At 45.1% G+C, this 64,155-nt stretch overlaps 1 long non-coding RNA gene across 1 annotated transcript; it reads left to right on the top strand.

The window, feature by feature from the left end:
* The first annotated feature begins 38,741 nt into the window (after nt 1-38,741).
* LOC119458251 (uncharacterized) lies at nt 38,742-60,616 on the top strand. Its single transcript, XR_005193453.2, has 5 exons — nt 38,742-38,846; nt 41,704-41,763; nt 46,050-46,127; nt 58,148-58,223; nt 60,499-60,616. It is a non-coding gene; the product is annotated as an uncharacterized LOC119458251 (long non-coding RNA).
* The last annotated feature ends 3,539 nt before the right edge of the window (nt 60,617-64,155 follow it).

The following is a 64,155-nucleotide window of genomic DNA, read 5'->3' on the forward strand; positions in this document are numbered from 1 at the left end:
TTGTCACATTAAATAAGACTCTAAATGTTGTGACTGCATCAAACGAATTATCATCGAGGCCGATATAAAAAAAGTGTTATATTTGAAACATTGAAAAAGTAGTACCTTAATGAAATCCTTGCCAATAGTACCATGGGAAATTATTCGTAACCAATAAATTCATATACTAAACATGTTCGCTTTGGATTATCTAATAAATGCAGTTGACAAGTCTGCGATATCTGTTTTTGCAGTAGCGCTGTATAGCTGTAAACTTGGCGCTTCATTTTTCGCAGACTTACATATCAGTTTCGGCAACTTTTGTAAACATTTCCAGAACAGATCAGAACAATCTGCTTCTAGAGTCACTAAATTTTACCGTTATTTCTTAAATACATCAGGTGTTATTCAAATCAAACAGGCGAATTGTTCATAAAAGAATTTATGCCTATTACTTGTTTTTGATTCTGAAAACCGGGGTTGACATCGAGCTCTTGAGTCCTCCCAATGCAAACCTGCTTTTTCAGAGCTCACCACGCGATCACGTCTATCAGCTTATGGGGGGGGGGGGGGTACCCACATCTATGCATTACGTGATGTCGTTACCAATCCAGCTACCGTGATGCCCTATCTCTATGTGACCCTATTTGCTATTTTTGTATGCAGATACTACAAATTCCCAGAGAATACGAAGTCGCCCAAATCTCGTAGGTGACCCTGCGTCATTTTGCTCTTAAACTAAGTTGTAGTAGAACTTTTGGCCTGGGAGTCTATTTGAAGGCGTCATTCAGGTACCTTCACAACTAGTTATCAGGCCTTGAAAACACAAGCTTTCTAGCACGTCAAGTGCATCCTCATCGTCGACCTAAAAGTGATCTGCACGGAAATGAATTATTTTTAAATGCTGTAAAATGCTTCATATTTAAAACTCACCTGAAATGCAATATAGCAGGCACGTCGGGCAGGTAGGTGCTTGGAGGTTGTCCCACTATAGGATAAAACCAAGATGTGACTATTTCACACGACAGAAGCAAAATTGAACATAATGCACCAGGATCATGTAAATCAAATAAATTTAAGACCAAATTGTTGAACTGCCAGAAGGAACAAAAATTCAGAGCTCTTCCACTACTGTGAAGATGGAAGTCAGCGAAGCTGTGACTATGGTGGGTCTGGTGTAGTGAATATTGCCCCCACGATGAGAGTGGGTGTATCGTCGTTGGGCATCAGCCAACCGAACATGCTTATCATGAACGTTTCGATGTTTTTCGGAGGCGTTGCAGGGGAAACGTACAGAGTAGAGATCACCGTACCGTCAAAGCGTTTTATTAAAGACGGCTACGCCAATCGCGGTGCCCACACAAGCGCTAACGAGCTCACGTGGTCGCCAGGGTCACCCAGGTCACGTAATGCAGAAGCAAACGTAAGATAGGGCAAAAACCGCGGTATAACGCAAACCTTTTTACAATCCTCAGTCTGAAAACGCCGCCAACATGGCGTTTTTATACGACTCCGCGAGGTGGCGCCGTGACGCACGGACGCAAAGAAGGAGTGCTGCCGGCCTAGCCTCCCAGCAGGGCTCAAGTCCAGTCGGACACAGCTTCCAGCAGGGTAGCCGCGCTAGCCTCGCAACCGGGCCCAATTCTACTCAGGGGGGGGGGGGGGGTAAGTGGCATAAAAGAAGGTCGACTAGCGTAAGAAAAGAGAGATAGCGGGGGCTCAGCAGGCCGTGAGGGAGGAGTTGCCATGCGCTCAAAAAGACGACGACGCTCGAGTCAATGCTGCTGATCATAGTATTCTTGTACACGCGGACACGACCCTGGGGGCCCTTGCGCTTAACAGCTTCGCTGTAATATTTCCAAAACCTTATGCTAAAGAACTGTGAATAAAACGTTCGATAAAGGTCTGCGTTCTAACTAAATAAATAAAGCCAAAATATACAAGGGGTTCCGTTCCTGAGGGTGCTAATATCGGTCCTTGTACGTATGCAGTATTTGACAAAGTGCGTTCCTGTACGACAAACAAAAAATGAAGTTTCGTCCATCAACAAGAAGGAAAAGTAAAAAAAAACGATCTAGTCCACCGTATTCTTTCTGCACTATCACAAATATCAGTAGCTTTGAAATGTTTAAAAACATATTTTTTAAATTATATATTTTGGAAGCATCTGACCGACACCCCCTTCCCCCCATCTCTTCAACAAACCATTCTGTAACCACAGGATTATCTTCCAGACCCCCATGGCGGCTGATCGCACTTATATAAAGAAGCAGCAGCCAAACGAAAACAAACAAGCAAGAAATAGGGTGTCCTTTACTGTGGGAGAATTCTGCTTTCCCAATCAATGTGTTCAGAGTCAAAATATTACCTGCAGCCTAGTGCCTTTTCTGTATGCACGCCGAATTCAAGCTTCGGGAAAACAGTTTACATTACCACTGAAAGTTGACTGAAAAAGACGTGCCATTGAGTCCATCTCTGCTCAGCTTCATCAACGAATCAAGTCTATCTGAAGCGTAGCTCTAAAACATACAATGTACGAAATAAATACATGGAATGACCTTTTAGCAATTGCCTGCAAATGAAGGGACTCCGAATTGCGTGAGCAAAGCCTTTAAAATTGGTACAGTATACGATTATAATTTATATGGTGTTCATCCATCCGACATTTCCCGCCACCACGATAATTTTTTGCCTTCTTTACCTGGCTGATTCTGTGGAATATTTATAACAAAAATTACCATAGCTTGCACTGGAGGCATAATGCTAAAGAGACAGCGGAGCTGATGGGCACCTAGGTAGTCCTGGCTCTTGGGCTAGGCTAACCACTGCCAAGTCATCGCCAGCAGATTTCGGAATTTATTGATTATAGATCGATTAGCTATTGATTGGCTATAGATTGGCTATAGATTGGCTATTGCAATGTATTGGGCACGTATTTGGGCTAGGCTAAGCACTACCAAGTCATCCGCAGCATTTTCCACAATTTATTGATTTGTGATAGATTATCGATTAGCTACTGATTGGCTCTCGATTGGCTACCGATGACTGACTAAGCTTCAGTAGTCCCAGCCATGCTTATCTAGACTTATCTAGGCTCAGCTTCACTAGTTCACAGGGGTATGTGGCATTGAGCTTGGATCCTTCCTGCACCACTCCGAGGATCGGCCCACGTTTTCTGTTCACACGTTACGGACTAAAGCTCGGCTTGAACAGCTCCACTGTTAAAACTTTTAATAAGTGGCGTGATTTCGTATATCATACCGATTATTCCGTTCTAAAACATGGCATTCAGTTGTTTTCATTGCTCTAAGTCTTCTGTAATTAGTTTTTTTTTAACCAGCTGTGCTCGCAGCGCGTGAAGTACGATTTGCGTTGTTATTACGTGCTCGCATGTTGCAACACGAGTAGTTTCAAAACTCGCTTCAAGAAGCTAACACCACTTAATTCTTGTCTCCGCAGCCATGGGATCATCGCGTAGACTTAAACATCGAGTTTAACACAATTAGTAGAGTGAATTGTGGCACTAGCGCCAAGGACCGCTGCAAGCAAGGCGGTTAAATCAGTATGGGAAGGATCGTTCCTGCATAGATTTGCCTAATGTCGTGCATTTGACTCCAAACGGTTTCGTCACTTTGCAAACTGATATTTTTCACGAAAGTGATGCGTTACAGAAACTTAAACAAGTATTGTAAAAAAAAATCCAATGGGAGGACTTTAATACCGGACGACTAGCACATAAGCCCGATATACAAACCATTCGCGACAGACACGTGGACAAGTGGAACCACTGCAATTAGCAGTGACTGTGCGGGTTCTCAAAGACTTATTGGCTTCCGCATTTAAAAAAAAAAGTCAAGATTGCTTTGAAATTGAGCCGCCGAAGGCGGATAAAACGTAATATACGAACCCGAAAGAATGTCCGAAGCCACCAGCACGAAGACAAGCCAAATTGATGTACGAGTCATCGTTTCCACATTGGCTGAACGATCGCAGTGCCAGTTCCTACTAGTCATTATTGCTGGACACTCCATAGGCTGAGATCGTTACGCGGAACGCGCAGCTTCCACTCAGTGCTAAGCAATAACAGCCGAAGTAGATTGCCACTTTGAGGCAGTTACTGAGTCAGGCAATGGGCATACTTAGTTTCTTCAAATCACTTTCGTGCCAGTGGTGTGGCCGCATTCAAGTGCGTTATTACGCGGAAATTTTCGTACTTTGCGCGCTGGAAGAGAAGTTTGAAAATAAGATTATTTACGTGGAACATACCACCCTCAAAACGACTGAGGGGATATTTTATGAAACAATAACTGTTTTTTCATCGGATGTCGGGCTCTTTCTTCAACACCTAAGAACTTGTGCAATATTTCTTCGTTAAGAAACTAACATTTACCACACATAAAATACTCTGGTGGGCTAGAAAGTCTTGGTTACCTAACGCCCTCGGTCCTAGTATCGTATATTCTACCAGTCATTTTTTATTTTATTATTATTATTATTATTATTATTATTTTGCGGCCTAAATAACTAACTTGGTTACGCCGTAAATGTACAATCGTAATGGCACTACTAACAAAAAAAGCTTCAATAAACAAAAGGGCGAGGCGAAAGGAATGCGCACCTTAAACGCACATACGAAAATATGTGTGATATATTTCTTTATTCAAGTGATGTATAATAAATGCTATTGAAATAAAATTGATATCTACTACAGGTTTATTTTTATAGAAAGCACCGCGCGGAGCCTAGTATGTTTTTAGACTATATCGGTGATGAGCTATGTCGAAATGCAAACCCTGAAGGATGCGAATCCTCAGTGTGGGTCGTCAACTAGTGACAGATATTACATGTTGAAGATGTTAGCGTGAAGCACAAAATATTTTCCTATTGCGCTAGAACATCTATTGGTACTCCAGGAGAATTTTCACCATTGGCGTGATGTACAGCGTATATATATATATATATATATATATATATATATATATATATATATTGTTGCAGGAATATTCTGCAATGGACCACGTCCTTGTTATCAATACGGTAATTGAGAAATGTGCGCTGTACAATAGACGCCTTGATATCGATTTCCATGATTTTTGACAATGCATTTCATACAGTACAAATACCAGCAGTCATGGAGGCGTTGCGTAATAAAAGAGTACAGGTGGCATACGTCAATATCTTTCGAAATATAGGAATATGAGACTGAGAGTATTAGTGGTGACATTGGCTAACACTCCCAGGGTTACTTCTAGTAGATAAACATAAATACCCCAGGAAGTGAAAAAAAAGCGGTGCCGCGGTAGCTCTATTGGCGAGAGCATCGCACACGTAATGCGAAGACGTGGATTCGTATCCGGCCAGCGTTTCTTTTTTTTAATTTTGATTTTCTGGCTTTGAATGACCCGTTGACATAGCAAAGTGGTCATTTTTAGGAATGTACGGCGTTATAAATATTTACGCAACCATTATTAAAATTGTGCGATGGCAGGATCGGAACACAGTACCTCTAGCACAGAAGCCAAATAATAAACCATTGCGCTACTGACGCACGGAAAAGCGGAACCGCCGCAAGTAGCAGCGATTAGGCACGCTTTCAGAGTTTTATCACCTTCTGCAATAAAACGTATCAACTGCTTTGAAATTTAGTCCAATTTTGGCCCAGATAGAGCGTAATAAACGAAGCTACAAGACCGTCTCATGTCCCAGCATGAAGCTCAGACAAATTCATGTACCGCCCATAATACCATGTTGGATGAACAACGATCGCAGTTCCAGAGTTCCCTCTAGTAATTGTTGGAAACTCTAAGGAGCAAAAACAGTTATCGTGATTTGCGTTCTGCCAGAACTTTTCTATCAGTAAAGCATGCGGAACTGTGTAAGACGCCTTTCTGAAGTGCTGAATGGCACAGTCAACATAAAGGCGTTTATATAAAGCAGAAGCAACATCATTTGTGAATTCAGTAAACTGTGTGATACAGGAGAAGAATTTCCGAAATCTATGCCGACAAGGCGTAATCAGAAGAATAACGATTTGTATGCGCTACACTGTTCAAGAACAAATATGACGCAAAGATGTGAATACAAATTATGTTATCGCTAAGAGGATCATACTTGTGAACAGTAACAATAAAACGGACTTTAAGAAGCCCGGTTGGCAAGCCCCCCCAAGAGATTTCTCGTAAATAATGTTAAGTACTGCGATGCTGATGCAGCACAAGATGGAAAATAGAATAATAAATAAGCTATCACGGCGGCCGGCTTTAGAAGAGTCTAACCCTCATACAATTCTAAGCAGCGCACAGATCACGATGTCATCCACATCACTAAGCCACGTAGGGGTCATGGTCGCATGAGCGTCGGATTATATGTCAGGCGGGAAGACGGAACTGAAGTGGTCCTTGAAGCAGGCCGGCCTACAAATTACGCAGGAACTTGACAACGGAAATTGGAAGTACCCATCCAGCGAGGAATCGCTAAGAGCGTGGGAATAGGAGGGAGAGAGAGCCACACACTTGCCTCAAGTCTAACTCTGCTAACGACATAAGAACCAACTTGAAATGGCGCACGACGGGACGGCACAACAGAGTGGAAGATGAACACTGGCGCCATTCCTGCTAACGAGATTAGCGACAACCCGGTAGGTGGTGGCGAAAATTCAGTTGTAACCTAATTGGCTAGAGGAATGCTGAGGCGGGGGCAGCAGTTGGCACCTCCCCTTTTTATTTGATTACTGAAATGTATTTGAACGCTGTAGGGAAACCATTCCTTTCTGTCTAGGCTGTAATCACCAAACTGGTAGATCACTAAGACTCCGTACGATTCAACACTAGTTTCGGGCGCAACCACTAGGTGGTCACACAGTTACACTCAGATTCTCGTACGTAGGGACAGTTATCCTACGCTCAAACTTAGGAAAAGTAGAAGAGTAAGGCGCTGTACAGTTCTGTGTTTATCATCAGCATTCTTGTTCAAGCTCTGCATTTGACTGCAACTATTTTCGCTACAATGTAGCTCCAAGTTTGTTACCTCCAACCTGCCTCCTGCTTCATCAACGCTGATTATCGCCTTCAATAGGCTTGATTAACTTCAAGGAGAAATAGCAAACTTTACTGATACTATTTCTCAAATTGTTCTTTGAATGTGAAGGTATTTAGAAATTTGTGTTTTCTTTCTCTCGCAGATAACTGAGCATCAAGAAAAAAGGGGATGCGCTGCTACTTCGTGAAACTATGTCTCCCTCAACCATGTTTGATATTGAATAAAAATACCAGAATGGTATCGAGCTTTCTGTTCGCTTGCGTATCAGTCAAGTTCACTGCTGATAATATCTTGACTATCTATTACGTAGAAACTTGGATAATTTCTTTATATCAGTGCAGCGAATTCGGAAATATACATTACTGGTGCATCACGGCTATTGGTGGTCTCCATATCCTTCTGTCACTAATAGTGTGTACCAGTATAAATTTCAGAAACTAAGCCTACGCGAGTGACGCCTAAATCCTACGTGTTCTCCTGTAAGCTAAAGGATCATCTAAAACATACCTTCAGAATGTGTTCAGCTCAGCCCTGGCTCTGCTGCTACCGGGTATCTGCTGCTACCCGGTACATTAAAACAGTTACCATTGTAATGTAAAATTCAACACCATACGCCCACTTCTCTGTGATTTTTGTGGCGTCACTTCGTCACCATCGCTGAGGCGTGAAATAAGTGTCACCTTCCGAGCTGCAAAACATTTATGCAATGCCACTCATCGATCAACGTGTTTCACAGATGCCACAGCACAAAATGACGGTCTGTCAGGTAAACCTGCCTACCCTCATCGTCATCAACAGAAACGCCGCCGCTACTTGCAGAACGCCTATATCCACAGACTGAACTTCGATGGCTGAGTTAGTTTGACTATAAGCCGTCACCTAAGTAATTTATTTTAGAAAACCCACATAGGGTTACGTAGGCTACAGATTAGGTAGGTTACGTAGGTGTACTGACTCTATCTTAATCACCAAGCAGCTCCTCGAAAAAAATTTCTAATTGTCATGTTCTGTCGCATTTGCAGGACAGATCATATAAATTGTAGCTTAGCCCAAACTAGTTTCAATGTATGACTCTGTGGAGAACACGATGCATAAATTAAGCAATTTTTATAATAGAAAAAAATAGTGTTCACGGTTGGTGAACTCACTTTTCGCAAAAATTGGACAATTTTGAGCTAATTGTCAGTCCTTAAAAGCGAAAGGAAGGAAGAAGACTTGTGCTGAAGCTCTTTTTCCAGTGTTATAACAATCGCATGCAACAAAAATACCGCGTGACGCCGCACACAAGGGTGCTGTCTCATGCTTAAAAGACAAAGATCACTAAAAGCTACTATGCATCGCACAATGCTACCGGGATGAGAAACGCCACGGCTGGCGTTGCAGGCATCCCATCTCGATGGTGTAGGAAATGAGACGGAAGCAAAAGCGTTGGCGGTTTTAGTTTGAAGCTTACTTTCCTTACCGCTCTGACCAGTGTGCACCATGTGGAGGTGTCCGCACACAAGAAGAACGTAAACATTACTTTCAAATCAGTCACAAACGAGTTCGGTGTCTTTTTAGTGGGTCTGGGCACCCGCCGCTTCGAGACCTTGTCTCGAAGCGGCTTCCTCGGCTCGCTGGACGGCCCAGAGTTGTGCTGTAAGGTTCGAGCTGAGCAGTGCGTTCTTCCAGTGCGAGCGGAAGCTGGCGGTGGAAGAGACGGAGGGGTTCGGCACTGCCCGAATTGTTTGTTAAGTCCTGACACTCCCATAACATGTAATTAAACGCAACTGCTCAGAAATGCCGCTAGTAGTTCTGTGCACAAAGGCCATAACTTCCCACACCGAAGAAAATATTTGACAAGACACAATAGAAGGACGATACCACATGAGCTGGTGTGCTCTTGTGGTGTGTTTGATCATTCGTGTACAGGCGATGTAGGTAAATCCGTAGTTGTACAGAATCGCTGAGCTTGCTGCGGCTCTCCACAACGCTCACGCCAGCCTTTGAAGACAGAACACTGCCCTGACACCCCTGCAGAGCCGGATAAGCGGAACGTGAGAGTCCACCAAAGTGGCATAGCTGAACACACCGCATGTCCCTCAAGTCTCTGTAGATCTAACCCACGTGTGCGGCCTCACAAGGGCCGCCCGCATCTTAACAGTACGACAAAGGCGATAGCAGCGCCTACAATGCCAGTTTGTGCATGCTTGCTTATTATGATTGCAAATTGAGAATTTTGGCCCCCACAGTGTAAGAATACCGCATATCTACTGTGGTCTTTCGATCGCCCGTGTCAAATGGGGTGAGTATAGTATACAGGGTGTCCCAGCTATCACGCAGCACGATCTAAAAAAAGAGGAACGGCGTTACGCGAGGCCAACCTAGAGCGTCTTGTTTCTAGTACAGTGGAGTAGCCGCCAGTATTCATTTCGTTACTGAGATTTAATTAAATAATTGTAATTATTTATTTACTCCAGAAGTACTGTCCTAATTGTGAAAGTGTCAATGACAAAGTTGTAGAGTAACATGAAAAACTCCTGATACAGCTTTCTGTTGCTCTATACGTGCTACATAAATGTGTTTTTCCGAGTGTGAAAGAAGCGCGCGAATACACGCAGAATTGCCGCACGACTGGCCGCTCGATGCACTTTGCGTGTATTCGCGGGCTTCCATCAATTCTCAGAAAAACACTTTTATGTAGCTCGTACTGAGCAACATAAAGCTGTATCGCGAGTTTTTCATATTGCTCTACAACTTTCTCATTGATACTTTGATAATTAGGACAGTGCTTCTCTGGTTAGATAATTCTTTACAATTAATTAATTAAATGACAGTAACGAAAAGAATACTGCATGGCGGCTACTTCACTCTACTGGAAACAATACGCACTAGGTTTGCTTCGCGTAACACTGTTCCACTTTTTTTAAAATCGTGATCCGTGATAGCTGGGACACCCTGTATATACTGGAAATCACCATAAAATATAAGAGTGTTATTGGTGGTCAAAAATGCACATTTTTTGCGCCGAATACGTGTCTTGAGGCCAACAAAAAGCTACATGCTCATAGCATGAAATCTTCAGCACGTACATAGCAATCAAAGGGTTCTTTGAGAAAGAATTTAGATATATTTCTTCTAAAATTGAAATTGCCCTTATTTGTTATATTTGTTCAAATTTGTCCAAAATTGCACGTGTTGTCCTATATTTGTTACTATATTATTTACTGTCAACATTTTCATTAGCGCCAACTGTGGCGGGTTGATGTTTAATGATTGCACTGTAGCATATTCATGAGAAAGAGCGAATTTCGGAAACGTTTTTCGGCATACCTCGAACTGCTAATGTTTATTGCCATAAAGGTTTGAATAAAATTCAAGTTTGTCGTAGTCTGCGCGATAAACTGTCACCAAATGAGGCATTCCAGTTTTACCTTTCTGAAGGTCGTTTCTGTTGTACTCTGTGAAAAATGCAGTGACATTTATACAAAACATTTTCAAATGGTAATAGGAGTTATCACATTCAGGAATTGACGTTCATTTCGTGAAGTCGCTAAGTGATGCGAATGTTTATTTTTATATTTATTGCCAGATTGAAAATAAAACTGGCCGCTACTATTTTGCCGCCATATTGATGCGTCCGAGCCTCTGAACTTAACTTACCACCGCGCTAGCAACTAACCAGTTTTGTGTACACATCTGCATAAAACCTGAATTCTTTGACGTCACTGCTGGCATTTGTCCGTTCTATCAAGCTTTCCTGCTCCTAACGTTCACGCTCTATAATTACTGTTATTCAGTACGCGTGTTATCACTCAACTAAAGTTAATTTAAACCTATAGACACAATAAGGGATACATAGAGTTTTTATGAGTATTAGGTTATATATAGAATTGTATATGTCTTTAAATTTATTTGCGGATTTTTGAAGTGCACAGGGTTTTTATACAAATTATTAGTAAAACGAACATGATCTTAACGAAGGTGTAGCTTTTGCAGCGGCATTCCTAGGCCAGGCGCTAAATTGATTGAGCTGCAGATGGCTAATTACCAATAATTTGTCAAATGTCACTTTTTTTGTCTCTTCCCCCACTTCATGGTATGGCAGCTACTGGCCTTTTGTGACCAAATTGCAATACTAAGTGTTGCTAATTGTCACTAAAAATAAAGTGAATATAATAAATAAATAACAATGTCCGATGGTCTATTTCAATGTCTAAGTGGTACCTTAGCCCCGACGGTCGATGCTCTAACAATTACACCACGGACGCCCTGAGTAGGTGGAATAAACTTGTGCAAGCCAACACTTCGTATGCTTCTTGCGCTAGGCATATGGCATAGCAAGCAGTTATAAAAAGTGAGTGCAAGCACTTTCTAGATAACGATAACGAAATAATTTACGGTATCTTTTCGTTCCCGAAATTATGCTTTGATATGCAAAGTGTTTTTCGGTCATAATCCTAGAACACTAGAAAAACCATCGGCTTCTTGGTAAATCTGCCGTAGTGGGTATGATTTATTATGGAAACAAAAACCTCGCTGCACGTCTGTCATCCTACTGTTGCGCTCTGGAACATTTCATAAAGGTCAAGCTCGCCGTGTCTACCTATTGAAAACGTCTAACGCCTACTGAATGAACCGCCTCCTCTGCAAGGCCCACCATGGTGGCTCAGGCGCACATTCAACACTGAAATCTGCAGCGCGTTTGTTTACGTTATGCGCTTTCTATGCATTATATCATACAAATACAAATAAATCAACAAGGTCGGTTATGTCTGAAATTTAACACGTAACTGTTTTAAGCCGTGGTCCAGTATCAACTGCCTGTAACGAATGTGACGTCAGCGCGAATGCGTGAAATATGCGGTCTGTTGACAGGGATGGCACATCCATCTAGGAGCGGTGAAGCGAAGTATTGCATCATGACACTAACTAGCGCCGACTGTGAGCCCTTCGGTAGGCTCAGCGCAGCGGAGGCTCCAACGCGGTGTAGCCTGGTGCAGGCGGTCTAGGCCTTCTGCTGAGGAGACGACGCATTTTTGCACATGGTTTGGCTTTCGCGTCCAATTAGCCTGTGACGCCTCGTCACCTACGGAGAAGGGCTTCAACATGCAGCAGCAGTGCTTACACGCCGCCTACTGGTTGGCTTGCAATAGCACCAAGAAAACTTCTGAGCTAAGAGAGAGCAAGCGAGAGAGGAAAGGCAGGGAGGTTAACCAGAAGTCAGTTTCCGGTTTGCTACCCTACACTGGGGTGGGCGATAAAGGGGTTTGAGAGAGTGCAAAGAGAGAGAGGAAGAGCGAAAAAAACACACAAAAAGACACAGGCATAGGTAACAAAAGAGGCATTCCAATCACAGACGTTGACACAGGCCAGTGGACTTCAGGAACGACAGGAGCGCTTGCACGGCCTTCTGATGCGATGTTGAGTCGCGTCGATGTTGCAGAAGTCTTTCTTCCGATAAAGGCTGGTCGTCCAACTGGTTCAGCACGACGGAAAGCGATTGTCTCTGCACAATGTATTGTGAGCACTAACAAAGAACATGACGAATCGGTTCCGCGTCTCCACAATTGTCACATGCTGCACTGTCGGCCATTCCTATGCGGAACGTGTAGGCATTGGTGAACGCGACGCCCAACCATAGCCTACACAGAAGGGTCGCATCTCTTCGGGGAAGTCTTGTTGGAAGTCGGAGGCTTAAGGTTGGATCCAAGGTGTATATTCGGACGTGCATAATTTGTGGTTTATTCCAGTCTGATGAAGTGCACTGGCGTGCAAGTAGGCGGAGCATCCTTGCAGCATCGGTCCTACACAGCGGGATCGATAGGCGGTTGTCCTGTTCATGAGATAAACGAGCAGCTTGATCGGCACGTTAATTGCCAATGATTCCACAGCGACTTGGCAGCCACTGAAAGATTATTTGGTGTCCTTTCTCAGTCAGGTGGCGTATGGCCTCTGTGATTTCGAAAACCAGTTGTTCCTGTGGACCGCGCCGTAAGGCTGACAGTAAACTCTGCAGTGCCGTCTTCGATTCGCAGAAAACGGACCATTTGTGTGCTGGTTCATCGTTAATAAAATGTAGTGCGACTGGAAGCGCTGCTAGTTCTGCTACCGTCACGTTGTCAAGTGAGATGTTTTCATCTTGACAGTGGTGGCTTTTTCAGGAATAACGACAGCGGCGGTAGAGCTGCTCTGCAAGACGGAGCCGTCGGTGTATATGTGGGTGTAATTCCGGTACTTTTCATATTATATCAGTAAGATAAGCTGTTTAAGAGACGGCGATGACTTATCTACTTTTTTCCGGACGCCAGGTACTGTCAGGTTAATCGTTGGCTGCATGAAGCACCAAGCAGGAGGGGAAGGTCTCGCGGCAGGTGTGAAGCATATAGCCGCACGATGTACGGATACCATTCGGCAGAACGAGGCATGTGGCCTCTCCGCAGGCAGAGAGGCTAGATAGTGGCAAGGAGTCCGTGCAAGGTGCCTTACGTGCATTCTTATTGCTTCAACTGCGATGTGGGTCCTTGCAATAGTTGCCGCCGTTGATGCACTTCGAGGAAGACCTAGACAAATCCGTAGCGCATGGGCCTGCACACTTTGTATAGTGCGTAAGCTTGTCGTACTTGCGTTAGTAAATGCTGGCAAGCTGTACCGCAAGAAGCCGAGAAAAAGTACTCTATATAGTCGAAGCATAGCGCTTGTCGACATTCCCCAGGTCTTTCCAGCGAAGAATTCCAAAAGGTGACAGATGCCTGTCAACCGCTTTTTCATGTACAATACATGGGGGCTCCATGAGACGTCCCTGTCAATCATGACACCCAGGAATTTGTATTACCGTACAAATGGTATCATCTGTCCATTGATTAATGCACTGTAGTGCGTCATAGGCTTACGCGTAAATGCCACAAGTGCACATTTATCAGATGAAATCTCCAGGTCTTAGTATCGGAGGTAGTGTTCAGTCTGAGTGGCAGCTTTTTGGAGCCTGGCGCGCAGCTTTAGGCGTGTCACTCAGGACGCTCAAACGCATATGTCTTCCGCGTACATTGATAATTTAACTGTGTTTGGAAGGTGATCAAGGAGACCAATAAGCTTAAGGTTAAACAACGCAGGGCTCATTACGCCACCTTGGGGGACGCCCTGGAGCAGTCCAGCGTTGTGACTTAAGCTTATCTAACCGGCGCTGGAACTTCTTTTGTAGGCGTCTAGCGCTCCGTAGATCGTCCATTGACTTCGTGCGTCGGTATCTACGTTCGGCACGTCACCGTATAGCTCGAAGTCGCTCTAATTCTACGTCAAATTCAGTGAATTTCGAAGAGCACATTAGAGTACGTGTACTGTCTTGCACTGTGGCTTTGATTATGTCTTCCAAATTATGTAATAAATTACCTTGACATTGGTCTTCAATAACAGCCTGGAACTTGGGCCAGTCCACTCTTCGAGTGGTAGCACTTGACTTCGACGATGACAGTCCTCTGATCTTGACATATGTGGGAAAATGGTCACTCCCGCGCGTTTCTATGTCCGTAAACCAACCTGTACGCCTGACGACACTTCGTGATACGAAGACCAAGCCAAGACAGCTGCTGTATATGGAGCCGCGTAAAAAAGTAGGACTGCCGTCATTTAAAACCCAGATTTCGCTGACGGAGGCGAATGGTAACAAGACTCTGCCTTTCGCGTTGATTTTCGTACTTCCCCAGATTGTATGACGAGCGTTGAAGTCCCCGATGATCAGGATCAGGAGATGTTGACAGGATATCTCGTAATCTTTTGGAGTGAAATCTACTTTATGGTGATAACTAAGCACCGACAACAGTGACGGTAAGTCTTTTCTTCTTTACTGTTAAGCATAAGCATTGGTTATCGTCATGAGGTGGCACAGGCTGAAGAATGTAAGTGAGGTCACGGCGAATAAAAATCATAACCTTACTTTTTTCACCACTAGTTGATGACGTAAATGATTCATAGCCGGATAGCCTGATTGAGTTCGATAAGTTCGGCTCGCAGATGATGATGATGGGAAACCTGTTGGCGTACACGAACCGTCGGAAATCGTCGATGGGCGCTCGCAGTCCCCGGGCATTCCCCTGAAAGATTGCTGCTTTTCGAAACTCCTCCCGAAAAGACAGTTGATGGTGAGCCATGATTTACTCAACCCTGCCAGCACCAGACTTAGTGTGTCCAGTACTTGCAGTGCACGTTTGGCTGACGTTGTGTGCTGACGTTGTGTGCAACACGCGAATGGCATTCATTAAGGATCGCAGTAGCGATACCACTTGCTGATCTGTATGTCGCACTTCATCCGATGGAGTAGCTTGCTGTACTGGATGAGGGACTTGCTGCTGTTTATCAATAGGTCGTGCACTTGGAAGCGGGGGCCATTCATTTGTAGAGAGATGTCTCGTAGTTTCTGCCGTCCCGTGTCAGCGTTTGCTACGCTGGGAACTGCAGGTAACTTTGTTACTTGAAGAGGTAACGCATTTTGCGAAGCTGGCACAGTCCTACGTGAGTACCGTCGGCGGCGGCGGCGTCTACGTCGCACTGTTTCAGCGGCCTTCTTGTGTGTGGAACTGTCCCTAACCATTTGGCTGAGCACAGAACATTCCTTCCTAATCTTGGGGCAGTCTTTGGAAGAAGCACTGTGAGCGCCTTGACAGTTGGGCACTTCAAAACAGTCGCATTACAGTTTTGTTCTGAGTGTGGCTCGGCGTATCGGGGACGTGTCGCTGAATTCGTGCAAACGTCCTTCACATGGCCGATCCTCTGGCAGTTATAACACTGCAGCGGTTTTGGAACAAATGGTCGAACCGGGTGGCGCAAGTGGCCAACCTTCACGTATGAAGGAAGGCAATCACCCTTGAACGTTAATTTCACACAAGGTGTCTTACCAAGACGGCCAACGTGCACAATAACGTTGCTCTCACTTGCTGGTTTTATGAGCACTGGAAGGTCTGTATCATGGATCTCAATGTCAATGTCATAAATGGCTCCTGCCATGATGGTACCATCCGCTGGGACAATGGATCGAACTCTTATGTTGCCCAGCTGCGTTATACGCTGCAGATGGCTCAGCGCACTCGTGGTAATCAAGTCGACGGCAAAGATGATTTCCGGTGTGTTTATCCTCACATCCTTGATCTTGTTTGGTACAGTGTTTTCAAGAAACCAGGACAGTGCTTGCCTGTTGAGGACGCGCAGATTTTCTGTCGAGTTCTCTGGCAAAACAAGACGGTATGAGGTCATCGTAGAGCTGCAGTTTTTACGGTGAACGAACTTGACACCGAAGATGCATTGACGATCCTTCGCTTGGCTTTATGGTGCAAGACAGGTTCAAAGCCGTCTTGCGATGACTCTTCAGCAGATGCGGAGTACAATTCAGTGTCCTCGCTGCCGCTGGATGCATTTCCGCGCTTCCTCGAAGCGATTCCCGTTGATGAACCGGAGCCGGACGGGGCCTCGAGAGGTTGCTCACCGCGAGATGTGGGGCGGCAGGCCCCACAAAACCAGTGAAAAGTCCAGAAAAGCACAGATACGGGCAGGTTGTGTTCCACAAAAGAAGCACTTCATCGTCGTCCCTTCTGAGCTAAGCGGCACTATAAAGCAATGAAGTCGACGGGCGAATCTCCTTTCGATCTGGCGATAAACACGCCAGCATGCAGCAGAACCCCTTCGCGCGTTCGCGGCGCAGTCTGCGAACTCTGATTGAATTACATGTGGGGTGTACGCGTCAAACCCACGATTTCAGTTTGAGGTACGCCATAGTGGGGACTCCGGATAATTTTGACTACCAGGGGATCTTTAACGTGGCGAACTCTGCCACTCGCATTCCTGAAGCTGAGCGCGTCGCAACTCAACTGGTTTCCCAAGACACTACGGAGCCGGACCAAAATGCTCGTTCACGAAGCAAACATGGAACAGCTTCTGTGAAGACACGTTTCACTTTCCCGTTCTACCGATTTCTATGAAAGAGAGATTAACCATATTTTTTATTACCATTATCAATCTTCAGGCATTCCAATCTGTCAATAAAATTATCTACCTGCAATCTATATACAGGCTGTCCCGACTATTATGCACCACAAAAAAAGCAATTGCCTTACTCGAAGAACGCCTAGCACGTATTGTTTCCAGTATAGTGGAGTAGCCGCCAGTATTTTTTAGTTAATGAGATTAAATTAGGTAATTGTAATTAATTATCTAACTCGAGAAGTACTGTCCTCATTATTAAACTCACAATGAGAAAATTGTACGGCAACATGAAAGAAACACCGCCCAAGCACTCCATACAGATGATTAATCAGCGAAGCTGAAACGTGCGGTCCCTGTGTTTAGCAGTGGGTTAATCCGGTCGCGGATTGAAGGGGTTTCTATTATTGGTTACATGTTTGTGTTTCTAGTTGAACGAATGGCGGGCGGATGCTGCTAACCGCGACGCCGAGCTATCTCGAGATATCGAACGCATGCAATAACGGCGAGCCGAGCAGGCGGCGTTGCGGGCAGAGCAGCGTAAACGTGGCAATGGCCGGGAAAACGTTCGCCGGGGCCAGCGCCCGCTTTCGGCGAGAGTTTCTCGAGTGGCACTTTGGCTTCGGCTGCGACGAAACGTCCACGTTGAAATCGTGAAGTGGAACGCAAGCGCCAATGGCGAGCGGATGCTGCGAACCACGACGCCAAGCTATCTAGAGATATCGAACGCATGCGACAAGGGCGAGCCGAGGAGCCGGCGTTGCGGGCAAAGCAGGTACGACGCAGAGAACTACGTCACTAACAGCGCTGCCAATGGCGCGCGCGCTTGGGTGTGACGTAGAGAACGACGTAAATGACGGCTCAGCCAATGGAGACGTTTAGCGAAATATGGGACGAACGGTTTTTTCGTTTCGCCTAGCCATATAAATTGTCCCATCAAATTGTCTTTGCCTGATTGTGCTGCCGCTCCCAGCGAAGTTGCGTGAATGTTTGCTTATCATGTGGTGTCGCATTGTGCTTAAGCTGTGCGGTGATATGGAAAGTAATTCGGGGCCAACAACTGAGGAACTACTTCAACTCATTTTAGACAAGCAAACTCAAATTGAAGGACGGTTGACAGATATTGAAAGTACATTAGAATGATTCAACGATCAGTGCATTAAATTGGTAAGACTTGAAAGTACTGTTTGCGATCTTGAGCGCACTGTACAACTCCATCAACAGAAATTAAATGATATGGAAGACAGAGCCAGACGCAGTAATATTATTGTATTTGGTGTCTCAGAGGATGCGAAATAAACAAGATCAGATATTGAAACCAAAGTGCTAAAGAACATTTTTTCCAAACAGCTGGGCGTCTCTGTGACGTCAGTGGAAAGATTACACAGACTTGGGCAAAGTAGGGTTGGGCGGAACAGGCCGGTTATTATCAGGCTGTATGATTTCAATGAGAAAGTAGCCATTTTTAAGAATTGCAGCAAACTGAATGACAGCGGTGTGTTTCCGACGATTATTCACAGGCAACACTGCACAAAAGAAAACTTCTTTGGGAATCAGCTCGGGCTGATAAAGATAAGGGAGCAAAAGTTAAGCTCGTGCACGATAAACTGATCATCAATAGTACTGTCTATATCTGGGACCTGCTAACTAACTCTCGTGTAAAGTTGCCAGCTACCCATGCGAACACATACAGTGTTCATAAATGACAGAAGAAAAAGCACGAACTAAGAATACTAAACGTAAATGCGCGAAGTGTTGTAAATAAAGCTGACCGCCTCGAATGCTTAACGATACTACACAATCCTCATGTTGTTGCCGTGACAGAGACGTGGCTGCATAAAGATATTCAGAATGAAGAAGTGTTTCCTATCTCATATAATGTGCTCCGTAGGGACAGGACAAACAGAGGAGGAGGTGTGGCATTACTCATTAAGAACACATTGCAATATGAACCCTTCCCCTTTATTAGTGATCACGAAAGCGTATCGTGTAAACTAGTTATGACCGATATGACATTAGTAATTGGGGTCATTTATAGAGCTCCAGCAAGCCCTGTCGACTACCTCCAAAAGATTGATGAACAGTTAAGTACTCTAACGAACAGTAGAAGCAGAATTATACTTATAGGTGACTTTAATTTGCCCGGTGTAGATTGGGACCCGCGAGTTCCTGGCTCTATGGAAAGGTCTCATGCTGACTCGATGTTAGAGATTATGACGAAGTATGGTCTCATTCAGACGGTCAAGAAACCCACTCGAACTCAAGGAAACTGTAATTCGCTGTTGGATTTAATATTTCTTTCTGGAGAAGCTTTTGATTATAAAATAGATATTCACCAGGGAATTTCGGACCATAACAGTGTACTTGCTGCTATTACTGTTAATAAGAAGTGCGCCTCAAAACAGAAGGTGGTAGACATTTATCATTTTAACGCAGCTGATGACACTTCAGTTATTGACTACTTAGAATCTGCCTTTGATACAATGCCACAAGATGATAGCATTGAGAACCTGTGGCAATATTTCGTCTCAATTGTGAGAAATTGTTTGAAGCAATTTGTACCACTGAAAAAAAAGCGGTCTCGAAAAGAAAATCCGTGGATTACTCGAAATATCATCCATTTAAAGCGACGTCTCCCAACGTGCTCGTAAAAACAAACCCAAACCTGAAAGCGTAGTTGCTACTCTCAGTGCGCAAGTGCGAAAAGAGCTCAAGGAGGCCAAAACGCATTTCCTTTCTACAACACTGACACAGTATATGAGGAGCGCTCCCCAAAAGTTTGGGAGGTATCTCTCCGGTTCTAATCCAATAATAAACTGAGTACTAATAAACGGCGCTTTATGCTGTGAACCGAAATCAATCGTTGAAGCATTTAATAGTTTCTTTGTGTCGGTATTCAGTTCAAAACAAGGCGAACCCTCAATGGAAGCATCAGGCAGGCAGCAATGTAATGACATTCTCATATCGCGAGAAGGTGTAATTTCATTACTCTTAAAGCTAGATCCTAAGAAGTCGCCGGGTCCCGATAAGATACCTAATGAGTTTTTGAGGCGTTACTGTGAATGGGTTTCCTATTTATTAGAGAAAATATTCATAGCATCGTTACGTGAGAGCACTGTACCGAGTGACTGGCTGTTAGCAAGAGTTGTGCCCGTCTTTAAATCTGGTGCTAAATTGGACATTTCCAATTATCGTCCTATATCTATCACATGTTCTGCATGTAAAATATTAGAGCATATAATATCTAAATATGTTGTAGAATACACTGAAAGTCATCAATTTTTTTACTTCAAGCAGCATGGCTTCCATAGCCGTCTCTCGACAATAACACAACTTTTCGAAATTACTCATGCTTTTGCTACAGCCTTCAACTCGAGAGAACAAATTGATGTTATTACTATAGATCTGTCCAAGGCTTTCGACAGAGTGTGTCATGTGAAGCTTTTACACAAACTGCACGACTTGGTATTGATGACCAAATTATCAATTGGACCAAGCCTTATCTAACTAACAGAGAACAGTTTGTGGTAATAGCCGAAGAATGCTCTTCGACAGCATCAGTTTCATCCGGGGTTCCGCAAGGGTCCGCTCTGGGTCCTATATTGTTTTTATTATATATCAATGATATCGCGAAGGACATACATCTTCTCATCGAAGTTCAATTGTTTGCGGATGATATTGTGTTATTTTGTCGCATAAGAAGCCTGCAAGACCAGGTCGTGTTGAATAACTCTTTGAAAGTTGTATATGACTGGTGTGTAAAGTGGAACATGCTAATCAATTATGAAAAGTCTACTTATATGATTGTGTCTAAGAAGACGCCATTTGTGTTCCCGTACATAATTAACAACATAGAAATAAAACGTTCCAGTAAATTAAAATATTTAGGAATTACGATTTCTCATGACATGAACTGGAGTGATCATGTACAAAATATATGTGGAGCAGCCCAACGAAAACTTGGATTCCTACGGCGAAAACTAAAAGATGCACAACCGGATGTCAAACTAAAAGCATATAAATCAATAGTAAGGCCAACTCTGGAATACGCAAGTATAATTTGCGATAGAAATCAGAAATATCTCATTGACAAGCTTGAGCGTGTTCAGAGAATGGCAGTGAGGTTTGTATTTTCCTGTTACCGAAGAACGCAGTCCGTAACAGAACTTCTTGCACGTGCAGAACTGCCAACTTTGGCTGTTCGCAGAAAAATTGCTAGGCTTGAGTATCTTTACCAGCTCTATCACAATGCATTCAATTTGGATTCCGGCTTATACTTGCGGCCGCCCGGTAGACGGTCATCACGTACTAACCATCCATTTGCAGTTATACCCTACGTGCCAAGAGTTGACGTCTATAAATATTCGTTTCTGCCTAAAGCAATTATAGAATGGAATAACCTTGACCGACGAGTATTTGACAATACTTGTTCATTAGAGACTTTTGAAAAGGAGCTGGAACTCTGCTGTATTGATTTAATGTACCCTTCCCACCCTTTAACAGCCCGGAAGGGCTAACAGTATTGGAAAATAAATAAAATAAATAAATAAATATACAGCTTTCGCTGTCAAACTCCCAATGCAGCTTTCTGTTGCTCGATACGTGCTACATAAAACTTCGTGTAATAAGCCCGCGAATAAACGCAAAATTTTTGCGCGACTGGCCGCTCGAGGAACTTTCTGTGTATTCGCGGGCGTGCTTGTGCGTGTGTGACACCATGCTTGTTAATTAAGTTAGTACACCTACGTTTACAAGTTTATACGCCCGCTAAAACTACTATCCTTACTTGCAGCTGTCCGCTATTTTGCTATTGCAACTGATGCATTGCCCTTCGCCCGCCCAAATTGATGCTTCTCTCATGTACAGACTGCCAACGTGGGAAATCTCGGCCTCGCCGTTCAGCTGGAGTTTGGAGCCCCTTCCTGCCTAGCCGGCCCATTTGATCGTGTGAGCATTGATTTCTATGGTCCGCTTTCAATAACGTCCGCCGGTAACTGCTGGGTCATCGCTGCCGTCCACCTTGTTAAGCGGTACGCTGAAACTGAAGCACTCCGTGCTGCAACGGCAACGGTACGCGACGCCACCACCTTCCTGCTCCCATGTTTCATCCTCGGTCACCGCCCACCTCGTGAACTTCTCAGCGACAGAGGGCGTGTCTTTTGTTGGACGTTGTCGAAGCTCTTCTCACTCTATGCCACGTTATTCATCGAACCACGAATGCCTACCAGGCTCAGACCAATGGGTTCCCCGAATGACTGAACGGAACCCTGGGTGAGATGCTGGCCATGTGCGACGCATGTGACCACACATATTTAGACCTTATTCGATCATTTGTTACATGTTCGTCTACAACACTGCAACCCAGACAACCACTGGCTTTTCTGCCTACTTTTACAGCGAAGCTGTTAAGGGCTCAGTCCCCGAGCATCGTGTCCGCGTGTAGAAACAAACGATAATAATCAGCATTGGCTCGAGCGTAGTCGGCTTTCTGAGCGCACGGCCCCTCCTCCCTCCCGGTTGGTTGAGCCCCCACTATCTCTGTTGTCTTGCGCCAGTCAACCTTCTCTTATGCCGCGTTCCCCCTTGTGTGGAGCTGCGAGGCTAGCGCGGCAAGCCTGCTGAAAGCTGCGCCGACTACAGTTGAGCCCTGCTGGGAGGCTAGTGAGGGTAGACAGGCGGTGCGCCTCGACTGCAGACGCGCGCTCTTTCCCTCTCACCTCCGGCTGCCCCGCGTGAGTCTATTGGCAGGGCCGCTCATAAATGGAAGGAAGGCGAGGAGGGCGCGGCGCGCCGGCCCAATGGCGGGGGAGAGATAGGCGGCTGTCACGCATGACTCTGCGTATCTGTGCCCGCTCTCCCACTGCGACGCATGCGCGCAGCCCTGCCGACCTCTGCCGCCTCTGCCGCAGACTCTCTCTGGGCTCTCGGCCGCCTCTCCCCTAACAGTGTCGAGAACGGCGTTTAGCCATTCTGTGACGTGGACATCGCGCTAGCGCTCTTATCAGTTGCCCTTACGACTGACGATGGCCCGGCCGTGTGCCGTTCGTTCGGACGGACAACGCAGCGAGCAGTGCCCAGAAGCGCGAATGGGCTCGCAAATGCCGCGAAAGAGCGTGCGCAGCAGAACGTACGTCCAGTGATTCGGAAGCCCTAGTCGAACAAGAGGTCGTCGGCCAAATACGGCAATGTGATGGGTTATGTTCGACGACGAAGCATCTATCTTAATGACGCGTGACTTCAACGTTGACATTACACGCCCGGATGGAAAGTGGTTCACTTCGTTTATGCTCGAGCGTTTCAAGTTGACGTGTGTGAATGAACCGACGGTACCAACTACAACACACCAGACGTGTATAGGCGTCATGTTTATGAAGAACCTGCCTACCGTTGCCGTACACATTATGACAATGTACCGTCGCGACCATAGGGCCATGGTCTCTGCGGTCACTAAATAAATGAATACCACCTGATCATATATATTTCTCATTCTTTAATACTTCAAATAACCAATTACACCATCACACCTTAATAGTCCTAATTGAAAATACACCATTCCCATCATAGTACAGCTTCGCTGGTCTTCCATCTCCACCCAGTGGAAGGGCTGACACTTTTTCTCTACGGCTGTCACCCATCCCATGCCGTGGACAACCTACTGCCCTACCACCCCGATGCTTCAGAGCATGTGCCTGTTTCGACTGCAGCACGTCATGCCAAGGAGTGCCGAAAGTTATCGTGCCACTTCACCACCGCTGAGCAACTGCGCCAGAAAAGGTTTCATGGCACCCACGCTGCACAACCTGTTTTTTTACCTGGCTGTCAGTACATTCCAACGGTCCTGGCCTTTCATCAAAATTTCTTACCCTATTCTATGGGTTTATCGCATTGTCCAGCACAAGTCTTCGGTGAATTATCTCATTAAATCACTGATGATATGACCTCCGTTGTGGTGGCGTGGAGCAGAGGTAGAACACCCGGCCTTCTAATCTGAAGGTCGTAAGTTCGAATCCTCCTCCAGTCCACTACATTTTCAGGCATGGAGTGGCGCCTGACAACGGAAAAAGATATCGCCGACAGCTAGTGGGGCTATACTAGTCCAGGTGCAACCAAATTAGGAAGGCCCACTAAGCTTCAACAAAGTCACTCCGTCACCAGTACAGGAATTTGCCTTCCTGGTGCAGTATTTAGCTACTACCTCCCTGATGACTCCTACAATTAACCCATGGCCCTCAGTCGGCTGCGGAGCACCTGACCAAGGTGGCGGTCAGACCTGCGACGCGGCAGAGTGCTAAGAATCTCTGGGTCAGGACAGGCCGCCACTGGAAACTGAACCTGGCAACGTTCAACACGCGCACCCTCTCGAGTGAGGCTAGCTTAGCAGGCCTATTTGAAGAATTATCAGACATTGCCTGGGATATTACTGGCCTTAGTGAGGTTGGAAGAACTGGTGAGGCTTATACAGTGCTGACTAACAGCCACGTCTTCTGCTACAGATTTCTTCCAGATAAGAGAGAATTCGGAGTAGAATTTGTAGCTCATAAGACATAGCGGGGAACATTGAATAATTCTACAGCATTAATGAGAGGGTAGCAGTCGTCGTAATAAAGCTGAATAGGAGGTATAGAATGAAGGTAGTACAAGTCTATAAGCCCCAACCTCGAGTCACGAAGACGAAGAAATAGAACAGTTTTAATAAGATGTTGAGTTATCTATGAGAAAGGCGCAAACTCAGTATACTGTTGTCATGGGCGACTTCAATGCAAAAGTGGGGAAAAGCAGGCTGGTCAACAAGCGATTGCCAACTACGGCATCGGTTCTAGGAACACTAGAGGTGAAATGTTGGTAGAATTCTCGGAAAGGAATAGGCTCCTAATAATGAATACCTTCTTCAGGAAGTGTAGCAACAGGAAGTGTACCTGGAAAAGCCCAAATGGAAAAGCAAGGAATGAAATATATTTCATACTATCTGCCGATCCCAGCGTAGTGCAAGATGTAGAAGTGTTACGCAGAGTAAAGTGCCGTGACCATAGATAGAATAGTCAGGTCTAGGATTTCCCTCAATTTGAAGTAAGAACGAATAAAATAAGTCAAGAAGAAACAGGCCAACCTAGACGCAGTAAGGCTAAAAGCAGACGAATTCAGGCTGGTGCTCGCAAATAAATATGCAGCTTTAGAACAGGAAAATGGCAATAACATAGAGGTAATGATTGAAACCATAACTAGGCTGATCTCAGAAGTAGCAATTGAAGTGGGATGTAAGGCACCAACTCAACCAGCAGGTAAGGTCTCCCAAGTAACAAACGACCTAATAAAGAAACGGACAAATATGAAAGTGTCAAACTCGAGAGATCAGAGAGAATTCGCTGAACTGTCGAAACTGAATAACAAAAAGAAAGTAAGGGACATCCAAAATTATACTGTGGAAAAGATTGAGGAAGCAGTAAAACAAGAACGTTTTCTTCAGTTAGAAGAATACTTGGCATAGGACAAGGCAAAATGTATGCACTGAACGATAAGCAGGGTAATATCAGCAATTGCGATCACATAGTAAAAGCAGCGGAAGAATTCTATACTGACCTGTACAGTGCCCAGAGCAGCCAAGCTAATTTGAATCGAAGTAGTGATGAAAAGGATACAGAGGCTCCTTCTATAACTAGCGATGAAGTTAGAAGGGCCTTGAAAGACATGACCAGTAGAAAAGCTAGCTGGAGAAGATGGAATAACTGTCGATTTGATCAAAGTTGGATATATCATGCTTGCAAAGCTTGCGGCCCTTTATACGCAATGTCTCACGACTTCAAGTGTACCAGAAAGCTGGAAAAACGCCAACATTATACGCATCAATAAGACGGGACACGTTATAGACTTGAACAATTATAGACCCATTAGCTTGCTTTCAGTATTGTATAAAATATTCACCAAGATAATTTCGAATAGAATCAGGGCAACACTTCAGCCGACGAAGAGAACAGGCTAGCTTCAGGAAGGGATATTCTACGATAGATCATGCCCATGTAATCAATCAGGTAAACAAATGTGCAGAGTACAATCAACCTCTCTATGTGGCTTTCATAGACTATGAAAAAGCATTTGATTCAGTAGAGATACCAGCCGTCATAGAGCCATTGCGTAATCGAGGAGTACAGGAGGCATGCGCGAATATCTTGGCAAATATCTACAAGGATTGCACAGCAACCTTGGTTCTCCAAAAGAAAAGTAGAAAGTTACCTATCAAGAAAGGGGTCAGGCAAGGAGACACAATCTCTCCAATGCTATTCACTGCACGCTTAAGAGAAGTATTCAAGCTCTTAGACTGAGAAGGCTTAGAAGACTGAGACTTAGACTTAGGAGTGTGATCAATAGCAAATATCTCAAGAACCTTCTCTTTGCAGATGACATTGTCCTATTCAGCCACCCCATGGGGACGAATTACAGCAGATTTACTGAGGGCCCTAAACCGATGAAAGTGTAAAGTGGGGTGAAGAATAATATGTAGAAGACAACATACTGTTTAATAGCCTAATGCAAGGGAACAAGATGCAGGATACGCCAATCAGCCTCTACATGTCCTGTAAAGGAGCACTACAGGGGGACCCGGATCATGAGAAAGAATTTACAGAAGAAAAAATTCGTTGCAGTGCATACGGCGGCAATGCAAATCTCGAAGTGGGAGCTTACCACTGTCGTTGATTACTGAGGGCCCTAACCGAGAAAGTGTAAAAGTGGGGTTGAAGAATAATATGTAGAAGACAAGCATAATGTTTAATAGCCTATCAAGGGAACAAGAATTCAGGATCGCCAATCAGCCTCTAGAGTCTGTAAAGGAGCACTCACAGGGGACCCGGATCATGAGAAAGAAATTTACAGAAGAAAAAAATTCGGTTGGAGTGCATACGGCAGGCAATGGCAAATCCTAAGTGGGAGCTTACCACTGTCGTTGAAACGAAAAGTGTACAAGCATTGCATTCGACTGGGGCGGAAATTTGCAGGCTAACAAAAAAGCTCGAGAACAAGTTAAGAACCGCACACCGAGCGATGGAACGAAAAATGTTAGGCCTAACGTTAGCAGACAGGAAGAGAGCAATGTGGATCAGAAAACAAACGGCGATAGCCGATATTCTAGCTAACATAAAGCGTAAAAAATGAAGCTGGGCAGGCCATGTAATGCGCAGAATGGATAACCGGCGGACCATTAGAGTTACAGAATGGATACCAAGAGAAGGGAAGCGCTGTCAAGCACGGAAGCCAACAAAATGGCGTGATGAAGTTAAGAAATTTGCCTGTGCATGTTGCCATCAGCAAGCACAATAGGGGTAATTGGAGATCGCAGGGAGCGGCCTTCGTCCTGCAGTGGACATAAGTAATAGCTTATTATATATATATATATATATATATATATATATATATATATATAAGCCTATGCATCAGCCGATAACATCAGGTGTCGTCAGCCTGTATTTATGGCAAGAGAAGGAAGGAAAACTGCTCCGGAAGGCTGCTAGAGGACCATGGAGAGGATATGTCCCTTGGCATTGACCGCTCGCCTCCTGGCCGACTTGGAACGGTGAAAAATAACATCTTGCCTCCTCAAATATTGGACCTATTTGAAAGAAACGATTTCAGTAGAACGCTCCTTGCGCAGCATTTTTTTTTTTTTTACTTTTCAGTGCATAACCAAAGATGCGCAAGTAAACCAACAAAGATTGTAAAACTTGGTTACATAGGGCTCGATTGCGATCCAAAATGCTCTGTGTGACAAAGACATTAGGAATTTGCAACACTGCTACTGAGTTGGATCGTACTTAGAGCTTATATGTATGCTACAATTGATGAGCCTTCAACTTAATTGGTAATTATTGCAGCGTGAGATTCTGTACGAACTATCAAAATTTATTCAAAAATATAATGCACTATATTATTCTGTATTGTAATCACTACAATTGAAAACTAGTTTGCAACTGCACGGTATATCTATGGAGAGGAATTTTCTCCTCTAGTATCCGCTCCAACATTATGATCAATTGGGTATGTTGGCAGTATGCGAAAAATAATAATAAAGGGTTTATGCTATCTTTATTAATAACCATTAACCTGTACTTACCCGTACTTACGACGTGTATTTAGACATTTCGTCTTCAAAAAGACAGTGCAGGTACTCAGACCTTATACTTCAGCTTTTATTCCTATTGTTTGATTCCAAACCTTTCTCGTTTGGTGGTTCTCCTATGAGACCAACAAATATGTGCTTGATATCTTTGCTGCAAAACGTTCACTTATTACCAATGCAATATTTAATGATATATCCGTGACCTTTGATCCCGACGCTTCGTTGATATTTCGCTTTCATTACATCCGACTAGAAAAGAACATCACGTCTATCCAAAACTTCTTTTCAATAAGTGCCAGCGAATAGGTTGACGTCACGAAAATAAACAAATTTCAAACGAGGGAAATAACATCTAAATAGCATTACAGCCGCAATGTTAAAAAAATATATGGCACGTGGTGGGAGTCCTAGTGACGGTAAATACTAGGCTGCTAGCTTTATTGTACTCTTGAAAGCTCTAGAAGTCTTGCAGGCCCCCGGGTTTCGAGATAATTGCTTAAGTACTCTCGTAAATACGGATGCGAAAAATTTACCTACTTGCCGGCCTTATACATTGCTTATAGAAATATCGCAATTATTATAATGTATTCTGAATTACCATCTTATATAAACAGCCATGATCTGAGCATATCAGCCTTACATACTCGCTGCGAATGTTTATATAGAGCTTTGTCCCCTGACAATTAAACTTTGGAAACCTATACTTTGCAGATACGAAGAAGTCGAAGGGAGCGGATGCACCTCATGCGGGCTCCGTGTTCTTCACATGATTTCGCAGCGCAAATCATCTAGGATCACCCAAATTTTCGGGCACCATTCAACTCAGCTCCTCGCCCGGAATCTGTGGATACCCGCTTCGGAGGTGGGAGACCATTTTTGGAGATTTTATGGCTGAAACCCACGCCGTTGTTTCGCGCCGCCTCGGTGGCCGAGCGTGACTCAGACCTCGGCTTTTTTGAGCCCAGGCGGCGATATGTTATCAAGAATGGAGGTTGTTGACAGAAGCGACGACGATATTCGACAGGAGATGGAGGACGACAACGGCTGGAAAGTCGTTAGATATAAAAGACGGGCCAAGGAAGAAGCGAAACGTGCCATGCCTAGCGATAGCCCTAACCGACTTCCCAAGGTGAGCGGAGCCAAGATCATCTCACAAGTTATTATGGCCAGCAAGATGCCTAAGCTACCTAAGGGAGACTACAAGATTGTTATCAGACCAAGAGGACGGCTGTAGCTATCCCAGCTAAGCCTACTACAACTAGGACAAGCCATCTAAGAGGCGGCCAGGATTCGTTATGATGAATGATGAACAATTTCCAGAACATTCTAGTCGTCAGTACTCCGAATCAGGACCATGCGGACGAGTATCAGTGCATCAAGACAAGTTCAACGGCAAGGAATATGAAGTTGGAGCCTACGAAACGGCCCCGGACGTTACAGCTAAAGGAGTCATCCGAGGTGTGCCTGTCGAAGTTTCTCCGAGAGACATTATGGCAGCCGTTATTACACCAAGAAATTCGGACGGCGATCGCAGCCAAACGACTGGGAAACACCACAACTATGATCATTTTATTCGAGGGTTACAAGGTTCCCTTGTACGTGAATTACGGAGGAGTGCTCATGAGATGCCGGTTATACAGGAAACAAGTGGATTTTTGCAAACAGTGTAATAGACTCGGACACAGAAGTGACGTATGTCCGAAGCCTGAGGATAAGATATGTGCGGGATGCGGCAAGACCAACCCGGATCAAGATCACACATGTGAGCCCAAGTGCCAGCTGTGCGGGATGGACCACCACATGGCCGACAAAACCTGTAAAGCCAAGCTCAAGAAACCATATATAGTCAAGCACCGACAATGGCTTCGTCAAGAACAAGCAATCAAACAACAGGAAGAACAGTGGCAGCAGCAGCTTCGCTTCGCGGACGGGCCTACAAGGCGAGGCAGATCCGAGGCAGTGGAACGTATAAGGAGAGATCCCGATCCAGGTCGCTGGCGAGATCCAGGTCCAGGTCCCGGGGAAGACAGGCAAACCCGGCTATGACGTCTAAGGTGAGCTGGTCAGATGCGGTTAAAGGGCCGCCCCCTGGGACACCGGAGGGGACTGAACATAATTCTTACAATACTAACGAAATAGCTGAGATGAAGAAAGAGAATGCAGAATTGAGAGAACTAATTGCACAGTTAACCAAGGAGATTCAGGAGCTCAAGAGGGACAAAAATCAGCAAACAAACAAACGCGATCCCCGAGCCCCGGGAGACTAGACATAATTCAAGAAACTATAATGGAAGAGGATAATACTCCACCTCCACCCAAGAGAAGCGCGACCAGGGACACAGCTACGGTTCAAACCCAGAACTTCAACCAGGTAATTTCTGACCAGCAGAAGGCGGCTAAGGAACAGGCAGAAGCTACCAGCAATCTTTCGATAGCAATCTCAGTGATCTTGAACAGGCTAGATAAATTGGAGGCCAAAATGGCCGAAATCAATACTAGCATAACAGAACTTATCACGAGAAGAACCCCATCACCTCCAATCAACAACACTCCTCTGATCAGCTCGGCAGGGAATCTACAAAATTGGCAAGCAGCTGGGAATTCCAGCCTTTCTAACATTATTGTAAGAGCGCCCTCCTTCCTTCCGCCACCATCCGCGGTAACCCCACCGTAAGATGGGAAAGCGTGAAAAAAGAGACCTTATCATATGGCAGTGGAATTGCAGGAGCTATGAAGCCAAAAAGGCGGTCCTGCAACAATACCTTAGAAACAAGAATAAACCGGACGTTATGATTCTTCAGGAAACACATGGACTAGCGAAACAGCCGGGATATCAAGCTATCGGGCCCCCAAACGGGAACAGAACATTAACTACACTAGTGAGAAAATGGCTAGTGGTGATTCGGCTGGAAACCCAAATCTCAGACATTGAGCACGTGCTAATAGAGCTCCTCCCCAAATGGAGGAAATCCTCAAGTATATTTATTCTAAATTTATATAGTAATCCAACCAAAAAAAAAAAAAAGACCGCGCTTCATAACTCTCTTTAGAAAGGCTGTGGTGATGGCTGGGACTAGCCCTCTGATCATAGGGGGAGACTTCAATGCCCCGCAAGGTGCCTGCGGGTATGGTTATACAAGAGTAAAAGGCAAAATGCAATGCAAGACAGAGTTAACGCTCGTTAATGTGCCCGCTTCCCCTACACGTATAGGGACCGGGCTCAACAGAGATACCACACTGGATCTAACAATCGTCAACAAGGTGGTAACGGTCAAATGGAGAAACACCTTCGAAGCCCTTGGGAGCGATAATAGAATTATAGAAATCAAGATCGAAGAAACCATAGATGCCGAAAATAATAAAGCCGTTAAATGGATCGACTGGGATAAGTCTCGTAAAATAAGAGGCGACAGGAAGCAAGAGCCGATCAAAACATAGAACAATCGGCTAGAGACGTCATCAAAGACGTAAGCGTAGTCACTCACACTATCACGCCGGACCAACCGGTAGAGAAGATTGATAGTCGTCTCGCACATATGTGGGAAGCGAAACAGTCTTTACAACATAGATGGCGTCTACAAAAGTAAAACAGGAGTCTACGTAAGCGAATAGCTGAGTTAAACAAAAAGATTGAAGAGCATAGCCAACAGTTATGCAAACAGCAATGGGATGAGTTCTGCAATGTTATGGATGGTCTGATTTTTACTGGCCAGCCGTGGCGTATTCTCAAATACCTTCTAGATCAAGACAATCTCAAAATAGCTCAAAAACATAACTTGGGAAAACGTATGCACGGACACAAAGGAAAGGAAGATGAACTCATCGCTGAGGCAAGCGCTACATACCTTCCCTCCAACCCAATAGTCGAGCATGGGCGGTATGAAGGAATGCCTAATGTGGTCCTTGGATGAGAAATTCACTACACAAGATATTAGAGCAGTGCTGCAAAAACTGAATACGAAATCTGCCCCGAGGCCAGACAGGATTAATAACAAGATGCGAAAAAACCTGGATGAGTAAGCAATAGAGAATATCACGAAATACATAAACGAATGCTGCACCAAGGGCTCTTAACCACAACAGTGGAAGGAAGCCCAGGTCATACTTATTCCCAAACCGGGCAAACCAATAAATATTTCAAATCTGCCGCCCATATCTTTCACCTCTTGCGCAGGAAAGCTTATGGAGCACGCATTCCTTATCAGAGAAAACAATTACCGGGAAGAAAATGAAATATATCCAAATACTATGCTGGGCTTTCGGGCTGGACTCTCTACTCAGGACGTTATGCTACAAATCAAGCATCAAGTACTAGACAGTAAAACGAGGTCAGCCAGAGCTATTTTAGGGTTGGATCTCAAGAAAGCATTCGACAAAGCAGCACATTTGGCCATACTCAGTCAGGTGAGCCACCTAAACCTAACAGAAAGGGCGTACAATTACATCCGAGACTTCCTAACGAATAGGAAGGCTACCCTCACGATGGGGGAACTCAAGTCAGAGGTGAAGGACATGGGCAGTTCGGGTACGCCTCAGGGCTCCGTGATATCGCCCATGCTCTTTAACCTCATTATGATATGATTGCCGGAAAAGCTCGAAGACATCGAAGGAATCAATCACTCCTTGTACGCGGATGACATTACCATATGGATCTCGCAAGGCAGTGATGGAGAGATAGAACAGAAATTGCAGGAAGCGGTATGTAAAGTGAAGGAGTACCTTACAGGCAGGAGGCTTGAATGCTCCCCAGAGAAATCAGAGCTTCTCCTTTACAGACCCACCCTCAAGGGCAGGCCGCCCAAGGGGTACATCAAAGATAGAGAGTACGAAGAGATACAGATTCGTACGGAGAATGGCGGGGCCATCCCCATCGTTGAACAAATTAGGGTCCTGGGACTCAATATTGAGTCGAAAGGAACTAACGACGAAACCCTTAGAAAGGTCGTGACCAAGGTCACTAACGCTATTAGGCTGATTAGGAGAATCACGAACAAGTATCAGGGAATGAAGGAGGTTAGCATTGTTAGGTTCATTCAGTCTTTTGCTATAAGCCACATCATTTACGTAGCTGCGTACCTTAACTGGTACAAGGCAGGAAAGGACAAAATTGATACGCTCATAAGGAACACTTTTAAGCAGGCCCTAGGCCTGCCCGACAGCACCAGTACAGAGAGATTATAGCAGCTGGGCATGCATAACACCTTAAAAGAATTGACTGAAGCTCAGCAGATAGCTCAGCTTGAACGACTCGCCAGCAGCCGGACTGGCAGAAGTATACTCGATAAATTACCAATAAATTACCGTAACCAGCAAGGACCCAAGGTTACATTGACCAGAGAGATCAGGAGTAGGATTAAAATCCCCAATTTACCCAAAAATATGCACCCGGAATTCAATTAGGGCAGGAGAACCAGCAACGCTAAAACTCTACTCAAAGCCTATGGCAATGATGAGGAAGTGCTGTTCGTGGACGCCGCGGAATATTCAAGTCACCAAGCATTTACAGCAGTAGCTATTAACGCCAAGCAAGAAAGCGTACGCACTTGTTCAATCAAAACCAGTGTCTCTGAGGTTGCGGAGGAGGTTGCCATCGCTCTGGCTATCGCTTCTCCCAAATATAGACACATTATTAGCGACTCTCAATCGGCTATACGAAATTATGCCAAAGGACGGATATCAATTGAAGATGCAGAAGTTATAAACAGTGAAACCAAAGTTATATCATCTGAGTAATGTTACGACAAGGAAATCATCTGGTTCCCAGCCCATACAGACTGCAAATCCACCGTCAACCCAAACGTTAACGAGTCTGCCCATCGTGTTGTGCGAGGACTCACTAACCGCGCCCGATTAGGGGGGTGCTCTGGCCGAGGAGGAGATGGAACGGATGGATAGGGCGAGACTTTTCTCAGTCAGTGACATTACCCAATTCTACAGAAAGTCGAAGTGTATATATCCACCACCTAACCCAAAATTAAACAGGTCTTAAGCAGTTGACTGGAGGCGACTTCCAACTAGAACTTACACGAACCCGGTACATCTTAACCGCATGTTTCCGGATTTATACCCTGAGGCCAAATGCAAGTTGTGTATTGATAGAGGAGGCACCCTAGAGCACATACTCTGGGATTGTGAAATAGTTCAGAGGATAATTGCAGTCCCCCCGGATGAACTAAGGTCGCGGTGGAGAACCGCACTGGCTAGCTCTGATCTTCAGGACCAACTTTGGGCCATCCAGCAAGCCCGGGAAGCTACCGACAGACAGGGTCTCTCTGGTGCCCCCGGCGTGGCCTAGACCGAGGCCATCAATTTGCCGGATATTTATTAAAATTGTCTCACTCACTCATACATTGCAGTAGTGGACCATTACAAATCTAGAAATTTTAGGACGTCTGAGATAGAATGCTCTCCTTTACTCGTGCCTTGAATGTCACTTACATCCATGGCATTACACCCACAATGTTAAAAAAATATGGCAGGTGGTGGGAGTCTTAGTGACAGTAAATGCCGAAGCGAGTAAAGCATTCTTAAACTGCAATAGCAGTTCCATATGACAATGAAGAGTTGGAGAGCAATACGTATGAATCAATTACCTGGTATATTGAAGCTTTATATGACCAAGAAGATGCTGGGTAATAAATGCACAAATATTGTACGAGTCTCTAAGACACTCTGAGAGCCGCAAACGTGCACTTTCCAAATATGCCTCCCCTAGCACCAGGCTGTCGGTATACAACTTCACGAATTATATAGCGATGATGTGACACGTCTGCTACAAGAATACCACCGATGGTGGAGTAAATATTTCCCATAGTACGTCAGTGTAGACTCAATATGCGCTTCATTCGTAAAAGACGTAAGCTACTATATTGATGCTTCAGGACCACATCCCCAGTAAAGCAATCTTGGAACAGGCGATTGACTCAAATAAAAACGTAACATTCCGCAGTACATGAGTATATTATGCTGCAATGTAAGAGGACAATTCACTCGGCGCCATTTATATTCGTTGAATGGAGGCTTATATAACCAATTGTCAATAGAGCCGGATGAGATATGATCTCCAAGACAAAGCCGTTTGACTATTTTATTAGTCTGGTGACTTCGCGAGGTGTCCTGAGAGAATGGCGTCATTTGTGCATATAGGGTTATCAGAGGCAAGTGTATATGCGCTCATGTATAGACAGCTTACAGTTTAAGGACATGTGAAAAGAGTAGCGTAGCTTGCGCTAGAGACGCAAGGCTTAAGAAACAGCGGAGCTGATCAGACCAAGCACTACCAAGTCATCCCCAGCATTTCGCGGATTTTATTCATTATTAATCGATTATCGATTACCGATTGATTGGGTGTCCATTAGCTCTAGCAAAGTATTAGCCACATATTTGGGCTAGGCTAAGCACTACCAAGTCATCCGCAAAATTTTGCGTAATTTATTCATTATTGATCGATTATCGATTACCAATTGAATAACTATCCATTGGCTATAGCAAGGTATTAGCCACATATTTGGGCTAGGCTAAGCACTACCAAGTCATCCCCAGCATTATCATGAATTTATTGGTTATTGTTCGATAATCGATTAGCCATTGATTGGCTATCGCAACGTATTGGCGGCGTATTTGGGTTAGGCTAAGCACTACCACGTCATTCCCAGCATTTTGCAGAATTTATTGATTATTGATCGATTATCGATTATCTATTCATTGGTTATCACAAGGTATTGGCCACATATTTGGGCTAGGCTTAAACACCTTTGCTAGCTCACAGGGGTATGTGTCATTGGGCTTGGACCCTTTCTGCATTACCGCTAGAATGAGCCCACATTTTCGGTTCGCTTGCACGGGCTAATGGTCGGCTTAAACAGCTCCGCTGTTAGAACGTCGCCATTTTCGTCCGAAAAGCGAAGATAGATAGCGGTAACAACTACACGAAGTAAGGGTCGCAGTTGCATTCTCGGCATACCTGCAGTAAACATTCGCTAAATAATAAAATTAACAATTGCGATCCATGCGCGCGCAGGTAAATAATGACAGATGCCACTCGATGAGCGTGGACAGACGCTGTCACAACGCTGGCGTGATGAATAGCGGCTCAAGTCGAGAGTGAACGCTCCGTGCGGCGTCTCGCTTCAGCGCGTCCCCGAAACTTGCTTACGCGGCTGCTGTCACTAGGTGTGCAAGAACGCAGCGCACACGTACCCCCTGCCATATTGGTTATCCCACCGCAAGCACCTTCTGCAGATTACCTCCAACATAGTGCGCGAGGAGTCTCACTCAGCCGCGCAATGCGCCGTAACTGCAGGCTTACAATAGGAAACGCGTACTCAGCAGCTAACATTTCCCCCTCCAACCTCGTTTCTCGCACACTGGGCGAACAGGAAGACGGCGCGCATCAAACCAGCATTCTACTAGGCCCACCTTTGTACGCTCACCTTCGCAGCTACAGCACAGGGCGCGCGAGGCGCGTTAGGATGTTATCGCACTTAGACTTTATATGGAACTTCACGGTGACGCCAAGAGCACAAATTCACCTCGAGTGTCCTGATAAATGCTACTACAATAAAAATTCGCGTTGCGGTATCCGTGTATTCGACGAGAAGAAACCGGACATCAAAAACACGTTTGTGAACAAGTGGCAGTATGCAAGATTCACTTGCAAATTATTGTCCACGCAACATATTTGATCTACTGTGATCTTGTTCGTTCTCCTCAGAGCACGTGCCAGATCAATGGGACATCAAGAATTCTGGCAGTAATGACGTAAACGTAAGCCCATAAGGGCCATATCGGGCAAGGCGCGCGAGAAGGCAGCGCTAAACTTTTTTTTACGCAGACACACACACTTGAACCTAAACGTGCTTGGATTTAGTGAACGAAGAAAAAAATTAGAGGACACCTAGGGCACTTCTTATGAGTTTTGAATGCGACATGATTAATGTCTACTCGAACGCAACTGAGCGATACTTCGAGTTATGAACGCCTGGCGGGCGAGCGAGTGCGTTGAGACGCATGACCAACGAGCCATAGATAGCAGAACGTCGGGGCCCTTCGATTCGGGACGTCATGCTACTTTGCTCGACTGCCACAAAATTTAATTGGGAAGCCCATGTGTAAGCTGCGGTAATTTTTACGTCACCACTTTTGTCACGCCGATTTTCACAATGGAAATTTGCGTTTTGATTGGCTTTACCAGGGTGCAATTAGAACGCAGGCGAGAGCTTGCGCAGAAGAGGCACGTGCATATAACACACGCGTCTCAGAACGAGGATGACGTGGCATTGTGGCAATGCCCTCTCCACTCACGGATCACCTGGCCCGCTATTGAGGCAGTAGGTGTAGGCTTTCACCCGCTCTGCTCCATCGAGGCGCGCTCGTGACGTGGCGTCGCAGCCATTAGAAATTTAGGTGCTTGTCCAGACGACTGGCGCCAGCTTTTTCGCTCAATAGGCCGTTTCATGTCTTCGCATCAAAATAATTTCATGCTTATGCCATGTTTCCCATACGCGGAAGGCAGTTATTCACTTTATGAGTGACTTAGGGCCACGACTTTCAAGCAATGCTGTATGATGCCGTTATTTTCACACTTTTCTGCTTTGTCAATAGTGACAGCAACGCTCCAACCGAGTTCATCACTTGTATAAGGCAACCGTAAGTGGTAGTTGAGAAGGGTGCCTTACAACTGCGACAAAGGCTTTGCTACGCTCTATAGGATCACTTTATCAAATCCTAGGCAATAACATGCGACATTATGGGTAAGTTTGGCTACGGACCAGCGTGCGATCCCAAAGTCAGGGCTTTGCACAAATATAGGGAAAACACACTTATAAAGATAAGCACAAATAAATCCAGAATTATACAAAGGATTTCATAACTGCGCCTAGATTACGAAATAAATCGTGCCGCCCAGGCTGCAGCTGAGATCTTGGCTACATCAAATTATTGCGCTGTAAAGTGAATGCATGCAAACTATCTTTCTTCGTACTCGCACTCACTACGCCACATCTTGGCACAAAACAATTTTGATTGACCCTTACCTGTGCAGTAGCCATGTAACCAGCATGGTTCTCTCGTTACGTAACAATTCGTCACTAATCGTAGAAATATTTCTGCTTCCGCATTGGTAGGCTTTGCTGCACCTTCTGGGTTAAAAATAAAGTATAGCATAAGAAGAACAAAAAAACATTGAAAGTCATCATTGATGCCAAATATGCGCATCTTATTCACTGGGGTTATTTCTCTAAAAATACACAATTTAAAGAGTTGAATGACTTTGTGCGAATAGAGTATATTTACTGAAGCAGATATATGAGGAACACCATACGGATGTGCATTTCTGCCTATTTTTAGGAAAGTATTGGCAATAACTTGCTAGAACATTTAATGCCATATTGGGCTATTCATAGGAACTGATGTTGTGGTGGCCAAGAAATAAAAAAAATGCCGGGCCATAGTATATTGAAACCATCATGTTTTCTTCACTACTGACAGCATTAGTCAGGGAATATGAGCGTGGCAGAACAATGCCTCCATTGTTGTAAATTGAAGTGAAAGATGTGCTGTCAAAACACACTTGCATGTCACATACGTGAATGCTTTTTCAGATAACTAGGAAAATTTTGCATTATTAAAGAAAGCTGTCAGCCTGCTAAGGAAAGGCATTTAACTCAAGCCGGCAGCGTGTCTGACCTTGCTTATTCTATTCTTCATTCGCTTTGCGCTTGCAGTCTATCTCCAAATATGAAATCTGTACTGGCCTTTCTTACATGCCTTTGCGGTAAGTCCCACAAAATATAATTGAACCTGCACTGATTAAGTGCTGAGGTGTACATGCTGCTGTCCAGTGCACTGAGCTTGTCTCTTCTGAAAAATGAACGTCGCTTTGCAGCCGTGTTGATTTACCGCAACAATCAGTAAAATACAGCTCTTTCCACGTTTCAATATTAATATTACGTCACAAATGCTGGAGTAACCTTTATATGTAGTACTCCTCGTTGCTAGGTTTAGCGATTAACGTGATCAAAGCAGGAATAACGCATGGTGTGACACAACCAAACATACTTTTTGCATTAGTTTTATTAGAGTTTCGAAGTCAGCATCAGTCAACTTTTCTGTTCCATAATTCGCAATTGCTTAAATTTATCGCCCCCCCCCCCAACAAAAACATTTTTTTGTAGATCTAAACTGTTCGGAAACTAGCGTTTTCTTTACATGGCTGTTCTGTACTTTACACCGCCACAATTATGATTTGGTTCATTTTAACACTACTGCGATTACCCTTGTTATTCGTGTCTATTGACAGCTGAAGATATATGCAGATGTAGCATGTCTAAATGTGTAGGAATCCCTAAAGCTGACTAAAGCACAGAGATATGTCTGGGGATATTTCGCCACCGAAAGCAAAGACCGGCAATGCGTTCAATAGACCACCATGGTTTAACTTGTGGCACGTACATAGAATTGTAATTGTTGGAAACATAATATCCTGCAAAATACAAGCACGAAATGCACAATACGTGGCCTAATCGAAGTCATAGGAAAAACTTACATTTGAAAAAAAAAATTGAAAACAAGGCGTGATTAATAATTAGTTCATTTGAGGACACATGGGATTTTAAACATCTTCTAATTCGTCGACCTCAAGAACTACAAAAATTGTATTTGCACGAGTACGAAGTGTTTGCCACGATATGGTTCATATATATCCTCTGCGTTATATTCTCATGCTGATGCAACAGCGTAAATGTGGGAGTGGAAAATAGCTGCACCACCACGTATGTACAAACTCTAAGCTAGGTGTGTTTTTTTGCGTCACATTTAGAAGCTTGCTCAAGAAAGTAGCTCCGGAAGGTATTGATTTAAATGGCATACTAAAAATAATTACAGCTTCAATATCATACAGCCAAAAAGCTACTGAGTTAAAAGAATGTATTTTCATCTTTTGCCGATAATGAAACTATAATACTGTTTAAAGCAGAATCAAGCACTCGTTATTATCAACCTGCCGGGAGGTTTATAGGCGGCGTATAATCGTTTATACTACAAGTGCACTCAAATAACTACAGCGTTTCTCAAACAGCTAATGCCCCTGGTTTCTTAATCTACGTTCGAGCACAATGATAAGTATTAGTACTAGTCGAATACCACATGAAAGTTAGCCACTGAAAACGTTCACCACGCTACCACAATGTACCATGCCAGGCCAGATGAGGATGTGAAATAAAGGAGATAAGTGGAACGGGGAAATCGTACTGAACATGTATCAGTAGGGTAGTTGTTGAGCTTGTGACAAGAAATTGTACAACCAGTTAACAGAATGAGTAAAACTGCCCATACTCGCGCTTGTCATTGCTTGCTTACAAAAAATTGTGTTTATAACGTATTATTTATCATGCTTGTTAGGCACTGCTGTCGACGTGTTCTTTCAAATAGGTTTCATACTACAGACCATGGTTTAACATCTTTTAGGGATTAACAGCAAATAGTTAAAAGAATGCGGACGAAAGACCTCGCGACCACAAGTGCTGCACAAATTGATACGAAACAGAGTATTAGGCAAAAAAGTGCCATTGCCGAATATCGTCCCGAGACACCACTACCATAATAACCGGCGCGTTCGTCCAGTGTGGCGATGCGCTGAAGAACTGGAGGTTGCAGGCTCAATCTCAACCTCGGCGGTGACATTTTTAAGGAGGCAAAAAGCGAAAAAATTGCTGCGTTCAGACTTTAGGAGCAGGTAATACAACCTCAGGTGGTCAAGGTATTCCGTAGTTCCATACTATGCATTCTTCATAATTCGGTTGTGTTTCTCGTACGTTAAACATTTGATTTTATTTTGTATAATGTAGCAGGTGCGGTAACAGTTTGTGCCGATGTTGTACCTTTGCATTTTGTAATACCTGATCAAAATGCTACCAGAAATAAAAATGAAAATTTGAACACTGAGAAACCAGCAAGAAATCGTGGAAATGATGGCACCCGGGTGTTTTGTTAGCAAAGTATACCTCTGAGGTGTAATATTCACATAGTATATTTTCTGAAAGCTTTTCTGATGATCACTGTACAGCACACGTAGAGTGTTGATGATTTCGGCACGCATACTTAGTCTCGATAAGTGGACGTAACACCACGTTTTGAACGATACTATTGAAACCGAAATATACCATAATAAATGTGCCAATATTAGTAAACGTATCAGTTTCGCCATTTTTATAGCAACGCAGTTCTGCAATTTCTATCGTAAAAAATTTGAACTTGACGTTTTTTAGTTAGCTATTGCATTTTTAAAACAAAGTATCCGTTTAAATAATGTCATGTACTAGTACTTTCTCGTTAAGAACAATAAGTAGATTAACCTAACGAAACTGGGAGACTTCAATAGATAGAAGACTTCCTACCAGCCATCACCCATAGTCGACATAATTTTCATTTTAGGGTTATGGCATCAATCTACGTGTGCTCGATTCACATATTCTCGCAACATAAATGTGTGTCCGCGGGATATGGTCGTTTGTACTACTCATTGCAATTGAGAAACTGCAAGCTCAAGGTGTACCTTTCACAAGTTTTCAAGCGTGGCAGATCTTTCCATTTCTGTACTCATATCTCTCGCCTACTATTCTTATGCCTAACAGCCCTTACAAGAATTTTGGCAAATGAAGTGGAAATACCATCAGTAATATCTGAAAGAGCAGGTGGGCAATCCTTTTGTATCCATTTTTCTTCGTATGAACGAGCAGATCATGGTGGCAATGTTGTTCGAACAATTCAAGGAAGTACATTCTTAGAAAAAAAGTAACGTTTAATTTATGTGGTGCGTCTGGGTAACTGTCAAAAATTGTATTTACAACCTACTGGAGCACCTTGACATAGATGTCATGGTACTTCCCATATAGCACCGTGGACAAATAAAGCGTGAAGTATTTTGATGTACCAGCAACGTAGTGTTTGCTTCCCCACTTTTAAGGCTTCACTTAGGTATTCACTTAGGCATGCATGATCCCTGACAACATGGCAGTATTAGTAGAAAATTGCACTATCGCGTTAAAACATTTAAGCGCTATTGTACTTTACATTTTCCAGTTCATCTTTAAGTATTTGCCAAAATGCAGCCTGTTAATGGAACCATTTATGAATCGTAATATAAGTCTTCGGAAGAAAGGTGGTATTGTGTCGATGAAAAAAAAAATCATTTGATGGTTCTGCATTACTTCCCAAGTGACAAAGAAATACTACTCAAAAATTATTTTAACGCGACAGCATAAAGGACCCCATGTCGCAGAAGATCCGGCGTCGGCAACCGGCGTGCGATGTCGGCGGGTGGCGGAGAAAATCATTCCCAACCACCACGACCGCGCAGGCCCTACACGAGGTGCAAGGTTTTGGTGAACAAAAATTGAATTTCTCACAGTGAAATCCGTCAGAAAATTGGTAAAGTATGACTTTACCTTTCGGCGTCGGATTCACCACCGGATTGTTAAGCAATCGCCGTCGGATTGTAATTTGAATGTAGGAGAAAACCTAATTCTGCTGCGAGGAAACTCAAACAGAAACCCGTTTTCCAGCATTTCTTCCAGACCTACAGCCGCACGTTCGGGTACTTTACTTGGAAAAATGAGATCCAGATGGCGCTCGCTTACTAGGCAGGTCAAATTGGGACTTCACCTGCTAATTCGTTTTGGACACGCGTGCGTGTCGGGGCACTAGCAAACAATAATAAGAAAATAATAAAGGTGCTAGGGCCTTCACATTTTATTATAAGACCACTTATAGTGCCCCTGGAAGAACGTCTTTCCAGCAATTCATTTTTTTAAAGTGAAGCCGGCTTTAAGGGGATTGATGTAAGCTTGGTCTTTGTAAGCTGGCTTTCTTACGTTCTGTGTTGCAGTGAATGAACATACTTGCCGTATGCGAACGATGCGATGCGAACGGGTCCCCATAACGCCATCGCGTTCTACTCTTAAAGGCGAAGCTTAAGCGTCCTCCAATGTTTTCGACGTCTACGGCTCAAATAATACCTATATACGATATATTCTATGCTTTAATGCATTTATTTGCTTGATGATCTGCCTCTGGTATTTATCGCCACCCACAAAAGCTCAACATGTTAAAGTTTAAGTGGGGCGCCTATTAAATGCTTGCTGATATACCAAGCGTCATCAACAAAAGCGTTCATGTGCACAGTATGAACCACCTGGTATAGGAAATTACCTTGACAGCGAGAACCCGCTTACAAAAGCCGTCTGCCTTAAACGTTCTAGCTGAGGAAAACTTCTGTTTGGGCAAGTTGGTGCGACATACTTCCAGTTTATTAAGCACGAAAAGCAGCGCTTGTCTTGTGTGTACGTGTTCGGCATCGAAGACTTTTTTTGCGCTGTTTAAGCGCAATAGGAAAGGTTCACAAACAACGAACTGTCGGCTCAGAATATTCGTAGTCGAGCAAAGTACATGACAGAAAAGTGGTGAACAGATATTTTAATGTGTACTGGTATGCCGCATGTTACAGGAAATTAGTAGCAAACTACTCGAGCGTAATCTGGTATATTGAGGGCGAAAACAGAATAACGCAAGCCGTCACTATTTCTAAAAAGGTATAAAATTTCCGTTTGTTTTGTTATGAATACGCAACATCAAAGTCTCAGCCCATAGTCTAAAGCCTCTTCTAAAGGTTGATTTCCTTTTCTTGTCGATACCACTTATGCCACGACCGACTGCTTGGCGTAGCGATAAACCCGGCGCTTTTCCTTTCGCAAGTACCTTTAAGTTGCTTTGTAGATGGTTGTGTTTTCTATCAAGTAGCTTAAGTAAGGTAATCTTCCTTGTGTTGATGTCAGCATCATGGGAATTTATTATATCCAACGGGGACTCCCAAGAAGAGAGAGCAGCGGAAGGTTTTGATAGCAAATACAACGAAAATAGGAAAGCGCTGATGTAACAAGGAGAATGACCGGAAAGTAAGTAACATGGCCGCAGTGTAAATTGTGTTTGCATAAGAGCCTACACCAACGTGATCCTACACCTGAATTCCAACGACGTAGCTCTTCCATATTTGGTGAGTAAATGCCATGTTATCAGGGCTCGCGCCAGCTGCACTCTTCTTGCCTGAAATTTTAAAAGGTGCCGGCGTATTTACTTAGCCAGCGTGAGGGAACCACAACCGTGTTAGTGGTATTTCAGCTCAGTTGCTGAAAACGATGTATAGAGACTTCGTGATTTTTCGGCGCTGCCAGTGCACGAGCTTGCGATCTCCATGCTGTGCTAGATTTGGACAATTATGTTTGACTTTCACATTTATCTAAAATTTATTTAAGCTCTTTTAAACGTTCACTCTTTGCATATTTCTGATGGCAATAATTATTTTATTGATCCAATGTATGCGTAAGAAATGAGAGGCAAATACTGCCAGACTGAAAGGACGGTCGTATTTTTTTGTGGCACGACCCTTCCTTTCACTGATAGTGAGCCATCCCGAAAGCGCGATGGCCGCGAAAAATGCTGCAACGGTAATATGTATCAAATTACCGCATGGAAGTGATATCTGCAATAAGCGTGTTGGAAAACGCAACAAACAAGCGTTTTACCTCCGGCTCCACCTTATGTAGACATTTTGCTAAAACTAAACCAAATGTCGTTCACCGCGATGTTTTTTTTAAGATCCCTATGTCTCAGTTTGTAAAGGAATAACAAAATAATTGGACAACTTCATTACCCAACAGATTTATTGAGTTTCCACCAGAAAGGGCATATTCGCGCAATCCAACATCTGACTCATGCGAACGTCATATCTTACCTTATTTTTTCTCTTGTGAGCTCACGATACTTCTGATTCAATGGTGAGCAATTTACTTAAATATAGGACACCGCAACGTCGTATTTGCTTCACTGTCGCCTAATTAGAAATGAGAATGGGCAATAAATATATTTCGACATTTTTACTACCGGAGAATCTTTACGATTAAGGAAGTTAACTTTGAATACTCCGATAGTAGATTGAAAAGGATACTCTATATCCTTCGACATAAATGTACACGATGCGTTCCTTGTATTATGTGGTCTATAGACTCATGCACAGCAAACATAAATCTGAAGCACTGGATCCCAAACAAAATGGAATATTGTACAGGCAACATTAGGGCTGAGGAAGACGGCAATATTGGCACGAGATCAAGAAGAATTGGCCTATCTGATGTTCTGATAGAAATTAATCGACAGAAAGCATTCCTTATAAAGGCATAGAATGAATACAGCTGATTAACATTGGTATTTCAGACAGAAATCTTGTATGTCTACGATGAAAGGCACAGCCGAGGGTGTATGAATAATAGGTGTGGTCTGACTCTATTCATGGGGAAGGCTGAATGCCGTTATATTTACAGAGTTTCGGGAGAGATGTTTGCGTACAAAAATTTTCGAGAAAGTAAGGGCTATTATCTGCCAATCTTCAGAAAGTAGTTTAGTTTTAGACGCGCGTCATCGACGTAACCTAATGAAAGTGAATCACGCGTGGTAAGTTATCGAATAGATGATTCGATTAGCAAATAAATTCAACGGGTGTGTCTGTAGGTTCTACGCAGTCAACGTAATTTGCTGTGCCACTGAACCTAAATGACCTAAATGCCACAGGCAAATTCGTCAAGACAACTGCGGGATTGTTTTTGGGCTAATCAGCACTCTCTGCACTCAAGTATTCAGGGGAACAAGTGTGAACGTCAAAATAACAGAAAATTTAAAGAAAATCTGGAACCCTCCTTGATGCTGGTTGCAGTTGCTTTTATTATAATGGTAAAAAGTACGGCAAATCTATTTGTAATGCTAGTAGGGGTATGAATGTTAAGGTAGTATGCTTTTTCCCGTGGTATGATACCAAATTTAACAAAATACTCAAGAACCTAAGGTTTACTGAATAATACGAAAGCGTCTATTGTTTCTTGGCATTGTATTTGTTATGGTGCAACATCATATCTTCCTTTTCAAATGCAAGAACTTGTGGAACCTTCGGGAGAATCTCGTCCTTTGGGAAAAGAAGGTCCAATGAAACGGAAAGATATGACTGGACAAAGTGAGTTCTTTTAGCCGCTGAAACAACGCATGCCGCTTTCAGTGGTCCTGAGCCCGTTTTGTGTCTCTGCTTACCCTGCGCTGCTCAAAACGATAAAGGATATAATGAGTTAGTGTTTAACATGCGCTCGATAACTCAAAGCTTCTGTAGTAAACATTAGTGGCAAAAGAAGGGATGAATATCACACTAGTAGGAGCACGTAGTATTAAGCGGACATAAAGTATGCATAGTCACATGAAAACTGTTGTGCTTCAACATATAAGGTTTTGCCGGCCTTGTACTTCATGTCTTTCAGTTATACTGGCCAATCGTTCATTGTTTTTTACAAATGTAAAAAAAGAAATTCTGGAGGTTGCTGTCTAACTTGTATTACAGATGGAATAAGGATTATAAACAGGGATAAGGTGCCTCAGAAAGGCTGGCCAACGTTTCGATAGGAGGACCTATCTTCGTCAAAGGCGGCCTCGTCATCCTCGGCGGGTTAGTTTTACAGGGTTAGTGGAGTGACGTCACGTCGATGTCCGCTGTGGCTGTCTGTAAAGGGAGAGACTGAAAAGAAAATGAGCGCCGGCGCTTGACTGGCTAGGCGCGGTTTCTAAGACGAGGGGACAAGAGCGGGAGAGCGAGACAGTGGCAAAAAAAATTATATATATAAAAAAAAAACACCGTCAGAGGGGGTTGGGGGAGCGAGAGGCGAGTGAGCGTTCGGAGGAGTCGTGGTTGGCGTGCGTTTGGGGTCCCTGAAGAGTCGGTCAGTGTGCAGGTCACAATACGAGTTGAAAGCATGACTTGAGTAGCGTAGCATCAAGGCATCGGGTAATTTTGTGGTTGACAGGGAGCAGCTTGGTCCGTCAAGGGACTTTAGCCTCACTAGTTCGCCCTAGGCGTCGTCGCGGCGGTATACAGAATTGGCGAGACCTTGTGTGGTCAAGGCGCCGAAAAAGGTATCCTGGCGTCTGGGATTTTGGACTGTCTCGGTGTGGATCTCGTGTGGAGAAAAAAAAGAAAAAAAAAAGAAAACGCGCGTTTGAGGAAAAAAAAAAACCGGCGCAGGAGGGTGACAGAGTAGAAAAAATATAATTAGAAATTTAAACCTGGGGGGGAGACAGGTGTACCTGGAAAAGCGCTCGTATGGTTGATCAATGCGGAAAAGCATGGAGGACGATAATCAATTGAGTGGTAGGGGAGATGCAGGGAAGAACTGGAAATGGAAGAAAAGGTGAAAAAAGAAAAAAAAAACCGCACAGGTGAGTGACAGCGGAAGAAATATAATTTCAAACATGAACACTGAGGGGACAGGTGTACCTGGAAAAGCGTTCGTATGGTTTATCAATGAGTAAAAGCATGGGGGAATTTGTGGGGAATTGATTTTGTATTACAGATAGTAATACGAGTATTGTAAGTGTACAATCTTTTCGAACAAGCTTCCTAAATTATGTTATTGCTAAATGATAGTGCTATTATGGTAAATTATGTTATCACTTGCTTTCTAATTTGTATTTGACATAATAATACTGTAAGTGTACCATCTTTTCAAACGTGATTCCTAAATTATACTATTCAGCCTTCACTATTGCTGAAAAAAAAACAGATTGATGGTTTTCTCTTTTTTTACAAGCCAGTGTGAGCTCGTTTCATGTGGAGCTCATTTCAGTACGCTTCCAAAATGAAGATTTGTGTATATCTATTCGGTAACATCCCTGCTGTAACGCCCAAGAGCAATGCAGGATCAAGCTTCAATAAAGAACAAAAAGAAAAAAAAATAGCGACGGTCCCGAATGCGGCAGCTTTGATGCCTTCAGGTAGCATGTGTGGGTTTATTGACCAGATGCCTTCACACGAAAATTTCACGTAGAAGTGACGCCTGGAGCAGAAAGGATGTTGCACATCCACCGCCTTTGCCGATAGTGATGGCGCTGGCTAACAATCGGAGTTAGATGAGTGAAAAAGACACAAGTAACCCAGAAAGTGGATGGCAAAACGGTGCCGGGATAGTTCAATTGGTCAGAGCATCGCACGCGTAGACGTGGGTTTGTATCCCACCTGTGGTCAGTTCTTTCATCCATATTAATTACCATTTATTTATCATTTGTTTATTTAGGAACTGCAGATAATTTCCCGTATGTCGTCCTTGATGTCATTGTTTGTTGGCTTCTGATGAGATGATTAATTAATATCGGGGCCCTCGATTGCCCTTCTTCTCATTCATTACGTGGCGAAGGTCTCGAATCTGGCAGCTTTGATGCCTTCAGGTAGCTTGTGTGGGTTTATTGACCAGATGCCTTCACACGAAAATTTCACGTAGACGTGATGCGTGTGGCAGAAAGGATGTTCCACATCCACCGCCAAGGCCGTGAGTGGTGGCCCTGTCTAACGCTCACAGGGTTAGTTCTCGCAGATAAACATATTTAGCTCAGAAAGTGGATGGGAAAACGACGCCGCAGTAGCTCAATTTGGAAGAGCATCGCACGCCTAATGCGAATATGCGGGTTCGTATCCCACCTGCGGCAGTTGTTTACTCATTCACTTTCAGCTTCATTCGTTCATAATTTATTGAATTCAACTATGAACTACAGATAATGTGCCCCGTGCACTACTTGGTCTTGTTTGTTGGCTTCTCATGATATGACTCTCTCTCTCCCTCTCTCTCTCTTTACATATATATATATATATATATATATATTGTAATGAAGTGGAAGCACAACCTCGGTAACAGAGGACAAAAGGAAAAAGAAGAAGGAGAGAATAGAACAGCCGGCCAGTGAACGGGTGCTGTGTCTCTGTCTCCTGTTGTTTCCTTTACAATGGCGCCGTCGACTACTACTGAGACTTGCGAAGACCTGGCCCCGAGCATCGCAAGCGGACGGACACTACCGGGACCACATTCGTCGCCACAAGTATTGGCGAAATCATCCGGGGACGGCGTCCAGGCCTCCTCAGTGGCTCTCGTGGAGGGCGGCGCGAGGGAGTTCAACCAAGTCCTCTCCGCTGTATCAAAACGACTTCAGACAATGAACGACGCGTTTGCTTCAGTGGTCGGACAAAGCACGCTTTCACTGCAAGCGCCGAAGACTCTTCCTGATTTATATGGTTTCCAAGAGGACCCTGTAACTTCGGTGCGTACCATAAAATCGGTCGCTAATCGTTACGCGTGGACAGACGCCGTGAAGAGGTCCATGGCAGAAGGTCGTCTCCGAGGTGCAACTCAGGCTTTGAATTTGTTTGAAGGACGAGCCTATCCAACTTGGTCCAGCTGGACCGTGGCTCTGCTTTCTACTTTCGAGAACTTGCCAAGCGCCTATGACAGTCGCTTTATGCAGATGCGGTCACGCCAGCAAGCTCCAGATGAAGACATAGCCGAGTACATTTACGACAAGTTGAGGCTCCTTAGAACCTGCAACCTTACCTGGGCTTCCCCAGCGGCCAAGCAGTATGTCATAGATGGCCTCCACGACCCCACGCATGATGTCGTCCTGTCCGTGTATGCGCAAGAGACAGCGCCTGACGATTTCGTCCGCAAAGCTTCAGTGCTACAGGACACAGCTAGACGGTGTAGGGCTGCCACCACACAGCTGTGTGCTACTTCTCAAGCTCCTCTGCGGCAGTGTGGAACCCCCTCCGTTTGCGACGCTAGCCACTGCGCTAGCGACGGGGTACAAAACACAAGACATCAAATGCGATATCAGAGCAGCACAAAGCCGTTGGTGTCGATTAGTGTCGATGGTATGGGAGAGCTGACGGCGCTTGTAGACACAGGCACTGAGCGTTCAGCGCTGCTTCGGCGGCACGCGCCTGCCACTCTCCATCCCTGGATCCAGGCCACCTTGCGATGCCTTGGGAGAAACGTACAGCCAGCTGGCACCATTGACCTGCGGCTACACACAACCGCTGGTACAAAGCATCTACGCGACGTGAACGTCTTCGACGACTTGCCTGCCGACGTCATTTTTGGCGCGGACTACATCCTTTCTAACGACGTGCAACTGAACATTGAGGGAGGTAAAGTTAAGCTGCGCTCCACGACCTCCTGCGCGCCTCCGACTCAGTCACAGAAAGGTGAGCCTTCCGGCACGAAGACCCTTTCTAGCGTTCTCGAGCAACATCGCGCCCTATTTGCCGACAACAATGCACAACTTCCCGGTACTGACTTCCTTGAACACCGCATTCCGACAGACAGTCACCCACCTATATACATACCAATGCGACGGTATGCTGAACGGGAACAGTCTGTCATTGCCGAACAAGTAAGTGAGAGGCTGGCTGCTGGCGTGATTAGACCATCATGCGGTCCTTGGGCCGCACCTGTTGTCCTTGTTCTCAAGAAAAACGAAACTTTGCGGTTCTGTGTTGATTATAGAGAGCTCAACAAGCATACTAGACCGGACTCCTACCCACTGCCCCGCATTGGCGATGCCATTGATACAGTACGGAATGCAAGATTATTTTAGTTGTTAGACCTGTGGGCTGGGTATTGGCAAATGAATGTTGCTGAAGAAGACAAATTTAAAGCCGCGTTCCGTACACGATCAGGCCTTTACGAGTTCAACCGTATGTCCGCCGGCTTACGGACAGCTCCCAGCACGTTCCAGCGTGCTATGAACAGCGTGCTGGGTCCGCTTAAGCATCACGGCTGTGTAGTTTACCTCGATGTTATCTTAGTTGTGGGCACAACAGAAGAAGATCATCTTCGGAACCTAGACGAAGTTCTTGAGAGCCTCTACAGCGCTGGATTCTGACTAAACCGTGAGAAATGCCAATTCGGACTTACGGCCACCTCGTATCTGAGAAAGGCGCACAGCCTCTCCCTGAAAGCATATCAGCCGTCACAAACTTCCCCACTCCGACGTGCATTAAGCAGCTGCAGTCGTTTTTGGGCATCATGTCTTATCTGCGAAAGTTTGTTGCCAACTTCGCTTCGACAGCTGCTCCCCTTGCTCACCTGCTCAAGAATGATACGCAGTTTAAATGGAGCCAATCACGGGAATGTGCGTTCCAATCGCTCAAACATCAGCTGACCGACTGCACTGTACTGAGCCACTTCAATGAAGACTGGACCACAGAGGTGCACACAGACGCTAGCCAGTTTGGACTCGGAACAGTACTTGTGCAGCGCGACGCAGATGGTGCACAGCATCTTGTCGCCTATGCCAGCCGAAAAGTTTCATATGCTGAAAGTCGCTACCACTCCAACGAGCTGGAATACTTAGCTGTTGTGTGGAGCGTTGACGACAAATTTAGACACTATCTGCTTGGTCGTCATTTCACGGTGGTAACAGATAATGCTGCAATTTCACGGATGTTCTCAAAGCAACAACTGAAACAAATTCGCAGGCTGGACAATACGACTACAGTAGTATGACTTCAGCGTCCGACATCGCGCCGGTACTCTAAACCAAGGGGCTGATGCATTGTCGCGAAATACTAATGGGGACGACTCGTCTAGAATGAAGGAAGCCTGGATATTATTTTCATAACAAGACGTCGCCGAGGCCCAACGCCAAGACACTGACGTGGCGCCTATCATAGCTTCACTTGCGGACGCACAGAACAGCAACAAATTTGTCGTGCGTGATGCAACTCTCTATCGTCGTCGATGGAAGAATAAGTGGCAAGTTGAATAACACCTTCTAGCCATCACTGCGTCGTTGCGGCCTGGTATTCTTTACGCCATCCACGATACACCTGAAGGCGGACACATAGGTGAGCGAGCGACACTGAAAAAAGTACAGGAGCGCTTCTGGTGGCCCAAAATGAGTAAGAGTGTTCGTGATTACGTCGCTAGCTGCGAAATATGCCTACGACTCAAGCGGCTTCCAGGGTGCCAGCCTGGGCTACTCACACCGATTACACCTCCTGCTACCATATTTCACACAGTTGGCATCGACCATGTTGGCCCCCTACCAACGACAGCGGCTGGCAATCGCTACATCCTCATTGCTGTTGGCCATCTATCCAAATTTGTGGAAGTGGCCGCTGTGCCTTCACTGGCACCCAGCTACGTGACAAGATTTTTGAGAGACCGATTTCAACTGAGGCATGGTCTTTCGAACAAACTAATATCGGATCGGGCACCCACCTTCCGCATCTCCGAACTGCGTGCCTACCTACGCCATGCAAGATTTGAGCACCACTATGCCTCAGCGTACCATCCGCAAGCAAACGGCCTGGCGGAGAGAGCTAATCAGACAATTCAAGAACGTTTGGCATCTACAGGGTGCTGCTTACTCAATGAACACTTCACTACAGAACTCAGCTGGGACATCGCCGTACGAAATAGTCTATGGCCAGCTACCCCGCCTTAATGCGCTGAATTTGAATACCCCGATCAGATTTGGACGCCCCATCGCGCGACAGACATTATGCTGCAATATTCGAGAAGAAGCTCGCAAGAGTGCCGCGAGAGCCCAAGACGTTCAAAAGTGTCATTACGATCGTCGCCATCGTCCCGCGCCGCAGTACCAGATAGGAGGTGAGGTGTGGGTCCAAGGAGGTAGTCGACCACCGGGCAAGAAGCTATGCGCGAAATTTGAGGGTCCCTTTGTGATCAGAGAACGCCTGGTGAAGAACACTTGGCGTGTTCGCAGTCTGGATCAACAGGGAACCTTGGACAGGAGAAGAAAGAACAATTTTGCCGTCCACGTGGCTCGTCTCAAGAAGAGGGTCCACCGACAAATCTGATATGGTTGTGCGCTGAGTTTCAAAAATGCAGTGTGGCCGAGTGTAATGAAGTGGAAGCACAAGCTCGGTAACAGGGGACAAAAGGAAAAAGAAGAAGAAAAGAATAGACCAGCCGGCCCAGTGAACGGGTGCTGTTTCTCTGTCTCCTGTTCTTTCCTTTACTACATATATATATATATATATATATATATATATATATATATATATATATTGTACTGAAGGCGAATGACTGCGCTTCGATGGCTGACCGCATCGGCATCGTCTGATCATTTGACCGCGTCGGCATCGACATCTACGGTTCCCTCCCCAGTACACCAGACGGTAACCGTTGGGTAATCGTTGCCGTCGATCACCTCACACGGCATGCCGAAAATTCACCTCTCCCGACGTCCACAGCAAAAGACGTTGCCACTTTCATTCTTCATAATCTCGTCCTTCGTCATAGAGCTCCTCGAGAATTGCTGAATGACCGTGGTCGTGTGTTCCTCTCCGCATCGCAGCATTGCTTCGTGAATGCCGCGTCGTTCACCGCACCACCAGTGCCTATCATCCACAGACAAACGGGATGACAGAACGTTTTAACCGAACCCTGGGCGACAGGCTTGCTAAGTACGTCTCGTCAGACCACTCCAATTGGGACCGAGTGCTACCTTTTGTTACGTTCGCTTATAACACCGCCGTTCAAAGCACAACTAGATTCCCCCCTTTCTTTCTCCTTCACGGACGCGAACCTTCTTAAACCATGGACACTATTCTTTTATACCGGCTCGACGCCTCAGAATCCACAACTCTATCTCAAACAGCTACATACGCTGAAGAATGCCGCCAACTTGCATGTTCATTCACATCACAAGACCAGTGGCGCCAGAAACAACACCACGATGCATCCGCTACGACTACGCGCTATTCTCCTGGCTCGCTAGTCTGGCTGCGTGTCCCGTCCACTACACCTGGCTTTTCAACGAAGCTGGTCTCCAAGTACCAGGGTCCATATCGTGTACTTAACCAAACATCTCCGGTGAACTACCTCATCGAGCCGTTAGAACCGTCTTCTGACCATCGTCGTCGCGGCCAAGAAATTGTCCACGTGTTCCGACTCAAGCACTGTTACGATGCCTCTGTGTTTTCTTGCCCCTAGGTCGCCAGGATGGCTCCTTATTCTGCGGGGGGTAATTGTACTGAAAGCCAATAACCGCGCTTCGATGTCTGGGAGAAGACGACGACGATGAATGGTTGTTGTTGTTGACGCTCTAGCTCGCGCTCGCCAGTAACCAGACCTGCCTTTCGAATAGCCTTCTACAACGCAACGTCCAGGCCTGCTTGAAGACCAACGCCCCCATTTTAATATATATATATATATATATATATATATATATATGTATATACACAAATAAGAGATGAAGGGAAACCGACGGGCTTGATTTTGTCTTAATCATATCCATATAAAGCAAACACTCAATGAAGGCACGGAAAACATCGGGGAAATGTGGTTCAAATTGAAATTCAGGAAATGATAAAGAATAGGCAAGCGAAAGTGCACGAAAAGATAACTTGTCACCGGTGGGAGTCGAAGCTTAACCTGCGTATACGCGTGCGTGGCACTGCTAGTTGTGTTACGGTGACGACTATCAATCCATCCACTAACATGAGTATTGATGTTTACTAAATCTAGCCCTTATAGAGTGTTAGCAGTGCCACTCAGAGCCGTGGTCGGAGAATGCGGAACATCCTTTTTTGCCCGATGGTGCCATCTCACATATGGCCTTAAGAGAGCAAGCACGTGCCTAAAAAACCCTCGTATGCTAACAAATGATATCAAGGCTGCCATATTCGATACTCGCTGTAAATTAACGAAAGAAGAGAAACCGAGGGGCTCGATTATTGCTAAGCATGACCATATAAACCCAACAGTCAATCTGGCTGTTGTTGATGTCATTAAGTAATATACGAGGGCCATTTTAGCCACGTACTTGCTCTCCTAAGTTCAGGTGGTGCATAACGCCATCGGGCAAAAAGGATGTTCCACAACCGCCGGTCACAGCTCACAGTGGCGCTGGCTAGCATTACCAGTGATAGATCTAGGAAACAGAAATGCCCAAGTTAGTGTTAAGTATAAACCGCATGCACGCGATCTTGCGCGTGACTGCGACAAGCGACACGATGGAGAGGGCTGTCGCGGTCGCTCCTCTCCTACAAGTCGTACCGCATGCGAGGGACTAGACGAGCGACGACATTGAGAGACGTCTCCCCGGTGTTGCCGGTATGAGGGCAGCAAATACTCGCCGAAACTGGCGCGACGTTTGCTTTATTAATTTAAGTTGATGTGTTTGAGTATAAAGAGCAGCATAAATATATCCAAAGGTCTTGCATTACGTTATTATCCTTGCACGTATCAAAATCTAGCCGTTTGCTCGTTCCGTGCGACAATCGGCAGTGCTTGACTGATGTATATCCCGTTCCGGCTTCGCGCTATTGGCTAGTCGCAATTATAGCACTTCCGGGCGTCGAGAGGCGAATTCTAGAATTCTAGAACCGAGCGATTGAGCGAAAAGACCGAGCGATCCGTTCGCGCGACGGTCCGTTTCATCGCTCAAAGTCGTCGCTTGTCGCCGTCGCGCACAGAATCGCTCTCATGCGGTTTGGGCTTTATAATGGACAGCCCTCGCCGTAGCACAATTGGCAGTGAAACGTACGCGTAAAGCATATGTGGTGGATTCGGCCCTACCGGCGGCAATTTATCTTTTCGTCCACTTTCACTTCCCCTTTCTTTATTCTTTTCTGAATTTCTATTTTCAAGACAAAAAATTTCCTTGATGCATTGCTTGGCTTCGTTGACTTTCAGCTGTATATATATATATATATATATATCATAAGAAGCCAACAAACATTGACACCAAGGACAACATAGGCGAAATTACTTGTACTTACTAAGTAAATTAAAGAAATAAATGAAATGATAAATAAATGGAAACGAAAACGGATGAAAAAACAACTGTCCGTAGGTAGGGAACGAACCCACGTCTTCGCATCACGCGTGCGATGCTCTCACCATTGAGCTACCGCGAAGCCGTGTTCCCATCCACTTTCTGGGGTATTTATGTTTTCACAACTCCAGTTAACCCTGGGAGTGTTAAGCCAGCGCCACCACTCACAAACCTAGGGGCGGATGTGGAACAAATTTCTGCCGCAGGCGTCACGAGCACGTGATCTGTTTGGGGGATCGGAACTGGTCAATAAACCCACATATGCTACCTTAAGGCATCAATGTGGCCGGATTCGAGCCCTCGTAAGTAATGAACGAGAAGAAAGGGTACCGAGTGGCCCAATTTTTATTATCATATCATAGCAAGCCAACAAACATTGACACCAAGGACAACATAGGGGAAATTACTTGCACTTGCTAATTGAAATAAAGTAATGGTAAATTAATGGAAATGAGAACGGCTGAAAAAACAACTGTCCGCAGGCGGGGAACGAATCCACGTCTTCGCATTACGCGTGCGATGCTCTCACCATTGAGCAACCGCGGAGCCGCTTTCCCATCCACTTTCTGGGGTATTTATGTTTTAGATGTGAGAGCATCTTATGCTGGGGGCAGTGTCCGTTCTGCGGCGTCCGCACCCGTACTGCGCATACTCAAATCTCCCTTATTCTCCTCTCCTACCCAGGTGTGCGCTCTCCTCCTCCCCTCTCCCCCTCTCCGCCACAGGTGCGGCGCAGAAAATCATTGCATATAACTCTCTCTCTCTAAGGGTACGCCGGTAGGCGGCGGAAGTGTCGCGGCGCAGTATAAAGCGCTCGTTCGCGGTGCTTCCGTCATTCTCTCTCTGTGCAACGATGTGCGAAACGCCATGAACAACGTCAACGTCGGCGCTAGTTGCAGCGGCAGCGCCACCGCCGCGGAGCAGAGGAAGAAGGCTCGGGAAGCCGAACGTCAGCATCGGCAAGCGGACCCCGAACTTCGGGCCAGGGAAGCCGAACGTAAACGTCAACGTCGGCAGGGAACTTCTACGGAAGCAACACGGGCTCGGCACGCCGAAGTGGAACGTCAGCGTTATCAAGCCGACCCCGAACTGCGGGCTCGGAAAGTCGAAGCGCAACGGCAGCGTCGAGCGGCAGCTCCCGATCCCGAAGCGGCGAGGCAAGGCAAGTCTGCGGTCAGAGCAGCAACACGTTCGACGCCATTACAACGCCCGGGCTTCGACGGTGCTGACGCGCGGTTCAAGCACGACTTCCTCGATCGGAGCTTCGGGCACAGCTGCAACGTGTGCGACCGGCTTTGGTTCGACAACAAACTGAGCAAGGTCGGGAGTGTCCAGAACGAACGTCAGCGTAACGCGGCCGTCGGAGCCCGTACAAACGTCTCCTCTCTCCTCAATACATTCGCTGGCTCTAACTTTCATTGGGTTGTGTTGCCAAGTGAAACGAAACGGAAACTCGATGCGCACCCGCCGCGATGATTTCACATCACACCATGGTTGCCCGTAGGGTGAGATGATGTGATTTTTACAACTAGAATTAACCCTGGGAGTGTTAGCCAGCGCCACCACTGACAAACCTAGGGGCCGATGTGGAACATCCTTTCTGCCGCAGACTTCACGAGCACGTGATCTTTTTGGGTGATGGCAACTGGTCAATAAACCCACATATGCTACCTGAAGGCATCAATGTTGCCGGATTCGAGCCCTCGCAAGTAATGAACGAGAAGAAAGGGCACCGAGGCGCCCCATTTCAATTCTAGTTGTAAAAATATAAATACCCCAGAAAGTGGAGGAGGAGGAAAAAGAACAAGCTGACCAGTGCGGGCGTGGAAATTTCGGCTCCCGCTTCTGCACACATTTTCGGACTGATTTTTGTGATTCCTAGCAGTGAAATGTGCACTATTCGACGCAGTTTATTCTAAGGCGCACGCGAATGACTCATTTCTGCCGGTCAGTGTACTCTTTCTCAATTTTCGAGATGTGTTAGTTCGGCTAAAGGAGCTGGCGGAGACGTATCTGCCACTGGGCCCGTCGGGCGACGGCGACTATCCACAATACGCCGGCGCAGAGGTCGAAGACAACGACGCGCCCTTCACGTTTCATGTTTTTACCACATAGCCAGCAAGGGTGATGAAGCGGTTTCATTTTCGCAAAGTCAAATGTAAAGTCGACTAAAATTTAATGTAGCAACGCAAAACAAGCCACTGTGCTGCGTGAATGTAGTGTTGTGGCTTTGTGGAAGACATAGTTCGAATATTAGGAATAAATTTTGCGAATGAACGTGGACTGAAATTTGAATGAGCATGAAAATTTAATATGCGAAACTTTCAATGGTCACAAAATACCTCATATTACACACAGCAACGAGCCCGCTAATTCTGGCCTGACAATCAACGCTACCAAACACAACTATTTGAACGACCTCTGACGTATTCAAGTAAGTGCAAATGTTCGGTGACCCACGCTTCATTTTATGTTCACTTGTGAAAGAATGTAACCAATGAAACATGGGACGACGTCCTTTTGAAAAAAGTGAGTCGCGATCCCAGCCCCACTTTCGGGAATGGGAAGCTGAATGGGAAGCTGTCAGCATCCCATTCAGCAGTTGCAGTGGTGGTTTTCAACAGCGAAGCTGTTGAAAACCACCACTGCGACTGCTGAATGGGGTGTGCAAATGTTTATTGCTTTACCATAATTGTAGCAATTGGAGTAAATATAATTTTGACAGCACGCCTTTAAAAACATTAAAATAAGTTGCTAGGCTGTTTCTTTTACATACGAAAGGCTAGGGACGGCACTCCCCACGTGACAAACTGCCGTCGCCCCGGCAGCTTGCGCAACAGTAATGTTTACTGCGAAACGCAAACGGGGAGCACTACGTGCTTCGAATTGTTATGATGAGTGCCCTATGATCAATTATGTGCTTCCAATTATGGTTTTGTGCGTGCTCTTTATTGAAACGTATGTTGTTCTGTATGTTGTATGCGTGAGTACAAAGAATTTATGCACTGTTCGCTTCACTTTGCTGACTGCTTCACGGGGGTATGAGCCACTGCTCCTGGCCCTGCACTGGCACCTGGATCGGCCCACATATTACAGCTTAATCTGTTATCGGCTCATTCCAATAGCCGTTTCGGTTGGCGATGTTGTGCGCCACCACCGGCGCTGGTGTCCTTCGCAGATATAACCAGGCTCCTACCCAGTATGGGTGATTGGCCGAGAAATGGTTTGATTGTCTTGAGGAAGAAGAAAAGTTGCAGGCCTGCGCCATGTACACATGAAAAACATTTATGGCATACCTGATTGAATCGAAGTTGGAATACGCTAGCGCAAGACAGGGGTAATTGGAGATCGCAGGGAGAGGCCTTCGTCCTGCAATGAACATAAATATAGGCTGATGATGATGATGATGATTGAATCTTAAGTCAAGCAGGCTTTGTGACTGTGTGTGACTGCCCCGTTGCAAAGGGGATGCCAATGAATCTTCATAATCATCATCTTCTTCATTAGCATCGTATCGTGCCACTGGCCAGGCGATGTGAGAACCGCGCCGCATTGCAGTTTCATATTATAACGCCAGGTGGCATGTCATGTAGCAGTTGCATAGGTAGCAGTACAAGTTAGTTTGTGTTTCCTGTCAAGTACACTCGAACTCGGGTCGAATCTGAAGGAAATCACAAAAGTTCGATATATAGGTAATTCAATATATGAAATAAAAATTTTCTACAATAATTTTAATAGGATTTTACAGATGTTCTATATACATAATACTTCGTTATATGTGGGTTCGAAATATCCGACTTTGGCTGCATGTGGCTCCTACCCACTATGGGGGATTGGTCAAGAAATGGATGGATTCTCTTGAGGCAGAAAAAAACAATAACAATATCTATATAAATGCTGTATAGCATACATGTATAGCATACCTGATTATATCAAGCAGGATAGGTGGCGGCCACCACCCCATTTGAAAAGGGATGCCGATAAATGATCATTATCATCATCATCATCGTCATCATCATCAAAATCATCGTATCGGGCCACGGGTCAAGGGATGTGACATGTGGACCCCGTAGTCTCGGTACCTGTGTTTACACTTCGGTACACTTCATGGTGCCTCCTCTCAAGCTACAAACCGCTGCTGAAGAAGCGAATCGTAGAGCTACGCGCGTGGCTCCAACCAGGCGCTGTCGGGCTCAGCAAACCGATGCGCAGAGACCAGCAGAAGTCGTAACTTGCCGTCGACACCGGGCGGATAGGTCAGATTGTTTTCGTGAAAACGAGGCAAAGAGACTTGACCGCGAAGACTTTCTAGTGCGTCCTGCCGAAAATGGAGTTCCTATGAAGCCCCTCCTGTAGCTTGCGCGATGACTGTACTAGGTGTGCGGTGCAGTCCTGTGATATTTTTTGATAATGTACGCGAACACGAAAAATGCCGACCAGCCAGATGCCAACATCGCTGTCAAAAAGTATTTCCAAAAATAGGAGAACTGGAGAACACTCGAAGACATTTGATTAGGAGGTGAACGACAAACACCCAAAGAGTACATGATTGTACGATTGTAAAACATTATCTGGGCTACACAGCTAAAGCAATAGCACGTTACCTTGAAAAAAAAAAGACTTGTTCATGAAACCTTTAAGCAATCTGTCCATGCATAAGAAACGCAGTAAAACTTCAACATAATATTGTGTTTTCTTTTTCTTTTCAGGCATCTTATCAATTAGAAAGTAAGGCACGGAAATACCAAACGTTGCTGTGTGCATGCGACAGATAAATAAAGTTTTTGTGAACTGCATCAATTTGGCAGCACAGTATTGGACCAGAAGAAAAAAAGAACGCCAAGCAATTTACCTGCTTGGTAAAATTACGGTATTCTATTCTGAATATAAATACTATTTCATGTTTCGGGTCTAATGTTTAGCACTCTAGAGCGTTTGCCAATTCAAGCCCAACACCTTTATTGCAAGTACCAGTGTTTTCTCTTTTTCTTTTCCTTCTTATTTTGCAGCAAAGTCAACACTGCCACTGAAGCAGCGCGTAGCTGCGGGAACCTAATCTAGCACAAAATAATAAAATTGGGCTCTATGACCAAGCCGCAACCTTGGGTCACGACCTGTGGATACAGCTCTGTCCACAAGGCTGACACAAGAATAGAACACGCAACCACTTTTAGCGCTGGGTACTGTTGTGTGACCTAGCGCAGGGGACGCTGTGCTCGAAGATATAGAAAAAATCTAAAGCGGGACGCCTTCCTGCCGTCTGCTCACACTTTGAGGTGGCGGCCGCCGCTCCTTAAGCCCAGACCACACGCACACTTGCGGACGCGCGCAAGCTCGCGTCTGCGCGTCCACGCATGCGCAGGCGGTGCGGCACAGATCGTACGCGTCGAAACGCGGCGCGATCTCAGTAATCAGCTCCTCTCTGATATTGCGCGCTTGGGCTGCCTCGCTACAGTGGCTAGAACTGTAGCCTCGCGTCGGCATGCCTGGCTACGCAGCAACGGCACGGTACATTCAACTCTCAGTTAGCATTTTGAAACACTGTCAACAACGAAGTACGAAGTGGCGTCTGTCAAGGCGTCAACGAGTGAGGCCAGGTGTGAGACCAGTGAGCGCTCGCTGTCGCGCGTATTTGTAAATGCAAACCGCCATTCCTCGCTAGGCGCGGCAGGCGCAAGGAGCTTGCGCGCGTCCGCAAGCGTACGTGTTGTCTGGGCTTTACAGTAATGTTTAACGGATGATGAGCCGTTCCTATTGCGTTCTGGATACGATTGTTTACGGGAAGCATCAGAATTTCAACGCTGCTATCGCACTCAAAATTTACCTCTGCGATCTGCAGTTGTCATCAAACCTCTTGAACTCAAGCTTTGTGTCACCGCATTTTCATTTCAACTGAAACATGCTTCTCAGAAAACCTGGCTGGGTTCTGAGCCACCCTTGGCGGTATGATGTAGGTCTTTCTGGGGTTTCGAACGGGTGCTTAAGCCAGAAGATCAGGTAAACACACAATACATTTGATTTATGCAGGATGAAAAAATACTTCATCATCAGCCTATATTTGTGTCCACTGTAGGACGAAGGCCTCTCCTTGCGATCTCCATTACCCCTGCCTTGCGCTATCTGATTCCAACTTGCGCCTGCAAATCTCCTAACTTCATCACCCCACCTAGTTTTCTGCCGTCGTCGACTGCGCTTCCCTTCTCTTGGTATCCATTCTGTAACCCTAATTGTCCACCGGTTATCCATCTTACGCATTGCATGGCTTGCCCAGCTCCATTTATTTCTCTTAATGTCAGCTAGAATATCGGCTATCCCCGTTTGCTCTTTGATCGACGCCGCTCTCTTCCTGTCTCTTAAGGGTATGCCTAACATGTTTCCATCCATCAGTCTTTGTGCGGTCCTGAACTTGTTCTTGAGCTTCTTTGTTAACCTCCAAGTTTCTACCCCATATGTTAGCACCATTAGAATGCAATGATTGTACACTTTTCTCTTCAACAACCGTGGTAAGCTTCCAGTCAGAATTTAACGGTGCCTGCCGTATGCAGGCCAACCCAATTTCATTCTTCTTAAAATTTCCTTCTCATGATCAGGATCCCCTGTGAGTAATTGAACTAGATAAACGCACTGCTTTACATACTCTAGAGGCTCACCGACGATCTTGAATTCAACTTCCATTGCCAGGTTATTAACCGTGAAGCTTTTTACCCCAGCCGTAGAAAGTGCGCGTTTCACGAAATTATCATCATCAGCATTGGCTCGAGCGTCGTCTTCTCCCGCAGCTGGCTCGTTGGCGCCCCTTGGTTAGCGTTCGTACTCGTGCTCGGCACGCGCTCGTGCCACTGCTCCTGCGTTAGTTGTCTTCTTCCACAGCTGGCTGCGTGGCCGCTAATCATTCGAGCTTGCCATTTCACTTCTCTTCTGTCATCGTAATAGGGAGGCAAAGCTTACACTAGGCCGCGCAAAGCTCGCGTCACAACGAAGCTGGCCGATCGATTGCGTCTCCTGGTAGTGGCTAGGTTGAACTTGCCTATGTCGAGTTTGAACTTGGTTGTAGAGATGGGCAAAACGGCTCACTTCAGTGAGTGGCTCAGAACGGCTCAGCTCTCTGAAATGAACCGGTTCATTTGAACGGCTCATTGGTTCACTTAAATGTGGGACCTATGCTATGCATATTCTATAGTTATTTGGCTTTGAAAAAAGCGATATATGCACGATTGAATAACCGTGTTTTTGGTATTTTCACCATGTTTAGAGATTATTTTTACATATTTTAACAGCATGACTTTTTAGTTGTAATGTAACTTTCTTATCTGGTATTGTGGATAAAATGCTTATGATACTGTAACAGCCAGAATGCAACTTACCTTTTGCTGAAAAAAAAAGTAACTTAAGCGTCATTACAGGTGCTTTTCTGTTTTTGTGGCACTTTACAATCACCATTGGTCAAAATTAGAACGCTAAATTATTGTACATTATCTTTCAACTTTAATCATTTATTCACATACGCATGCTCACTATAATATGAGTGAGCTCTAACGTTATGCAAAATGAATGTGGAAATCATTTCTTGAAGTACAATACAAAAATCATGAGAGATCCACAAAACTGCCGCACGTACCTTTCGTTTTCTTTTTTTTTTTCGTCTCTTGAGCGCACGCACTGTACTGGCGATCATACCATCATGCTCCAGGACAAAAAACAAGAAAAAAAAGCAATGAAATTCTATTACAACACAACAGATCACTGGCCTCGTTTTATTGACGTGCTAATGATACACGCTCAGAAAAATCACAGCAGTGGATGCCATGGGCGACGTTTTCATAACTACATCAATTAGCACAAATTATGATGAGGACGTAAACTGTACGTTCACCTGTTGTCTTTAAAGACACGGAAGACCATCTTCGAAGTGTTGTTGCACCAGTGCACTATGTGCGATCGGCGAGAGTCGTGAGACATTGTTCGAACAGCAGCAGGCAACGAACGGTACCAGTCTTGTCAATTAGGGCTTCTTCACTTCTCCCTTCGGTAGCATCAGGTGCCACACCATAGGACGCACAAAAAACCAAAGGGAATGCTGCGCACACCACACACTGTTAGCGAGTACGAGTAGCGCGAGTCTACCCACGCCGGCCACCCCTCGTCGGTCAGAAAACGAAACCTCGAAACCCAGCAGAAGACCCGGTTCTGACCGAACGGTTCGTCATGGCTCACTGAGAACCGGCTTCCTCTCTTCGAAAGAACCGCCGCTCAGTTACTTAAACGCGGCTCAATCGCTCTTTAAATGAGTGGCTCAAAAGATCCGGCTCGCTCGTGAGCGGGAACAGTTCGTCACGGCTCATTGGGCGAGAGAGAACCGGCTTCCT

This window comes from Dermacentor silvarum, chromosome 7, assembly GCF_013339745.2.
Source record: "Dermacentor silvarum isolate Dsil-2018 chromosome 7, BIME_Dsil_1.4, whole genome shotgun sequence".
NCBI classification, from domain to species: domain Eukaryota; kingdom Metazoa; phylum Arthropoda; class Arachnida; order Ixodida; family Ixodidae; genus Dermacentor; species Dermacentor silvarum.